The sequence below is a fragment of the Ursus arctos genome, unplaced genomic scaffold (assembly GCF_023065955.2).
Source record: "Ursus arctos isolate Adak ecotype North America unplaced genomic scaffold, UrsArc2.0 scaffold_12, whole genome shotgun sequence".
Taxonomy (NCBI): domain Eukaryota; kingdom Metazoa; phylum Chordata; class Mammalia; order Carnivora; family Ursidae; genus Ursus; species Ursus arctos.
In genome coordinates this window covers 73129531-73199910 of record NW_026622786.1, presented here as the reverse complement: position 1 = coordinate 73199910, position 70380 = coordinate 73129531, and the positions used below count along the sequence as shown (strand labels likewise).

Here is a 70380-nt window from a genome sequence, read left to right as displayed (position 1 = left end):
CATTTGGCTTAAAACACCAAATCCTTACAATCACTGGCTGTACTCCCCCCCACCACTCCTCCCTGACACCATCAGCTGGTCCTCTCCCTCTGGGTCCTGCTGCTTTTTGCTCTTATTCTAGCCTTCCTACTGCAGGACCTTTGCTCTGGCTTTCCCCTCTAGCTAAAGCTCGATTCTCCCAGGTACACACGCTTGTTTTACCCCCTCTTCCAAGCTCAGGTTATTGTTCGAATATTACCTTCTGTTCGTGTTTCCTATTGTGACTGTGACAAATGACCACAAATTTAGTGGCTTAAACCAACAACAGATATATTATCCTCCTATTCTGCAGATCAGAATTCCAAAATGGGTTGGCAGGGCGGTGTCCCTTCTGGAGGTTCTAGGGGGAGAATCTGTTTTCTTGCCTTTTCCAGTTTCCAGAGGCCACCCAGGTTTTCTGGCTCATGGCTGCATCACTCACCTCTCCTTCTCTGACTCTGAATCTCCTACTTCTTTTTCTTTCCCCCAATAAGGACCCTTCTGATTATGTCACTGCCACATGGATAACCCAGAAGCATCTCCTCCCTCAAGACCCTGAGCTTCATTGTACCAGCTAAGTCCCTTTTGCCCTGTAACCTAACACATTCACAGGTTCTGGGATTAGGGTGTGGGTATCTTTAGGGGGAAGGAGCATTCTTGTGTCTTCTGCACCTTCCTGGTAAGACCTTCCCCTAACATCCTTTTAAAATGTTGGCATAGTGGGCATCTTGTCTTGTCCCTGCCTGAGAGCAAATGCTTCCCGTGATCCACAGGTATGTGTGATGTTTGCCAGTTAGAAACCTGTATCAGTCAAGGCTCTACCAGAGAAACAGAACTGCTAGGAAATAGGTACGAACAGATCTCGGGGTAGGCAGGTCCGCGATCCATAGGGCAGGCTGTCAGGCAGAGCAGGCTGGAACTCTCAGACAGGAGCCGAAGCTGTGGCCCACAGGTGGAAGTCCTTCTTCTGCGAAGTCTCAGTCCTGCTCTTAAAGCCTTTCTTCTCAGTGAATCAGGGCACACCCAGATTATCTAGGATAATCTCCCTTAACTAAAGTCACCTGATTATGGACTTTAATCATACTGCAAAATACAGTCATAGCAACACCTGGATGAGTGTTTGCTTCGCTGGGGACTGTAGCCTCACCAAGTAGACACATAAAACTGACCACTGCAGGACCCTTTATGGAGGTATGGACGTGTATTTCAAATTCTTACCATCTTATTAGAGATGGTCATTTGGTTTTCTTTCTTTCATATATCACGATAGTGAATTTAAAAATAAAGATTAGTTTGTAATGTTAGAATCTAGGCTTGATTCTTGGGATAAAACCTATTTGCTCATGATTGGTTGGTCTTATATAGCTAGATTAAGTCTGCTACCATTTTATTTATGAGTTATGCATCTATGTGATTGTGATTGGGCCACTTTCTTGGATGTGCTGTCTTCATTCAGCTTTGGTAGGCTGGGGTTAGTGGCTTCAGTTGAAAATGACAGCAAATTCGAGCTTTGCTGATTGATTGATTGATTTTAAAGATTTTATTTATTTATTTGACAGAGATAGATAGAGACAGCCAGCGAGAGAGGGAACACAAGCAGGGGGAGTGGGAGAGGAAGAAGCAGGCTCACTGTGGAGGAGCCTGATATGGGGCTTGATCCCAGAACGTCGGGATCACGCCCTGAGCGGAAGGCAGACGCTTAACAACTGAGCCACCCAGGTGCCCCTTGAGCTTTGCTGATTTAAACAGTGGTTCGGAGAGCTGAAGGGTACCAGGGGAGGGCATACCCAGAGGCATGGCTGCGTCTGGGGCTCAAAGACTGTAATCAATGCTCATTTTCTCTCCATCTCCTGGTTCTGCTTTTCCCTTGTGTCTGCTTCCGTCTCAGGCACCACATGGCAGGCAAACGGCTGCCCCAGGATCTAGAACCCGGAAGTCACTGAAAGACCTCTTGCGTTTCAGTGTTCTTGACAGGCTCCCATGCCCATCCTCCAACCATGTGCAGTGGCTGGGAGACAGCAAAGCTGAACCAGGGATGGTGTCACCCTCCCTGGAAGTACACAGACACAGAGGAGGGTGGGGAGGGCTCCCTCTGAAAATCCTCAGGGTGTGGTTACTAGAAGGATGAATGAACACTGAGGAGCAAGCCCAGCAGATGCCTACTCGAGTGCAGCCCAACAGAATGGATCGGGAAGTCTTCCATCTTTGTTTTCTGCTTTATAAGTACGTAAATAGCACAAGTTCTTTGTTCTTGAAGGTTTGCTATAACTCTGTGGTAAATCCATTCTGGGCCTGATGTTGTTTTTAGAAGTATATCTTTGATGATCTAATTTCTTGTATGTATATTAATTAGCATTTTTTAACCTCTTCTTGAGCCATTAAGGGAATAAATAAATTAAAGAAGCAGCATTTGGTTTTATTTAACAAGTCTACATTTGTTTCTCATTTCATTAATTTCTGCTTTTATCTCTATTAATTCCTTATTTTTTATAGAGGTTCCCCCCCACCTAATTTTCTTTTTCCCAATTGCTTGCACTCAACTCTCTTTCCTGTTTTCTGATAAATGTGTTCAAGGGTTTACATTTTTCCATAAATACTGCATTGGCCTTAATGATTGATTTCATTATATGGTGTACTCAGTGTCGTTAATTTATAATCATTTCAATTTTGAGTTTGTCTTTAACCTGAGAGTTATATAGAATAGTGTTTTAAAGTTTCCAAGTTGCTGAGTTTTTGTTACATTGTTTTGCTACTCTTTTGTCTTTGATTCTAGGTTTTTTTTTTGACATTGTAGTCAGAAAATGTAGCCTATATGCTTTCCACTTCTTGGAATGAAGATTTTTCTTCTGGCTAATTTTAATGGATGGTCAGTTTTTGTTTGTACCCCAGATATTAAAAAAGAACATGTAAATGTGTATTCTCAGTTCTGTAAATTTTCTTATATAAATCTCAAATCAAACTTTTAAATTATATTATTCATATTGTCCTATAGCTTTACTTCTTCTTGTTTACCAGATCTATCAGCTTTTGAAGAGGCATGTAAAAGTCAAATATCATTACAAGTCTGACAATTTCTCTTCGTAGTTTTAACTCTTTCTTTCTATATTTTGATACTCAGTTGTTTAGTACAAAATGTATTTGATTGCCATATCTTCTTGGTAGGTTGTACCGTTTATAGGTGCTTTTATTTTGAATCCTATTAAACCCAATACTAATATTTTTATGCTTTCATTTTGTTTCGTTAGCATATATTCATTTTCCATCCTATTTTTAATCTTTTTTTATTATATTGTTTTAAATGCAACTCTTTAAAATAATTGCATTATGTGTGGATATGTGTGTGCACATCTACGTGTGTGTGTTGTTGAGATTTATTTCACCCATTCTGAAAATCTCTGTCGTTTATAATAAGAGAGTTTAACCCATTCACAGTTTTTGTGATTTTGGTATGTTTGGATGTCTTCCCACTTTCTGTTTGATTGATCGAGTTTTCTTTATTTCTATTTCTCTCTATCTTTTGGCAAGTTATATGTACTATTTCTTTTTTTCTAGTGCTCTAAATTTTTAATGAACTTACCTAAGCACTTTTTCTTTTAGGTATCTTAGACCTCTTCCTATCTTTCATATTTTGTTGAAACTTTCGTTCCAATTATTATTATTTTACTTTATTTCTATACTTTTAGAATAAATCATTTCTTTAAAATTGAAGTCTTATAGATTCATTTTCATTTATTATTTAGACCTCAGACATTTACTTGTTTCTTTTCTTTAAAATATTTAAAAGTCCATGACATTCTCCTTTTTGAATTCCTTTTTTTGTCTTTCTGTAATACATAATTATTTCTTCAGAAGGAGTAAATGAATAGTAAATTTTCTTTGTTCTTTATTATCAGAAAATATCTTGGATTTGTTTTCATGCTTGATAGTCTGGCTGGCATGGAATTTTAGGTTCAAAATAACCCAGAAATACTGAGAATTTTGTTTTCATTTTTTTTAATTTAGAAATGCCACCAGGATGTGTATCTTTTTGGTGTTTTCCACTTACTATTTGGTGGATCTTTTTATAGTTTGAAGACTCAGCTCTTTCTGTTGCTCTAGAAAATACTTTTAAATTGTATCTTTAATTATTTCACCACCTCTAGTCTCTGTTATCTCAGTCTAAAATTTTTATAAGTATTAGGTCATGTATTTTGTCATATTTTGTATCTCTTCATGTTTTCACTCCATTTTCTAAGGGATTTCTTTGATTTTATCTTCATGTTTTTAATTTTCAAGGATAATGTCTTGTTTGTTTCTTTTCCATAGAAATCTACTCTTATTTTACATATATATACGTATATATACATATATATACGCAAAATATATATATTTTTTAAGATTTTTTTTATTTGAGAGAGAAAGAAAACAAAAAACAGAGCATGAGTGGAGGGCGGTGAGGGGAAGAGGGACAGGGAGAGGGAGAAGCAGACTCTGTGCTAAGCAGGGAGCCCCATGCAGGGCTTGATCCCAGGACTCTGATATCATGACCTGAGCCAAAGGCAGACACTCAACCTACTGAGCCACTCAGGTACCCCTACTCTTATTTTATAAAAGCAGATTTCTTTTGGATCTCTCTGAGGATGCCATCTAGAATTCTTTTCAAGTTCCTCTCTGTTCCTACATTATCTCTAGTTCCTATAGGATGAATTATTTTGGTTTTTCGTCTCATTCTTTCTCATACTCTCAGTTTGCCTCAAAGGTGGTGCCTGATGATCACTTCGATTTATAAATTTAAAATTTGGTTGACTAATATATTCAGGAGACTGTTGTGAGTTGCTTTCATGGCTGTGTAGACGTGCTTTCAGGATGGACCTTCTCCTGGAACGCAGGCTGTCTACAGCTCCGTGTCAATGAGAGAGCAGGAGGGGCTGCTCACTGTGAGTAGGAGTGCTGTCAGAAAGAGTGAAAGGATCACACACAGTCAGGCTGGGGACTGTCATGATTGCTGAAGTGAGGAAGACTTCATTCTGTGTGTGAAGTACTGTAGTATATTTCTTTGCTGAGCAGGACTGCCGCGTTATCTTTTCTTTCTCTTCCCCTTGCCATGCCCATTGCAAACATTTAGCTCTGTTCTGCTTCACTGGCCTCAATACCTACATAGTCATTTCTCCTGTATCAGTTACCTAGTGCTTCCTAACAAAACACCCCACGACTTAACATCTTAAACAACAATTTGTGATTTCTTGTGATTATATGGGTTTCCTGAACTCATTCTTTTATTCCACATGGCATTGGCTAGACTCACTCATGCTGTGTTCAGCTGGTAGCTGGGCTGTGTTGGAAGGCCCAAGAAGTCTTCACTTTCATGTCTGGGTCCTTGGTGCTGGATGTCTGCTAAAATGCCTACTCTCTCCACCAGGTGGGCTTTTCTCCACAAGGATTTTTATCTCCCAGAGCCTCTTTCTCCAGAATAGGGTGGACTTTCTTACAGAATGGTGGTCCCATTCCAAGGGGGAGTGTTCTAAGCAAAGAAGCCCCAAGAATTGCAGCAGGCTTGCTAATGTCCCATTGGCCAAAGCAGGTTGCGTTGCCAAGTCCAAAGCCCATGTACAGGGGACTCCACAAGGATGTGAATACCAAGAGGGCTGGTTCATTGACACCAGTGTGTCCTTTTATCATACCTCTGAAGGTCGATCTTTCATTTTGTCTGGAAGGCAGTCCACCAGGCTTCCGTATCAGGAGCAAAAGCCACAACCAATCATTCTGTACATGTTGGGAGAGAAAGGAGCTGCTGGCTGTTTGTTTATTCAACAGTTCTTTACCCGATGTTTGCACCACGGCCTGCCCCCCATTCCCTATACTGGGAGTCTCCCCAAGGTTCTGTTGGAGAGAACAGCCTACGTCTCTTTAGCCAATTTCTTCTGTGCTGATTTAACCACTCTGGTTTTCTCCATAAATTGGATTCTATCTGCTTTTTGTCTTCTAGAAAGTCTTCAAATTTTTCTCTTCTACTGGAGCCATAATTTCTCATTTTTCTTGGGCAGATATGAGTGTGTTCTTTTTATGTATCTTTCTATTATTTCAGTGAAATTTGATGAAGGGAAGGGTTCGTATGTGCTTCAAACATCATTTTGAACCACACAGAAAAACCAAAGAGTTTAAAGTCTATTCATTTAGTAAAAAGAAAAAGTGAGTCATGGGATTCCTCTCCCTGGAGGTGCGCACTCACACGGCAGGAATGTGGAAGAGACGTGGTGGTTGGACCCGACGAGAGTTTTGCTGTTTGCCGTTTCTGAAATGGTGCTGGCGCTCTTCTTCCTTGGGAATCCAGGTTGATGAGTTCATGCTGACCATTTTTGTTCAAGCCCCAGCTGAGTCTAGGATGGAGACCTTTGAAACTGGCTGTTTGAATGATCTACTTCAGACTTCTCGTTTAGCAGTTTCAGAAACAAGGCACGGAGATGGGAACAAAGGCCACCCTGCAAATCAGCAGCACCACTGCGGTTCGACTCGGTGCCTCCCGAGGACACCTCATCCTGCCATCTTTCCACCACACGCTTCCCTGCATCTTGCCCCAATCTGCACCTCGGAGCATCCCTCCCTGAAGCCAGGGTCTTGCTGTCTGCCGTGGACCCAGGCGGTACCCCCACTGCAGGATACCCAGAGATGAAGGATTTGAGGCTATGGTTGCCCCCAGTGAGACAGATGTCTGTCTGGCCCTTCCTCCCAAAAGACAATTATTTGAGCTGGAGATGACAGCCGTGTTTGGATCATAGATTCTCCTTCTCCCTCCAGCGCCCTCTCTCCCCTACTCAGTTATCTATTTACCTATCTATTTACGTGAGCCTTTTTTTTTTTTCCCAGTGAATTACGTCTGCAAGGCAGTAAAATGTTATGTATTTGCAAGGCCCATAATCTTTAAAAGCCCAGTGATGCCAGCTCCAGACAGCAGCGAGCTCCCTCCAGTATGTTAATAGATAGTATTAGGGCAATAATGAAAACACTTGAGACAAGTAAGCTCCTATCAAAAGCTGAGTAATAGGGCTTCGCCCAGTGAATCACAATGCAGAAGAGATTAAGACGTCTGCCGTTGTGCAGTGTCTATTCAGACTAACAGCTGCTCCGTTTCTGATTAAAATGGGGTTGGGGAGACCTTTTCGTGCAAGTACCCTTTTTATCCTGCATTGTCCTCACCCTTTCCACCTCCACCTTCACACACAGGCACCTTCATTTCTACTTAGCCACAGCCGTTCACACACACACACACACACACAGAACAGAGTCACAAACACACATCGCATCACACGCAGAGCCACAGCCACACTGATGCATCCAAGCGTGCAAACACGACCACGTCCTTGCGCCCAGGTACACAGGCACACGTGGAACCACCTCTCGCACACTCACGGCCTCGGCCCGTCTCTTACACACACATTAAATTACGATCTGTCGCACATACAGGCTCATATAGGCATGAGATGGCGACCCGTCACACACACGTTCTGCAGTCACAACCAGACACTCAGAGACAACCTAACCAATATCGCAGGACCCACGCGTTCCTGGCAGGTCGCATCCACGTACGGCCCTAGCCAGCCCTGCACGTGCAGATTCCCACTTGCGATCCCGGTTAGTCACGGACGCACAGCCCTTCGTTGGCAGACGGTCAGGAGCACTCCTGCCCACACACAGCCACAGTCAGAGCCGTGCACGCATGGTCACGTGCTTACCCATGACCGCGCGCAGCCATGTAGGAAGCGATGCTTTTCCACGCACAGACGCTAGTCTGCAGCCCGGCAAGCCCCCAGCCGCAGGGTGCATGCGGGACGCTCTCGAGAGCAGCTGGGCACAGCCACGGGCCGCGCGGCGCACCCCTCCAGGGACTGACCCAAGAGGCAGGACGCTACCGCAAGCCCGAGGGATGGCCCCTGAGCTGGTTCAGAGGCCTCTCAGAGAGGGCAGGTATCGGGCTCTCCATTTTCCAGTCGCTGCCATGGTGTCTCACGAAGGGGGAAATGGAACTGTTTCTGGGGAGTCTCGGAGTATAGAACTTGACCTTGAGCGGAACTGCAGATTTAGACTTAGGAAAAAACTCAGAGCTGTGCAAGGATGAATGGTTACTTTAGGAAGGAGTGAGCACTCCGTCAGTGGAGGTGTGCACATGGAGGCCAGACAGCTACTTGGCAAGGGTGATGAGGAGGGACTGCTGCCTTGCACAGGGGTGAACTAGATGCCTGCAAGGTCCATCCCAATCCCGATTCTGTGCCCCACAGTTCTTTGGGTCGTCTTCCCCCACCCCCTGCCCCGTTAATGACTCCATTCCTCACGCCACTCTTCAGACAGGAGAGGCCAGGAGCCCTGACCTTCCACTTCTCCCGCTACATGATTTCTCTTCCAAGATCGTCTTTAAGCTGATGCTTTCCATTTCTTTCCCTAAACCTCTGAGACCCTAACTCTAGGCTCAGGGGCAGATGCTGGGGTAGTAGGCCAGCAGTTATCCAGAGACTCGACTTCCGTCTGATTCCAAGAGACCTGGCACGGCCTTTGGAGACTGACCTGGGTGTTTCCTGGATGGAAGGTGCTAGGTCACCAGACCTGGGCAGCTAGAAGGATCTCTACCAGGCAGCTGATCCGTCCCAGGGCTGGCTTTGGAAGCATCTGAAGGCTTCCACTGGGCTGCAGCTGGTGGCTGTAACCCACGGCTCTTCCAGTCTCCTCTCCCTGGGCCCCATCTCCACCCTGGGGGGCATCTCACGCTATCGTTTCCCCCAAGCGGACCATTCCCTCAGACCTTGTGTTTTTACCCATGCTAACTTTACCTCCATCTGGGATACCTTCCCCTTGTCCCCAGTGATACTCACATTTCTTCAAAACCCCCGCACCCAACCTGCCTGCACCATGCAGCCTCAGAAGCCCTGGGCTAGAATCAATCCTTCCCCCATTCTTCCTCCCACAGTCACTGTTTTCCCCTGCTAGACCGCGCACCATCTGTCTTCCGCTCAAGGGGCGGGGCTAGGCCGAGTGCGCCGGCTGCTCAAAGCGGTGGGGGCAGGACAGCCCCAGAGCTGAGTGGACAGGCCTAGCATCCAGGAAGGGAACCAGCTCCTCACAGAGTAGAGCCAAGGGCATAGTTGGGAAAACAACTCTCAGATTCAACTGTGGTGTGATTTGGGGCCTGGGGACTGAGACTGAAGGAGCTGGCTACACTGGGGTCTGTTGGTTACAGTTGCTTAAAGTAGAGGGGTTTGTTATGTGCCCAGAGAGACCTCGTACAGACCAGGACTGGCCTGGGAGCAGGTTCAGAACCAGCCAGAGGTGTCCGGGACTCTGGCTAGGAGCTCTATGGGAGTCTGCGGTCCACCTTTAGGAGCCTGTATGGGTGGCTGCCTTGAAGAGTCAGAGTTTAAACAGACCCCAAGGGTCATATCTATAAGGTGATACCCAAAACAAGAGAATGAAGAAGTGAGGTCAGAAACCAGAAACTCAAAACCCAAATGGCCCAGAGGAGCCCTTCAAAAGTAAGGTGATCTTCTTTTTCTGGGCCCTGATAGGATCTGGGTTCCAGGAGCTGGTTTGGGCACTTAAAGGAGCCACAAAAGGCTGGCACTTACTTGTGTCTGCCATGCACCTGGCCGTCCAGCCACTTGTGTGTCTCTCCTATCAGATGAGGAGTCTCTTCAGGAAAGGACACATTTTGTGCCTTTGGGTTCTCCCCTCTGGCTTTGCACAGTGCCTGGCACATAACACATTCTCAGTAGGCTTTTTTGGCACTTGAATTCTGCCTCTCTGAATCTGTGGTCTGCACTTGACCTTCAGGCCCACATAGCTGCCATCACCTAATTTACCTGCAGTGGGTCTCCTTCCAGGACCCAGGACCAATCCTGCCTGCCCTGGCCTTTGGACGCTTGACCCCAACTTGTGTTGGCTATGCTGAACTGGCATCATCTCATTTGCTGTTTGAGAGGCCAGGTGCTATTCCAGAACCCATCCGACATCACCGTTCTGTTGATAGAATTTCAGCTAATTCCCCGTTTACTCATCCAACAAACATTCCCTCCACATAGCCATCGGCCAGTGTGCGGTCTTCCTCGCTGGAGCCAGCATTGCTCTACACCAACAATTGCGTCCTCCTTCTCAGACGCTTCCTTCATCCATCTTCTAGCGCACCGCCCTGGCTTGGCTTTCTCCTCGCTTCCTGAGCTCCCCTGCTCCGTCTCCATTGTTGGTTTCCCCATCCCCCCAACTTCTTAATGTCGTGGAGCTAGGTTCCATCCTTACACCTCTGCCTTCCTCCCACCTCACTTCGTAAGGGGCCCCCTCAAGCTCAGGGCCTTAGAGACCATTTATCTGCTGACCACTCTCGAGCCTCAAGTGTGTTTCTTTAGCCCAAATCTCTGCCCTGAACCCCAGATAGGCGTATTCACCTGTTTGCTCAACATTTCCACCTGGACGTCCCTTAGGCCTCTCAAACTTTAGACGAACTTCTGATCACCACCTCCAACCTTCCCCCATAGTCTCCTCACACTTGATACATGGGAACGCCACACATGGTAGCTCTTCCAGCTGCTCAGCCCCAAGACCTGGGAGTCAGCCGTCAACTCCTGCTTCGACTCCGTACGAGCCACCCTCATCTCTTGCCCGGCTCACGGCAAGGGCCTCACACCGGACTTTCCGCTTCTGCCCTTGCCCCTCCCCGAGGCCCTGGCCCCTTGCTTCATTCTTATCCACCCCTCTCCCGACAGCCAACCACAGAGTGATGGCCTTGACCCCTCCACACAGCTCTCTCTCTCCCTTGTGTCACCCCGACCCTTTGTTCCCAAGAGCCTGGCTCCTGTTCCTCCTGTTCGAACTTCCAGATGGTGACGTCATCTGAGAAGCAACAGCACCGGCCCCCCGTGTTCCCGCTCCATCTTTTCTGTCAGCCCTCTATCAGGTCAGGCCCCGTATTCTCTGTGCCCATGCTTCGTGGTCCTGAGCAAAGAAGACCAGGCCTCAATCCAGTCCCTTGACCGATACCTCGGACGTAAGAGCATAGAGATAGGGGTGCTGAGAGGTTGGAACATCTTTGGTGGGAGGCCCTTATGTTCCCCATCTCCTTTAATCCTCACTGGAACCCTGGGAAGCAGAAACACTTTCCCCTTCCTCTGGGGGAGGGGCAGGGGAAGAGAGAACTCACCGGACCACGGCTGTACCGCTAATCAAGATTCGAACCTCTGAGTCTTCCGAGTCCAGTGCTCCTGCTTCTTCCACCCCTAGGGTCCTCAGAGATTGAGTCCCCTTCCTCCCTTCCCTCTCACCCCCCCGCCATATCCCATTCATAGAAGGGGGGCACTGAAATGCAGAGCTGGGGAGTACCTTCCTGGGGGCAGTGCCTGAGCCTGGAGGAGTCCCCAGCCCACCGGGAGGCAGGAGGGGCACACACCGCGAGGCCAGGCCCTCCTCCCCTGTGTCTGGGCCTGAAGTCCGGAGACCTAACTCGCACAAGCACGGCTGCCCCCTCCTCGGAGACGGAAGGCAGCTGTGGCAGTTGTGGCGGGCGGAGAGAAATTCCCTTTCTGTAGATTGGATCAGTCACTCTCAGAATTGATGGCAACGGCTTCATCACGAAGATCTAATGCTTTAATTATGTTGTGACATGACCTGACACGGGGGTGGCATTTGATGGATTCTCTGGTGTCATCAGCATGGCCCTGACATAGGAAAGTGGCAGAAGGCAAGGGGGTGGGGGAAGACGAAGGGCTCCCAGTGGGAGAGCAGTCCTCTCAGGTCCCTCCACCTTTCCCTGCTCCTCTCTTCCAGGCCAGCTCCAGCAGCAGTGGGAGAGGAGGGCAGCAGCTTCCTTGGGGGAGAGGGTGGATGTGTCTTTCGGGGATGGACTGGATCCCGGGAGGGGGCCCAGTGTGAGTGCCTGTGCGTGTGTGCGTGTGTGCGTGTGTGTGTGTGCAGACGTGAGCATGTGCCACCATGCACAGGGATGTGTCTGAACGGGTGAGAAGATTCGGATCCGTGTTGTGGAAGCAGCAGCTGAACTGCTGTCTGGCCTGTGAGGAAGGTCTAGAAGGTTAGGGTGGGGGTGGGGCACCGGGTTGGTCCGCAGGCCCCAGAGCTGTCAGGAGGCAGAAGGAGCAGAGGCACTGGCGAGGCCTTGGAGGGCAGAGCTGGGACCCACGGAGGCAATCTCCGGGGAGGCAGACATAGCTGAGCATGTGTGGGGCCGTGGTTCGGGGGCCCTGGGAGGCAGTGAGCCACCTGTCCCTGGCCAAGGCTGCCAGGGCTGAAGTGAAGGGCATTCCTTTCCCTGGTGGCTGCTTTAGAACGAATGGCCTTCCAGGGGTAGGATTCCCTGTATCTGTGGGTGAGCACCTGAGTGTGTTTCTCTCCTTGTTCCCTGCCCCCCACCCCGGCTGTGGGCTCAGCGCTCTGCAGTGCCCTCCATGGGGCAAGACTAAGAAGCGAGCTGCTCCCCTCAGCCCTGAGCTCTTGGTCAGGATGCTCGGTGCGGCCCCTCGTCTGACAGCCCTCCCCATCTCGCTCCTGCAGCTGGCCCTTCCTCCCCAAGCTGGGCCGTCCTGCTCCTAAGTGAGACGGGAGGCTGGCAGGGGCAGAGGGTGGGTGGGGGCCACCTGGGTCAGGGGCTAGGCCAGGCGCCCCCCACGGAGCCCCTTGCAGAGTCCTTATGGTACCTGTGACCTGGAGTGAGCGGTTATCCCCGCCGTACAGGGGAGGACAGAGAGGCTCAGAGACAGGAAGTTGGCCGCCCAAGGCTACCTGACTGGGAAGGAGGAAGGAATGATTGGATTGCCCTGCACCGCTCGCTCCTTCAGATGGCCCTGCTCTTTCCACTGCTCTGCTCTGCCCCGGCTGGGGGCCTGGAGTGGGGAGGAATGCTAGGGTGGGTATCTGGAGACTGGGGTCTGGTCCAGAATGCCTCAGTCACCAGCCCTGGTTTGGGGAAAGCAGAGATGGAGAAATATGGGCCTGGAGGGGCCTTTCGAACTCAGTTCAATACTATCCTTTCCATCCTACCCCACCCCATCTCCTCATGGTGCAGAAGGAGAAACCGAGGCCTAGGGAGAAGAAGAGCCCTGCTCAGGGTCACTCAGTGTGTTAACACAGGAGTCATGATTATGAATGTGGGCTCCTGGGTCAAGGCTTAACCGTGTCCGCAGCGCTGCCAGGCCCGGTCACGAAAGGCTTCCGGGGGAGCCTTGAGCTTCTTCCGGACCGAAGAGGGAAGAATGAAGGAGGGGTAAACAGAAGGGGGAATGAACCATGAGAGACTGTGGACTCTGGGAAACAAACTGAGGGCTTCAGAGGGGAGGGGGGTGGGGGAATGGGATGGGCCGGTGATGGGTAGTAAGGAGGGCACATACTGTGATGGTGCACTGGGTGTTATACGCAAACAATGAATCACGGAACTTTACATCAAAAACTAAGGATGTACTGTATGGTGACTAACATAACATAACAAAAAATTATTATTAAGAAAAAAAAAGAAGAATTTGAAACTTAAAAAAATAAAAAATAAAATAAAGAAAGGCTGGCCAGAGAGGAGATTCCCAAAGCCTGGAAGGATTTTCTCAGCCTGGAGAAAGCTCTGGAAGTTTATGCCCAGCCCTAAACCCTCTGATCCCAGCATCTGTGAAGGCTGCAGAAGGCCTGACTGGCTCAGTCTGAGGTTGGTCGGTCTGTGTCTCAGAGATGTCAAGGTGGGGAAAGAGCAGGAGCTATGGCTTGGTTGTTCTCTAAAAGCCTGGATGCCCTGGCTGCTCTGCAATGATGCCCGAGGAAGACGTGAGAACAGCAGGACCTCACGCATGCGAGCGGAGCAGCAGCGTGCGTGTCGGGCTCGGGCAGAGGCAGGTGCTCACGGGGGCTGCCCAGAGCCGACTGGCCGGGGGGACTGGGAAGGACAAGTGTGCAACCACGGGGCTGCACAGGCGAGGGCTGGGAACAAGAGCTGGCTCAGAGAGGAGGCATGTGCTCTCCCAGAGGATGTCTGTGTCCGGATGCAACCGGTATTCAAGGGTGGCTGCGCTCCCACTGTATGCCCTGGTGGGCGCAGCTAGGTGACCACTCCCCGGGGCTTAGTTGTGGCCGAGTACTGTTGGGTGTCCTGGTGAGAAGGTGTTACCAGATGCAGCCGTATCTGGCCGGACTGGTATGGACACCTGTTCCTGTCTGAGCGTCCCATGGGGACAGCTGTGCGCTAGCCTGAGTGTGTACTTGGCTGCAGCTGTGTGTTTAGTGAATGTAGCCGCAGGCATAGCCACGGCCCCTAACGTAGCTCTGGGCCCCCTTGTAGCCACATTTGTGTGGAATTGTGTGGCCCTATTTGAGACTGTGTCTGAGGGAAACTTGGCCCTACGGCCTGGGGCTCTGAGCTGCTGGGGCTCTGTACCCAGGCGCCCCGCCATCACAAGGGGCACTGGGTGTCTTCCTAAGCCACCAGCATCAGCTGGTTTCCAGTGCGTGGCCTGGGTAGGCTGGAAACTGGCACCAAGACCCTTGGGCAGGCCCAGATGCTTCTTCTTCCAGGTCCCTGGGCACTCCTGGGGCTTCTCTCAGATGGAGGGAAGGGCAGAGATGTCACTAAAACCTTCCCTACTAGGTCTCGTGGGAGGGGGTCAGAGAGCTATCGCCGCCAACGGCCTCATTTGGCAAACGGAGAAAGTGCAGTGCAGACAGGAAGTAGCCCGGGCACGCCAGATCAAACCGCAGGCCTACATTCCAACCCGGAGATAAAGCCCATGATACCAAACGTGCAAACTACGTTTTACCGTTTCCAGCACAGCCTTAGAGTGCCCGTTTGACAGATGGGTATTAACAGTAGGTATTGGAACCGCGCTGGCCTGGAATTCTGGTTCTGACTCCATCACTTACCTGATAGGTGACCTTGGATCATTCACACCCTTCTCTGAATGTTTTTTTCTCACCTGTAAACTGAGAGAATTGATGTGTTCGCTTTTTAAGTGCCCTGTTCCAGCACGGACTTTCTCCGTCCTAGAGGTTGGAGGTCAGTGCAGACTGGGGGATTGTGTGTGCCTGTTGGGTGATCATTATTCAGGGTTTAATTATGGCTGAGTATTAAGCAGAGCCAGGAGGGGACTGTTGTGAACTTGGGGTCACACGGTGAATTGGTGGCAGTATTAGGATGAGTAGGAGGCTAGTCCTCCTGACCCCTCACTCTACCCCAGAGCTGCTCCCACCCGCTCTCTGGGCCTGTGGGCGTCAGGGACTTCTTGATATAACCCCACGGGCCTCCCTGACGCTGTCTTGCCGCTTCCTGAAGTCACATGACGCCCATGTCCCTGCCAGGCAGGTGTTGTGCTAGAGCCTGTTGTTTCCACTCCCTTATTCAGTCCTGGCAGTAGACCATTTTACAGATGAGAAAACTGAGGCTCGAGGGAGTTCAGAGATAATCATTGCTCCTATTTTTGAGCCTTCCTTGACTGAAAGCAAGACCTGGTGCTGGCCACCCACTGAAACGAAGGGAGGGGGACAGTCCAGCCTCCAAAATATCCCCGCCGAATAGTGCCGAGACCTGCATGGGCTCTGCCAGCCTGATTTAGACAGCAATTTGCATACAATTTACCCAGAAAGCTGCACTGTGAAAAATATAATTACTTTTTTAATATTCTCGCTCTGATGTGAATGCTTACCGCCCGGTAATGAATTACTTGCTTAATGAAGATAAACCTGAATTGGAGATGCACTTCGGAGAGCTGCTGGGGCGGCCGACTTGAAGCCATCATCTGCAGCTGTTAGTCTCTGAAATTGATGCCCTTGTTGGTAGGATCATAAATCGAGAAGAAAATCTATGAGCTCCAGCGCCACCAGTAACTTACTCCGTGGCACTGGTGGAGTCACTTAGCCTCTCTGTGTCCCGGTTTCCTCATCTGTAACAACAGTATGGGGGTAGGAGAGAGTCGTAGAAATGTTGGCATGGAATGGACCTCCACTCAAGAATGACCGGGCATCTACAGTGCGTCAGGTGAGAGCCAGAGGGAGGAAGTGATTTTTTTCAAAGACGCACATAGACGGAGGGGCTTGTGAACCAAAGCTGTGTGGTGTAGCCACGTCTTTGCTCCCAGGTGCTGTACTTGGACCCTTGCTCCTAAATAGACTCTGAGCTACTTCCTGGCTGCTGGTGGTGGAAGAGAGCCCCAGGCTGGAGAAAAAAACCTGCAGTCAAGTGTGGCTGCTGGAAACTACCTATTCTTACGCTTGATGCTGGCCATTTCCAGGGACCAATCAGAGCCGAGGCCAGGAATCTTCAAGCCCTCTTTCCCAGCATTTTCTCAACATATATGCGCAGGCAGGTCAGGACTGGGGGCTCCAGGAGAACAAGTCACCGGTTTAGTGAGTATGTGTTTACCACCTATCATAGGTGTTAAATAGGCTCTAGGGACACTATGAATAAGACCAACAGGGTCACCGCCACAAAGACCTGGAATTCTAGAAAAGTGTGGCAACCACCTAGAAATAATGAGTCAACTAATAATAAAGATAATGTCAGATAGTGATAAATGCTATAGAATTTTTTGTGGATAATATGACCTAGAAGGATTGAGGAGATTATTTTGGCTTGTTAGTCAAAAAGACCTTGTAAGGAGATGGTACTTGGGCTAGAATCTAAATGACATTAAGAAATCATCCTTGTGGGGCACCGGGCTGGCTTAGTCCATGGACCGTGCAACTCCTGATCTCAGGGTTGTGAGTGCAAGCCCCATGTTTTGGGTGCAGAGATTACTTAAAATAATAAATAATAAATAAATAAATAAATAAATAAATAAATAAATAAATAAAGTTTAAAAGAAAGAAATCATCCTTATAAATATCAGGAATGTGGTTCCAGGTAAGAGCTGAAAAGTAGGCAGGAGCCAGATCACAAGAAGCCTTATAGATTATAGAGGGGACTTGGGACTTTGTTCTTAGTGCAAGGAACAGCCATTGGATGTTTTCATAAGGGAAGTGATATGATTTATTGACATTTTAATAGATCATTCTGTAAGAAAAAATAGAAAATCTGGATAGCTCTATATCTATTAAAGAAATTGAATTTATAATATAAAAATTTCCCACCCAGATGGTTTCACTGGTAAATTCTATCAAATATTTAAGGAATAAATAATACCAATTGTACACAAACTCTTTCAGAAACTAGAAGAAAAAGGAACATACCCCAATTCTTCTACTGGTTATTAATTTTTATACAGCTATCCCTAAACGCAGTAGCTTCAAGCAATGACGTGTTATTATTATTATATCTCACAGTTTAGACGCCGCATTGGGGTTGGCTTGTTCGTGCTCTATGATATCTGGGGTCTCAGCTGGGCTGTAACAATTGGAAGCCGGCTAAGCAGTCTTTCTCTCCCTTTCCACATGGCCTCTAGGTTGGTGCAGGTTGCCTCATAGCAAGGTGGCCTAGTTTCCTGCATGGCAGCTTGGGGCTCTAAGTGTGAGCATTCCAAGAAGCATGAGAAGAAGCTGCAAAACTTCTTATGACCCAGCTTTGGAAGGACACATCTGTGGACCAAGCAGTCATGAAGGCAGCACAAATTCAGAAAGAAGAGAATGAGACTCCACCTCTCAAGTAGCAAAGAATTTGTGGCAGTCTTTACTGTGATGCCAAAACCTGACAAAGACATTATAAGAGAAGGAAATTATAGTTGCATATCACTCATAAACAAAGATGTAAAAGTCCTTAATGAAATATTATCAAATCAAGTCCAGCAACATATAAAAAAGAAAAAACTATCACTAAATGTGGTTTATCCTAGAAATGCAAAGTTTAACATTTAGAAAAACAATCAATTTAATTAATCACTTTAACAGAATAAAGAAGAAAAAGCATAACATCATCTCAACAGATGCAGTAAAGGTACATATGACAAAATCCAACACCCATTTGTGATTTAAACAAAACAAAACAGAACAAAAACCTCTCAGCAAACTAGGAACAGAAAGGATAAAGGACATCTGTGATGAACCTACAGTTAATACCTTACTTACTAGTGAAAAAAATGAATGCTCTTCTCTACTTCAGGAACAAGGCAAAGATGCTTGCTTTCATCTCTTCTATTCAACATTGTGCTGGAAATCCTAGCCAGTGTAATAAGGCAAGAAAAGGAAATAAAACGTGTAAGGACTGGAAAGGAAGAGGTAAAACTACTTTTATTTGTAGATCCTACAGGATCCTTAAAACAATTACCAAAGTAATGAGAGAATTTGACATATTTGCAGGATACAAAGTCGATACACAAAAATTAATTATATTTCTGTATATTAACAGTAAGCAATTAGAAAATGGAAATTTTAAAAGCTTATTTATAGTAACATAAAAAGCACAAAATACTTAGAAATATATTTAGGAAAAAAAAGCAAAAATCTCTATACTGAATACTATAAATCAGTGTTGAAGAAGACCTAAGTAAATGCACTGATAGACTATGTTTATGGATTGGAAAACTCAATATCATTAAGATGTTTGTTGTGCCTAAATTGATCTTTAGAGTCAAAGCAATCTCAGTTAAGCAATCTCAGCAAAGCCCAGTAAAGTTTTTTGTTGCTGCTACTATAACAAGATCATTCTAGAATTTATGGGAATATTCAAAGGAATTAAATAGCCAAGATAATTTTGGAAAAGAACCAAGTTTAAGGACTCACCTAGCTGATCTAAAGAAATACTTTAAATGTAGTCTTTTAAAGGAACAAAAAAGGCCAGATGGTGTGGTCTCTCTGCACCTACTTTTGGTTATTGAGATGAGAAAAGATGGGAACTCAGACTCTGGTCTGAGGACCAGTAAAGAAGATGGAGAGAAATGAAAGGTTTCAGCCATATTTTGGAGATCAAGGCAGTGAGATTTGTAGATGATTGTAGGTGAGGGGCGACAGACAGGGAAGAACCAAATGTGATTTTGACTTGAGCAACTGGGTACTACTGGTGTGGCTTAATGAGATGGGAAAATTAGTGGAGAAATGGATTAGGAGAAGGGTTGAGTCTCTGTTCCATATGTATTAAGTCTAAGAGACCCAGGAGGTCTATACGGGGAGATGTCAAACAGGCTGTTAAATATTAGATATGGATCCTGGGAAGAGATCAAGGACTTGAAATATTTTGGAGTCAGTGTGGAAATGATACATAAAGCCGTGGGCCTGGATGAGATCACCTAGCCAGGGGAAGTAGATGGAAGGAAGAGGAGGGAGGACCAAAGATGATTGCCTGGAGCACTCTCACCTTTAGAGGGAAGAAAGGCAGCAGGGCTTAACACAGGTGCCTGGAAAGAAAGGTAGGAGGACAATCAGGAGATGAGGTACAGGGAAAATCATGGGGATTGGAAAGGGGAGACGTGAGACACGGGAGGGGAGTGACTCACAAGGCCTGGTGTCTTCCATGTGCCAGACACTGTCGTAGGGTATTTCCGTGTGCTGTCTCAGGACAACTTTGTGAAGTAGGTATCCGTGTTCATGCGACTCAGATGGAAGCGACTTGTCCCAGGCCTGTAACCGGGAAGGGGAGAGCCCAGTTTTCAGCCAGACCCAGCTTGGCAGTTCTTTCCACCAACCCCAGGCTGCTGTCTTCGGCCAATGTCTCCAGCAGGAGGTGCAGGACGGGGGAGGCACTTGACGCTTTCTCGTCTGTAGAAACCCCTTTTGGGGTTACGAGGATAAGATGAGATCATCTGTGTTGAGCACCTGGTTGCACGTGACTGAGTAGGCCCTTGATGCCCAAGGTGGACTGTGGAGTCCCATGGGCAGTGAGACCACCGCTGGGGGAGGCTGGGAGGGGCTGGGGCAGGCTTCCTGGAGGAGACACGGTGTGAGCTGAGGACTCAGGGATTCCAAACACTGTGAGGAAGTTTCCAGTGTCTCATGGGCGAAATGAGAAAAGGGAAATGCAGTGGGGTTTACGGCAGCTAGGTGCATTCAATGTAAAGGGTTGTTCTTTATGCTGAGTTCTGTTCTTCCTACTTTGTCGGTGTGAAGGCCTTCTTCATACGCAGCGGTAGTGGATAGAGGCTGGAGGTACGTTTCAGATAGTCTTCCTAACGAGATGGAAACTTGGCAACCTTCCGTCGTTCTCCAAACTTTCAAAGTTTTTAACTGGTTGATGAAATTCTAAAATCTGAGAACTTCCGACAGCTGGAGCGCAGGGGGCGTTCTTGGCAGAGGGAGCGGCACGGGCAAGCGCCAAGGTGCAGGGAAAAGCCCAGCGTGCTCTGGAACTGCAAACAAGTAGCAAGAGCAGCAGGAACACGCGGGGAGCGGGGTTTCCAGGGTGTCTGAGCAAGAAACCAGGAGGCCAAGTCCTGGGGTCGGGGTGGTCACCCTGCTGAAATGCCCACCCTCAGCTTTTCAGGTGCCCAAACTGACAGGGGAAGTCACTCTGGTCTGAGAACGCTCCCCGGGGCACCCTAGGACCCCGCAGGGGGGTACGTGTGGGCGTGGGTGCACCTGCACAGACGCAGGACTCCTTGGTGAAGAAAGGAGGCCAGAGGAAGGCCTGAAGGACCCTGGCCTGGTGGGTCTTCAGGAGACACACAGGATGGAAGGGGAAGCCAGGGAGCGCACTGGGGAGAAAAGGAAGGAGAACCCCAGGACTATCCGAGTGGGGGTAGCGGAGTCTGCATGTCTGGGCACAAGTGGGTGTGGGAGTGTGTGTGTCCCTGAGATCCCGTGTGTCTGTGTGCGTGTACTTTTGCACCCTACATCGCGTGTGCCTATTTCTTACACATGACACTTGAAGGTGGAGCTGGGGGAGGGCAAACTCTTGATCCCGTGCCCTCTCGTTCTCCTGGGCCCTTGTCTGCCTTGAGGCCACTCAGGCTAGAGTGCTGGGGCGGGGAGAGGCCTTGCGGATCAGGGAGGGCCCTTCCAAAGCCCCACTCCCAGCCTGGTTCGGTCCTGTGAAGGCTCCGTTGGGCCTCCCCATGACCTCCTCCGTCCCCGCCTCAGTATCTCCATCAGACGCTGGTCTTGGGCTCCAGACGGCTCCCTGTGCCTGAGCAGATGGAGGTCACCGTGGCTGCCCTCCTCGTTGCCCGCCTACTCTCCCCTGCCTCAGGCCCCCTCATCTGGGCTTCCCCAGAGTCAGGCCTCTGTGGTAGGGCCGGGTCATGGGGAGTGGGCTTCCCGTGGGGTGCCTTGCCCTTGCCCCTTGGCCTCTGGGCCCAAGTCCAGGAGCCTGCCAGGGGGAGTTCAGCACAGAGAAAAGGTGGGGTAGGGTGGGAGGGTGTGGCTGGGTGTGATGACGGCACCTGGTGCCGCGTGTCCGTATCTGTGAAAGGTGAAGGATGGCAGGTGTAGCAGCAAGCCATGGCACGTCCAGTTCAGGGAGCCGCTGGTAGCGCTCACGTGTGAAGTGTGTACAAGACAGACCGTGTGTGAAAGTGCATGGGGGAGGGGGTGCGAGTACAGGCTCCCATTTATCAAGCGCCCACTGTTAGCCAGGCAGGACGCTAAGTGCTTCGCTCAGATTATCTCATTTAATAAGTGTGACAGCGTGTGAGAGGGTGAGAGAGGGCGGGGGGGGGGGCAGGTGGCCGGCAGCACTCCCACCCCGCACCCCAGCAGGGTCCCCCTGGGCACGTCTAGAGCAGGCCTGGGGCTGGGGAACCACGTCTCAGCCCCTCACCATATGGAGACAGGCAGCAGGAGGGAAGGGGCGATTCCCTGGGGTCCAGCCCGGCTCCCCGCCCCGCCCTCGGCCCCCAGGGATGGGCTGACTCCCTCGGGGGACAGAGGGCTGCCTCGTTCTCGTTCTTGTTCTCGTCTTTTCTCCAGCTGTGCTTAGCACAGGGCCCAACACTCAGCAGGGGCTTAACCAGCCTCTGTTCTTTAGCAGAGGGTGACGCAGCCCCTAGAAACATCTGTACCTTGGTTCAGCCTGGTCCTTACTCTGTAAATGTCACATGGGGGGAGGAGAACCCCCATGGGTCAGAAGCCAGGCCCCAGAAATGAAGGAAGCCATGGCTGAAGCTGTCTGAGCTGGGCGAAAGGGCCAATGGGGCTGCTAGACGTGAATACATGGGGCTCCTATGCCCCACCTGTGGCCTCAGGGTCCACTTGCGAAGCCCACTGCTTTATCTCACTCCAGGTTGGTGCTGGGTGTCAGGTAAGCGAAGGGGCTTGGAAGTGAGGACTGCGGTCTCTTGTCACTCAGGTGGTAACACTGCAGGGGACTGATGACAAGAATGCCATGGATTTCTAGAGGAAAAGTGACAAGGAGGGAGGGAGGGAGGGGGCGGGAGGAAAACCATGGAGGTAAATGGCATCACTCCTGTCCCCTGCATCAACCACCCCACGGGAGCAGAACAGTTGCTCAGAGACGCGTTATAGAAGTATCAGAGGGTCCTGAGCAACAGCAGGAGGGAGGGCTTCCAGGAGGAAGCGGTGGGCCCTGGAGCACAGAAGGTTTGCCACACGGAGGGGCATGGAGGGAAGAGCTCCAGGAAGGCCCAGCACGTATGTTTGGAGGTCAAACGCATGTCCCAAAGAGCAGCCACCTCCCACCCCCTCCCCGTGATTGTAACGATTGTAATCTTCGGAAAAATACTGACATTAGTTACCATTTATTGAGTATTTTCAGGCAAATACAATATTATTCCTGCATGAGGAAATCAAGGTTCAAAGAGGCAAAGGTACTTGTCCGAAGCCCCATGTAGAAGCAGAGCTGGGGTTTGAACCCAGGGTTTTGGCTTCAAGCCTCACGTGCTGACCGACTCCCGTCCTGCTGCCCGGGCCACAAGCCCACCCCCGCGGGGTCCCTGAAGGGTGGCACCACCACATGCCAGGCACCCAGGCTGTCACCGGCCCCTCCAGCACCACTTCCGGCAGCCACCAGATTCCGAGTGTACTTTCTCCCCAGGCCCGAATCAGACAGACCTGGGTTCCAATCCTGCTCCATCGCTTGTCAGCTGTGTGATCTTGGGGACGTCACTGAACCTGTCTGTGCCTCAGTTTTCTTGACTGAGAGAACAGTAATGGCACTGAGAGGATTGTGGTGAGATTTTAACCAGTGAATGCCCGTAAAGAACAGAGCACAGTGTGTGACAGAAGAGATACTCAGGAAACATGAGCTGTTTTTATTTCCACTAAACTACGCACGGGGATGATGACTGTCCTGCACGAGAACTTGTCACTCCTGCCTCCTACCTTGCGGACGAGCCAGGCAGATGGGCCAGAAATTCCAGAGCATGTCATGCTACCTGCAGTGGTCAGTGGGTCCGCGCACGCGGGGGGGTTTAAACTGTGGAAATTTATTTTCTCGCAGTTTCGGGGGCTGGAAGTCCAAGAGCAATGAAAAGTGTTGGCAGATTTGGTTTCTCTGAGGCCTCTCTCCTTGGCCTGCAGATCCATGGTCTTTCCTCTGTGTGTGCGCCCATCCCTGTCTCTTCGTGTGTCCAGATTCCTTCTTCTGACAAAGGAACCAGTTGGATCGGCTGAGGACCCACCCATATGACATCATTCAACCTTAATTACCTCTTTAAAGGCCCTATCCCCAAATGCAGCCCCTTTCTGAGGGATTGGGGTTTCGTGCTCTAACACACAAATTTTATGGGGACACAATTCACCAAATAATACTACCTTCCTTCTCTGGGTGTTGGCTCCCGTTGCCTTTGTCTCTGCGTGGGAACACTGCTCACATCCTCTCCCCCTGCCCCTGCAGGCCTCCTACTCAGCATCTAAAACAGCCAGAGCATCACCACCCCTAAGAAGCCTTCCTGGCTAGGCCTCCCGCAGCACAGCGTGCCTACCCATACCGTGTCATGCGCCGCGCTCTAAGAATCGCCTTTTCTTTTGCGCGAGTAGACGCCTGCTGTTGGGATCTGTGGGGCATCCCTTGTTCCTCTGACAGTAACATCTCCCTCACAGGGAAGAAAGGACACTCCAACTCTCCGTCCCCTTTCTTATGGCCTCTTTAACCTTTCACCTCCTCACAAGACCCATCTCCAAATGCTGTCACACTGGGGTTAGGGCTTCAAGATGTGAACTGGGGGAGGGGAGACACAAGCATTCAGTCATAACAGTGGATGAGAATGTGGAGGAATTGGGACTCTCCTATCTTATGGGTGGGGATGCAAAATGGGGCATCAATTCATGGTTCTGGCTTCTTGCGCCCCGGGATGAACATATGACTCCAATTAGAGTCCTTCCTTGAGCTTTTCACCTATGAATGCTGGGTGAGAAGATACTTCCGTTTCCTCGGGGATCCAGAATGATGTAAGCCTGGAGCTTGACGTGGTCGTGCTCCCTCTACTCCCACCATGAAGGGACTTCATTCTGCAGGGGGCAGAGTAGGCATTCCCTCGGGGCCAGATTCTTTACTGAAATCTTAAACTTTTCATATTTCAATTTCTAGTGTTTTGGGTAGGTAACACAGTTAAATCGTTCAAAAATCAAAATAATATAGAAAGGTATACAATAAGAAGGCTCAGTTTTATACCTGCTCCTGCCAAGCCCATTACCCACCTCCCACCACATGGATAATCACTTTATCTATCTATCTATCTATCTATCTATCTATCTATCTATCTAATCATCAATCATCTCTTTATTTTAGAGAGGGGGGAGGGATAGAGGGAGAGAGAGAGAGAGAATCTTAAGCAGGCTCCATGCCCAGTGTGGAACCCGACAAGGGGCTCGATCTCACAACCCTGAAATGATGACCTGAGCTGAAATCAAGAGTCAGCTGCTTAACTGACTGAGCCACCTAGACGTCCCTGGATAATCCCTTTAAGACATTTCCTGTGGATCCTTCCAATGGTTCTTTATGGCAATATAAGCAAATAAAATAATATATGTATATTATTATTTCTCCCTCTTTCTTTTTTTTTTTAAAGATTTTATTTATTTATTTGATGGAGAGAGAGACAGCCAGTGAGAGAGGGAACACAAGCAGGGGGAGTGGGAGAGGAAGAAGCAGGCTCATAGCAGAAGAGCCTGATGTGGGGCTCGATCCCATAATGCCGGGATCACGCCCTGAGCCGAAGGCAGACGCTTAACCGCTGTGCCACCCAGGCGCCCCTATTTCTCCCTCTTTCTTAAAAAAAAAAAAAGAATACTATATTTACACACACACTCTATTATATAGTATTATATATAGTTCTATGCCTTGTCTGTTTTCCTTTAATGATATATTCTGGTATGCTTTCCATAAAGTGTTCTATGATCTTTCTTTTTTACAGCTGCATAATATTCCAACATGGGAATGAACTACACAGTTCTTACACAGTTCCTAGTTATTTCTAATCTTTTGCAACAAATAGGGTTTGTATGTATCGTTTTACATGAGTATAAGAGTATATGCAGGCTTAATAATAAAATGATAACCCAATTGAAAAAACTGGGCAAAGTATTCGAATAAACATTCCTGTGAAGAAGATTTATAAATGGCTGATAAACACATGAAAAAATATCATCATTAGGCATTAGGGAAATGCAAATCCAAACCGCAGTGAGAAACCACTCCACACCCACCAAGATGGCTATAATCAAAACAGATAGATAATAATGAGTGTCAGTGTCTTAGTCTGCTCAGATTGCCATAACAAAAATATCACAGACTGGTTGGTTTAAACAACGAAATTTATTTCTCATAGTTCTGAAGGTTAAAAAGTCAAAGATCAAGATGTTGGCCATTTTGGTTTCTTTTTTTTTTTTTTTTTAAGATTTTATTTATTTATTTGAGAGAGAGAGAGCATGAGCAGGGGGAGTGGCAGAGGCAGAGGGAGAAGCAGACTCCCCACTGTGCAGGAAGCCTACTAGGGGACTGGATCCCAGGACCCCGGGATCATGACCTGAACCAAAGGCAGATGCTTAACCAACTGAGCCACCCAGGTCAACTGGTTACTTGTGAGACTTCTGGCTTGTAGATGGCTGCCATGTCACTGTGTATTCAACGGACTCTTCTTCATGCACCTTCAGAGAGAGGAGAGAGACCTCTGCTGTCTCTTCTTATGAAGGCAGTGATCAGATTAGAGCCCCACCCTTATGACCCCATTTAACCTTTCACCTCCTCACAGGCCCCATCTCCAAATATAGTCACCCTGGGGGTGAGGGTTTTAGCTATGAATTTGGGAGGCACAAGAACATTCAGTCCATAATAGTTGGTGAGAATGCGGAGAAATTGGAACTCTAATTCCTTGTCAGCAAGAATGCAAAATGGTGCAACCACTTTGGAAAACGGTTTGGAAGTTATTCGAAATGTTAAACTTGGAGTTATCATTTGACTCAGAAATTCTATTCCTAGGTACCTACCCAGGAGAAATGAAAACATATGACCACACAAAAAATTGTACATGCATGTTCATAGGAGCATTATCCATAATAGCCAAAAATAGGAAAAATCCACGTCCATCAACTGATGAATGGATGAACATGTGGTATGTCCATATAATGGAATATTATTAAACAATAAAAGCAATGAAGTATTGATCCATGCTACAATATAGACGAAACTGAAAGCATTGTGCTAAGTGAAGGAAGCCAGTCACAAAGGATCACATATTGTATGAAGTCCATTATATGAAATTTCCAGAATAGGCAAATCTATGGAGAGAGAAATTAGATTCGCTGTTGTCTAGGGCTGAGGGAATTGGTAGGAAAGGAGAGAGACTGCTCATAGGTATGGAATTTCTTTTGGGGGAGATGGAAATCTTTTAAAATAGATTGTACCACTCTGTGAATAAACTGGAGTCATTGTATTTTACAGGTTAAATTTTACAGGTGAATTGTGTGGTATCAGAATTATATATCAAAAGAACTGTTGGCGTGATAGGGTCCTACGACTGCAACTGTTGGGCAAAAGGGTAAATGCATTTAAAATTTGATAAATATTGACAAATTTGGCTGTGGGGTTCTTAACATTTTTCACTCCCGCTGGTGATATGTGAAAGTGCAAGGTAGGCACTATTATCTCTATTTTATACAGAAAACTGAGGCATGGGTAGTCCAATATCACACAATAAATAATACCCACTGTGTAACTGAAATCAGGACTGTCATGCTCCAAAGCTCATGCTTTGCTGCATCCTATTCATTTGGAGTTTTTCCAATAGTCATTTGATCTTCTAAAAACAGTAACAAGAACTTTTGATTGCACTGATTTTCTCTATTATTTTTTTGTTTTCTATGTCATTGATTTATGCTTTGATCTTTGCTTTTTCTTCTTTTCTGCTGACTTGGGCTTAATTTACTCTTCTTTTTCTAGTTCTTAAGGTAGAAACTGATGACACTGATTTGAGACCTTTCTTCTTTTCTAATTTATGTGGTTAGTCCTATAAACTTTTTCCTAAGTACATTTTTAGTGTCATTCCACAAATTCTAATAAATTGTATTTTCATTTTCATTCAGTTCAAAAAGCTTTCTAATGTTCTTTATGATTTCTTCTTTAACCAGATATTTAGAAGTATCTTAATAGTTTCCAAATATTTAGGGGATTTTCTAGATATCTTTTTATTATTGATTTCTAATTTAGTTCCATCATAGTCAGAGAACATACTTTGTCTAATACTAAATTTATTAAAACTTGTTTTATGGTCTTGGTAAATGTTTTATGTGCATATTAATAATGTGTACTCCACTGTTGTTGGGTGAAGTGTTTTATAAATGTCAAGGTTAGGCCAAGTTGGTTGATAGTATTTAAGTCCACTATATTCTTTTTGATTTTCTGCTTGCTTATTCTATCAACTATTAAGAAAGGGAGGTTGAAATATCGCCAACTATAATTGTGGATTTTCTCATTTATCCTTGCAATTCTATCAGTTTTGAGGAGTATTTAAATTTATATTTAAAGTGAGTTTCTTGTAGGCAAACAACATGTAGTTGGATCTTGCTTTGGATAAACAATCTGACAATCTTGGCCTTCTAAGTGTGGTTTTTAGACCATTTACAGTTAATGTGATTATTAATATGAATGGGTTTAAATCTACCTTCTTTCTGTTTTTATTTTGTTCTATGTGTTTGTTGTTCCCTTTTCCCTATTTTTTCTGTTTTTTAAAATTTCATTTTATCTCCTTTATTGTTTATATATATATATATAAGCCATCACACCATGCCAATATATAAATATTATATATATATATAGTTTATATATATATATATATATATATATATTTATTTATTTAATGGTTACTTTGGGGTTTATAGTATACATCTTTAATTTATCCCCATCTATCTTCAAGTAATATTATATCACTTTATGTATAAAATAAAAGTCTTACAATAGTATATGCTTTCATTCCCCCCCCCGCCAGCCTTTATGCTATTGTTGTCACACAGTTTACTTCTCTATATGTTATGAACCCAGAATACTTGTTATCTTTTTATTTGCTTTAACCAATAAATTCTCTTTGAAATATATTTTTAAATAATAAAAAATGTATTTGTTATTTTCCCACAAAGTTATCATTTCCAGAGGTCTTAATTCTTTTGTGTAGATCCAGATTTCTATCTGGTATAATTTTTCCTTCTGCCTCAAAGACTTCCCGTAGCATTTCTTATAGTGCAGGTTTTTTTTTTTTTAAGATTTTATTTATTTGACAGAGAGAGAGAGAGAGAGAGGAGAAGCAGGGGGAGAGGCAGAGGGAGAGAGACAAGCAGGCTCCCTGTTGAGCCAGGAACCCAACATGTGGCTTGATATCAGGAACCCGGGAGGATGACCTGAGCCAAAGGCAGATGCTTAACCGATTGAGCCACCCCGGTGCCCCTCTTATAGTGGAGTTTTGATAGTGATTAATTATTTCAGCTTATTTCTTTTATATTGGAAGAAGTCTTTATTTCACCTTTGTTTGGAAATATATTTTCAGTGGGTATAGAATTCTAGATTGATGGGGGTTTTTTGTTTTATTTTTTATATTCTGTACTTTAAAGGTGTTGTACCACTGCCTTCTGACTTGAATTGTTTCTGACGAGAAGCCTGCTGTAATTCTTACTCTATTTCTTTGTATGTCCTGTGTCTCTTTTTCTTTTGCTGTTTTTCTGATTTTCTCTTTATCACTGGTTTTAAGCAATTTTATTATTATCAAGTTATAATAATAAACTTGCCTTGGTGAAGTTTAATTTGTGTTTCTGGTGCTTGATGTTCTTTGAGATTTTTGAAACGCTGGTTTAGTTTTTGTCAAATTTGGAAATTTTTGACTATTATTTCTTCAAATATTCTCCTCCCCTCCTCTTTTGGGGACTCCAATTACGTATATATTAGGCCTCTTAGAGTTGTCCCACAGCTCATTGATGATCCGTCCATGTTTAAACATTTTTTTTCTCTCTCTCTATTTCATTTGGGATCTTTTTATTGCTATGTCTTCAAATTTACTAATCCTTTCTTCTGTGTCTTCAAAACCATTGTTAATCCCGTTCAGTGTATTTTTCTTTTTCTTTTTTTTTTTTAAAGATTTTATTTATTTATTTGACAGAGAGAGACAGCCAGCGAGAGAGGGAACACAAGCAGGGGGAGTGGGAGAGGGAGAAACAGCCTCATAGCGGAGGAGCCTGATGTGGGGCTCGATCCCAGAACGCTGGGATCACGCCCTGAGCCGAAGGCAGATGCTTAACGACTGTGCCACCCAGGCGCCCCTCATTCAGTGTATTTTTCATCTCAGACACTATATTTTTCATCTCTAGAAGTTAAATTTGCCCCCCCCCCGCATTCTCCACTTAACATGATCAATCTTTACTTTAGCTTCTTGAGCATATAGAGTATAGTTGCATTGTTTTAATAGCCTTATATCCTATTCTATCTTCTGTAGTATTTTGGGGTCTGTTTCTATTGATTAACTTTTCTCATTATTAAGAGTTGTGTTTTCCTGCTCTTTTTCATACATGTTAGTTTTTGGTTGGATTCCAGACATTGTGAATTTTACCGTGTGTGCTGGCCACTTTAATATTCCTATAACTATTCTTTTTTTTTTTAAGATTTTATTTATTTATTTGACAGAGAGAGAGAGAGACAGGCAGCGAGAGAGGGAACACAAGCAGGGTGTGGGAGAGGAAGAAGCAGGGATCCAGAATGCCGGGATCAGGCCCTGAGCTGAAGGCAGACGCCCAACCGCTGAGCCACCCAGGCGCCCCTCCTGTAACTATTCTTGAGCTTTGTTCTAGGATGCAGTTAAGTTACTTGAAAAAGAGTTTGATTCTGTTGAGACTTGCTTTTCAACTTTATTAGGTGGGACCATTACCTTTTCTCACCACTACTGAAGCAATACCCGTCTAAGGAATCAATTTGATGTCCCATGACTTATGAGATTTTTTACTCTGATTGGCAGGGAGACAAACCATTCTAGGTCTTGTGCGTACTTTGCAAATTGGTTCATCTGCTCCTTTGGGATGTTCTTCCCTTAAACTCAGATGGTTCCCTCACATACAAGTGCTGTTCAATATTCAGTTGAAGGCTTGAGGGGAACTCTCCGTAGAGCTTTGAAGCTGTCTCTCTGTAAGGCTCTCTTCTCTGCAGTTCTCTGCCCTGTGAACTCTAGCTGCTTTGGCCTCCCCAGACTCCCTGCTCCGTCTTCTTTATGCAGAGAGGCAGCTGGGACCCTGCTCCCTGTGCTGCAGCCTGGAAACTCTCCCCAGGCAGAAGTCAGCCATCATAGGGCTCACCTCATTAGTTTCTCCTCTCTCAGGGGTTGCTATTTTGTGTTGCCTGATGTTCAATGTCTGAAAACTATTGTTTCATGTATTTTATGTGGGTTTTCAGTTGCTCAGAACAGAAGGCAAATTGACTCCCTATATTTTCCTCTTCCCAGAAGCCCTATAACTGCATTTTTGTATTTAATTATTACTGTAATCTTATATATTAGGAATGGTTATCCCCATTTTACAGATGAGGAAAATTGAAGCTTAAAGAATGAGTTACAGTGGTGTTGGGAGGCAGAATAATGTAACAGATAAAAAGATGGATTGTGTAGCCAGATCTCTGGGTTTGACTCTCAGATTCCCCATTTATTAGTTGTGTGACCTTGGACAAATTCTTTAATGTCTCTGTGCCTCAGTTTCCTCACGTCTACAAGTGGAATGATAATAATAAAAACTACCTGATGGGGTTGTTATGAGAATTAAATGAGTTACTATGTAAGTTTTAGTTATTATTATTATGAAGGTAGGATAGTTGACAAACCTAGAGCTCAGTGGCAGGCAAACTCATTTTGAATTCCAGCTCCATCACTAACTTCTTGTGAAGCCTTCACCATGTGTATCAGTCAGGGTTCAGTTAGAGACGCAGAATGACTAGGAGACCCCGGCCAGACCTGGGCAGGAAAGGGAATTCTGGGAAATGTCGTTCAGCTGAGCCAAGGGGACAACATCACAAAGCCATCACACCATGCCAATTATCTGCTCTGAGAATCTAGCTCCTCCTCTGTGAGATGGGATAATAATGTCCTTCATCGGATGAAATGAGGTGATGCCCGTGAAGTGCTGGGCGCGCTGTGTAGCACAGGGTTCAAGGAATGGTTCTTACTGCCCAGGGTCCCACTGCTAATAATGGCCAGAGGCATGCTCTGTCCCCCAAATCTGTTGCTCTCCCCCCTTCACCATGCTGCCTCCCCGAGCCAGGTCTGGAAGTGTGAAAATGAGTAAGACAGTTCCTACCCCCTGCTAGAGGGGTAGGCCAGGGCACCACTGAGCATAACAGAGGAGGGGAGAAGGAATGCAGTCACTCTTCACGGGGGCTTCTCCAAAACTGGCTGTGAGCTGGGTGCTCGACAGGGGCCACAGAGGAAGGGATCCCGGATCTAGTGCATGCCAGGCACTGTACATGGCCCTCCCATGGAGTCCTCGCCACTGAAAAAGCAGATGGATAGCCTTATTATCCCTGTAATACAGACAAGGGAACTGAGACTCCAAGAGATTAAGTCACTCACCCTGGGTCACAGAGTGACCCGAGGACAGAGCCCCCGCGTCCCAAGAGATGGCTAGAACAGTGGCGGAAGCGGCACTGTGGGGTCGTCCCGGGGGGTGGCGGCCCTCCCGAGCTGGCAGCCAGGGCTGGCGCTGAGCCCCCCAGGCCGGCCGGCCTCCGCGCCCGTGTCTGCCCGTGGGCGGCGGGCACGCTGGTGGCTGCAGTGCCGGTGGTGGTGGTGGCAGCGGCGGGCGGCAGCAGGGAGACAGTCACACCTCGCTGTTTTGTAAACTGTTTCTCACAGCTTGTTTGTTCCGGGTTAGGGCTGGAGCGGCACCGTATGGAAGTGTGACTCATTGTTTAATGTGGCAGCTCATTAGCAGAGCTTGTTGCCGCCTCTGATTTCTCTGCTCCCACTAATTGGAGAGCCCAGTGGGGCCCTGGCTTCCCGTGAAGAGCAAGCCAGTCCCCAGGGCTCCAGCTGGCCCTTGCCCCTCTGGCTCCCCGAGGAGGCCACCCCACGCCGGTGGGCGCTGGGCTCAGCCAGGCCGGGTTCAAATCCCAGCTCGTCCTGGCCGTGTCGCCTTGGACAAGGCTCCTTGTCCACTCCTCCTCTCTGAGCCTCAGTTTCCCCACCCAGCCAATGGAGGAAACAGTAGCCACCTCATCAGAGTGGGTGGGAGGAAGAGTCATAACATGTCTCCAGTCCCCTGGCGCATAATAGATACACAGGAGGGGGGTCTTGTAGAGTTATTATTATTAGGCCAGAACCTGAGGGAACCCCTCCGTCCTGACCTCCTCGGGGCAGCCACCCAGTCCAAAGGAGCTCCCGAGACTCTGGGTGTGAGGACCTGTTCCATTGCAGGTAATCTAACAACACTTCTTCCTTCCCTGTGACCCCTCCTAAGATAGATCTGCGGGGCTCCGTCCATGTCAGGACCGACCTCCAGAGTGGAGCCGGCTGCCCTGGAGGAAAGGGTCATGTTTCTGAGGGTTAGGGCATCTGGCTGTTGGGAGGTCTGGGACCCAGTGTGGGTTCTGTAGGTGACTGTGGCTATGTCCCTGCTCTTCTCCAGACCCCAGATTCCTCATCTGACAATACGAGGAACTTTCTGGGGTGCTCTTTATATGTTCTCTTAGGTATTTCTTAGGAAGGCCCCACATGTAGGTTTTCTTATCTCTGTTTCCCAACTGGGGAAATGGAGGCTCAGAGATCTGACCTCTTCCTCACGTTAGGGGCTTGTGGATTCACCCAGCTGGGGGGCTGGTGTCCCCCGCACTGCTGGCCACCGTGGATCCCAGTGGGGCTGTGCCAGGCAGGCAGCCCTCCATCCCGTCCCCTTCCTTATTGTGATGCCTTCCCAAAGTAAGAGACGAAGGGCAGGTGACGGCAGCACGTGCAGGTGGGTACCGTGCACGCAGGCGGAGGTCTGCTGGAGGAAAAGGCCTCCATCTGCTCAGGTGTCTGCTCTGTCTTGCCATAGTTGTCCCATCACAGCGGGGGCCTGAGGTCAGGTCCTGGCCCCTCCCTGTGTGTGTTTCTGCTCCACCAAGATGTATCAGGGTAAAACCCAGACATTTCTCACTCAAGCCTCTCTCCCTCCATCTGCTTCTTCCCCAAATCCTTGAGTCCAGCTGACTTCTCCTTCCTGACCACAGACCTGTCTTCCAATTCCAGAGCCATCTTCTGTCACCTGTGTAACTTGAACCAAATCACTTTACTTGACAGAATCTTCACATCCATGCCTGAGAGAGGGGAGACTCTCCCCTTCCTCACAAGGTGGATGAGAGTAACGACTGAGTCAATATATGTGAACCAGCGTTTCTGGGTACTTCATGTAAATGTCAGTTGTGACCTGATATTGACTGGTCATTGTAAGAACGACTTAGCTTTACTCTTCTAAACTGGACCTTGCCTGGTCTCCTCTATAATGCTCCACACGGCTTTGTTCCCTTTCCCAGCCAGCCAGCCTTCTTAGCCTGGCGGGCAGGCTCCCCACTGTCCTCTGAGAAGAGCGACCATCTGCAGATGACCTCTCTCTGGTGAGAGCACGGGATGATGGGGCTGGAGGGGTCTTGGCAGTCATGCCTGGGGCACCTCATTACCAAGACCAGCCATCTTCGAAAACAAGACAGATGTGAATTTTTTTTTAAGTAGGCTCCATGCTGGGCGTGGAGCCTAATGTGGGGCTTGAACTCACAACCATGAATTCAAGACCTGAGCCAGGGTACAAGAGCCGGACATTTAACCAACTGAGCCACCCCGACGCCCCAAGATAGCCGTGACTTGTATTGTGAAACTTTCTAAAGTATACTGCACCCTTCCCTGCGTCCTCCAAAAGAGGGTAATTGATGTAAATTTAACTTTTTCTTGATTCAGGACCATCATCCTGGAAGGACGTTTTTATGTCGAACTAGGACTACAAGCACTCACTCTTCCTGAGTATTCTCTGTGCACGGATGCCTTGCCGATGGCATCATCCAGTTCTTACGTGACCCCAGTGTAGACTGTGGCTATCGTCCCTGCTCATGAGCGAGGAAGCTGAGGCCCAGAGCCGTGTAGAGACTGGGCAGGGCCTCCCCGCAGACGGGCTTGGTCGCACCGGCTGGGAAAGGCGGTACCGTAGCACAGGCTTTGAAGCCTCTCCTTGACCTGGCTGTGCCACCTGCACTGTTTCCCAGTTCCTGCTCCTTTCACACTCTCTCCTCTTGGCTTTCACGAGCCCCCTTTCTTTCTTCGCTCTCTGCCTGTTTTTCCCAGATCCCTTTGCAGCCTGACCTTGCTCTGCTCCCCTTAATCTGCCAGCCTCCTTCAGCACCCCTCTGGCACTCTGCTTTCTCCCCATCTTGCTCCACGGCACCCCCAGGATCTTAGCTGTGTGTGGCTGAACCCTGGCTTCCCCGTCTCTGTGCCACGGACTGTCAGATTCACACGTCCTGCGCGGCCCTCTTCCCAGAGCTCCGGGTGCTGTACGGATGCACGTCCTCCCTGGCTGTCCCGCCGGCACCTCCAGCTCAGTGCCCCGAACCGAGTCTGTCTTCCTCCTCTGAAGATCCCACCCCCTCTTGTGGTCTCTGGCTCAGTAACGCCCTCCCAGCTCTCCCGACTCTACGATGATACAGGCTGCTATTCCTCACGGGCTTCTAGAGTCTGCACTCGTGCTAGGCGCTCCATGGCTCTCGCCGGATCCTTAATCAACGCGGGAGGTTGCCGGTATTTTCTCATCATCCCCATTTCCCAGATGCAGATGAGGTCTGGGCAAGGTAGCAGAAGTTCCCCGCCCACAGTAGGCGCTTGACAAGTGCTGGTTCATTCTTTTGTTGGCTTTTGCTTTCTCAACAGTCAAAATTCATAAAGGAAACCAGCCAAGCTCACGCCAAGCCAAGGCGCCCGGCGGTCGTTCCCACCCAGACACCCGCAGGTGTCCAGCTCCCGCTCGCTCCGGGACTCCAGCTTGGCCAGCGGGATGCCCCGGCTTCTTCCTCGGCCGGAGGTGTCCCATCTGCAGCCCGAACTCCAGACCTTGCCTCAAGAGGCAGTTGCTGTGCAGACGTGTGCAGCCCCCTGCCTGCCCCTCCCTCACCCCAGGAACAGCCACAGGACAGGGGGCGGCAGCGTTTCCAGGTGTGTCTGCAGGCGGTGATCTGTGAGGGGTCTCCTCCACTGGCCTAGGTTTCTGCCTCTCCAGAGCTGCCCCACCGTGACGGGCTGTGAGGCCGGGTCCTGCCCCTCCCCATGTCCGTCGTCCTTGTTAGAGTTACAATAATGATTCTTATTGTCATTGTCACCCGCACAACAGCCCGTGACGCAGGTGACGTCAGTGCCTCTCTGTAGCTGAGACAGCTGGGGCTCAGGCAGGTGAAATGACTTGCCCAAGTCCACACAGCTCGAGCCAGGCTCTGTGCATGGGTTCTTTCGATGGGTAGTTTCAAGGTGATCATCTAAGGAGAGGAAGATTAAGTTCTCCTTAAAATGACTTCTGACATGTAGGCAGCCCCCCAGGAAAAGCCTGAAGCCTCGGTCACAGCGAATATTTACTCCAAGTCCTGCGTGAGGCACATTCACATATATTGTCTCAGTTGTGGCTCCCCCAACCTTGGGAGGAAGGGGGGTTCTCCCCGATTCCAGATACGGAAAGAAGAATTCTGTCAAAAGCAGTACTTTGCTCAAAGTCACCGGGGTGACAGCGATGTTCTGGGATTGAAAGGCAAGCCTCTGAGACCCCAAGCTCAGGGCCCCATTCCCCATGAGACTATGGTCAGGGACGGGTGCTAGGGAAGAAGCAGGTGAAGGGAGACAGCCTGGGGTGACCAGGCACAACAATCCATTTTTCTGGACAGGGAAACTGAGGCTAGAGAAGCACAGTCCTTTGTTTCGAGTTACACAGCTGGGAAGCGAGGATGCCGGCATTCTGCGCGCGCCTGTCTGACGCAGCACCACTCCCCCCACTCCACAGTGTGGCTGCCAAAGCCACCCCCTCCTCCTCCGCACAGCCTCTTCTCCTAGCCATAGCCTAAGGTCCATTAGGAACTCGAGATCCTTTTCTCTCAGGTAGAAGGACTTAAGCCCTTCTGCTTTCCCACCCCAAATTGTGCCAGGCACTGTACCAGGCACTTTACATGCATTACTTTATTTAATCCTCATAACAAGCCTGAGACGTAGGAGCTATGATTATCCCCATTTTAATGATGAAAACTTGGAGGCCCAAAGAGGTCACACGATTAGCAGTGAGGAACCTGGAAACTGGAATTTGCATCAGGGACTGACTCCAGACCAGAGTTTCTGATTGCTACCCTCTCCTGCTATTTCTTGCCTGGATTGGGTGGGACTTCCCTCTCTGACGTCTATCAGGCCATGAGCCCTGAGGGCCAGAGTCCAAATCTCCAGCTATTCTTGTCCGCATCCATAACTCCCTCCTCTTCGTAAAGACATCACCACCCCACCTAACACCATGGGTCAAGTCCCACTCTCCCTTGGGGATGTCTTTGGCCACTTCTCTACTTTGTCACCAATCCTCACAATTGCCCTCAGGATAGGTAGTGTGGTCTCTGTTTCCCAGAGGGTTCGAGTCTCCAGGGTGCCACAGGGTGGGCATCAAGGTCCAAATCCAGGTCTGTCTGTTTCTAAGACCCATGTCCTTTCTACTCACCGCACCCCTCCCACCTGGGAGGTCTTGGGGGAACCTGGAAAATGTCCCACTTAGAATTGTGATGCCTGAATTCTGGCAGGTTCTCCCTCTACCTGGGCACCTCATACCATCCAAGGGACTCAGTTCCCATTTAGGCAATGGGCTGGATGATTTCTGAGTCTCCTTCTTGATCTGAGACCATGGGGTCCTGTCCTTGTGACCCTGTCTCAAGTTCCACAGGGAGAACAGGGCCCAGCTCTGGCAGGGGACCAGCCTCCTGACCTTGAGGCTGATACTCAGGCAGCTGGGGCCACCCATGTCTCCAGGGGGTCACCAGTCACAGCCCTCCTCAGGCAGCTGGGGCCACCCATGTCTCCAGGGGGTCACCAGTCACAGCCCTCCTCAGTGGAGGCCAAGTCACTGAACTGTGGTTTCTCTGGGTTCCTGGAACCTACCCCAAGGCCCTCCTCATCAGACCCCGTGTCCTCCCGCCCCTGCACTCGTCAAACCTGTCCTAGGCAATGGAGGCAAAGGAATCGGGCTGCTGGACCCACCGCACCAAGTCCCTGGGCTTTTCAGCTGGACTCTTTTTGGGGTACTGATTCATTAAAGTATTTACCCAAGGACAGGTATTCTAGCAACTCTCTTCTTTCTTCTTTCATTATTCTTAATCTGTTGAAAAAAATATACAACAATACACAACTATATAAAGGAAGAGGGAAGGCTCTCTCTAACCCCCAACATCACTCTTGATTGGAACTAACTATTCTTAAGAATTTGGGGCAATCCTTCATGTGTGTATGTGGAACTTTTTATATATGTATTTATATACATACATATTTAATATACATGTGTCGTGTTGACAGAAATGGATCATATGACACAGCGTCTGGCACGAGTAGGCACCTACTATTTTCTGTCACTTTATCTTTCACTTAATGTTACACTATGGCCATCTTCCTGTGTTAGCACATGGAGATTTATTTAATTTTTTATTATTTATTTATTTGTAAAGGTTTGGGGTTTTTTTTGTTTTGTTTTGTTCTTTTTTTTTTTTTAAAGTAATCTCTACACCCAGTGTGGGCTTCGAACCCATGACTCCAAGATCAAGAGTCAAACGCTCTTCCTACTGAGCCAGCCAGGCGCTGGAGGTCCATTTATTTTTAAAAGAATGCATGCAGGGCCCCTGGGGGGCTCAGTTGGTTAGGCGTCTGCCATTGGCTCAGGTCATGATCCCAGGGTCCTGGGATCGAGTTCCGCATCGGGCTCCCTGCTTGGCGGGGAGCCTGCTTCTCCCTCTCCCTCTGCCCCTCCCCCTGCTTGTGCGCTCTCACTCTGTCAAACAAATCAAATCTTAAAAATAAATAAATAAGTAAAGAGCTGCATGATTGTCCTCTGCGTGGTCGTGCCCTAACATAATGTCCTCCAGATGGCCTCCAGTGTTTTCCTGCTATGACTAGGACTGCGGCTGGCATTTCTGGAGTGCCTAGCACGTGCCTGTCACAGCAGGAGGCCCAATATATACACATTTTGATGGTAAGTCATTCTTGAATACCTCGCCTGGCGTCTACCAGGTGCTCAGGAAACTACTGGAAGACCCAGTTCAAATAGCTCACCTTCTCTGTCCCCCACTCAACTCCCACCCCCATCACGTCCTGCGCTGGACCCAAGAAATGAGCAAGACTGAGACCCTGTGCCAGAGGACCTCACACACTAGCAACCAGAGGTGGGAGCAGGTCATCGCAGCCAAATGAGGAGACAAACAGAGGAGGAAGGACCCGTGTTCCTGCAGGTTTGGGGCGGGGGCGCTCTCGCTTTCAGGGGAGGGGACCGCTGAGCCTCGGAAGGATACCAGGAGTGTGGCAGGTGTGCAGGGCCGTGCCACGGTCTGTCTACCTTCCGTGGGACTGGCCTCCTGCACCTGTGCTTCTCGTCCTCATCACCGCTCCTGCCTCGTCTTCTTCTGAAAAAGGGATTGGGGTAGATGATGATTTTTATAAAATTACATACATAAAAGCAATAGGACCACTGAAAAAGAGTAAGAAATGGGTGGGAGAATGACCCTCGTCGTGCACGGAGGGAAGTTGGTGCGAAGGAGCACAAAGCTGCCCTCTCCGCTCCCAGCAGCCAGACAGGGTCGCAGCTGCTGCACTGTGGGGACACAGGCCCATCCTGGCCCTCCGGTGGAGTCACGTCCCCTCCTCTCCACACTTGGCCTCTGGTTTATTCCCTGTGTTACGGCTCCCTTGTGTACTGGGCTGGTGTTGTGAAGGGTTCGCCAGTTCTGACCCGTTCACATAACTGTGGCACATAGTAGGTGCTCTAGAGCTCCTACCACGCGCCACTTCACTCCGAGACGCAGACAGAGAAGAAACTGAGGCTTGGAGGTGTTAGGGGAGAGGTGGGCAGGCTGTGTCTGGGCCCCCCTCCTGACCCCAGCCCAGTCTCTTTACTCGTTTGGCCAGGAAGGAGCTGCGGATGGGACGCCTCCGGACGAGGAAGCAGCTGGGGCATCCCGCTGGCCAAGCTGGAGTCCCGGAGCGAGCAGGGGCTGGACACCCGCGGGTGTCTGGGTGGGAACGACCGCCGGGCGCCTTGGCTTGGCGTGAGCTCGGCTGGTTTCCTTTATCAATTTCGACTGTTGAGAAACCAAAGCCAACAAAAGAATGAACCAGCACTTGTCAAGCGCCTACTGTGGGCGGGGAACTTCTGCTACCTTGCCCAGACCTCATCTGCATCTGGGAAATGGGGATGATGAGAAAATACCGGCAACCTCCCGCGTTGATTAAGGATCCGGCGAGAGCCATGGAGCGCCTAGCACAGAGCTAGCCCCCGATAAGTCTTCTCGTTATTATGTTTGTCATTAAGATCACCCTCCTCACAACGGCCCGTGAAGTAGGGACTGCCAGTGCTGCCTCACAGCTAAGAAACTGAGGCTCTGGGAAAGGAAGTGCCCAAGGTCGCAGAGTTGGAGCAGGAAGCCTTTTGGGCTCAATTTCTGTGCTGTCTGCACACTGAGACATGAGCCCAGGAGGTCAAATGAAAGCCCAGGGCAAGCACGCAGAGGGCAGCCAGGCTTGGGTGAGTGCTTGACGGTGTCAGGTCCCCGTTGGGTGAAGGGGCCTCCGGAGGACAGCTGCAGAGAGAGCTGGGGCACAGGCTGGCCTGGGCCCGGCGGCCAGAGCCACTCCCACCGTGGGCCATGCAGAGTCCCCAGAGGAGCTGCAGAGAAGTGGCTGCAAAGCAGGCTGGGCCCAGGTCCCCGGGCACTTGGAAGGGCCAGGTCACCTAAAAAGTGGCCATCTCTTGGCACCTGTGCTGAGAGCTTAGGAGGGGTGGGATGGTGTCATTTGAGTGACTGCATTTTTGGCTTGTCCTCACTTGGTCTGACCTGACTCTTAAACTGCAGGGGTTGCAAAGTAGCATTGAAGGGTGTGGTCTGAGCAGGTTTCACGAAACTGTCAGCTGTACTTGGCTGGGGCACTCTGTGTCCTCCCCTCCCCACCCCACCCCTGCCCTTATTTGGCCTCACCCACCTGTGTAGGCCGCAGCCAGGTGTGACAAAGCAGTTGCAGAGGTGAAGGCACCGGCTTTGGGGTCGGAAGACTCCGGCTTCGATCCTGGCTCAGTGACCTGGGGAAGGCATTTTACTTCTCTGAGCCTCTGCCCCCCTCTAAAGCAATGCCGACCTCTCAGGGTCAAGTGAAGATCAAGGGAGGACCACGGAATCATTTAGCATAATGGCTGCACTTAGGATACACTTGATAATATTATCATCGTATTTATTATTGTCTTCTCACGACAGCCCTGTGGGGTTTCCGCAGCAGATTCTGCCTCAGTTTCCTCAGCATCTTCAAAACGGGACTCGTCCTGAGGCTCCGAGGTGCATTTGCAAATGGAACGAGGGGAGCCGTGGACAGCTGGTGCATGGGAGGCCCCCTGACCCCTGCGAGGCTCCTCACCCCTCCACACCTGGCTCAGAGGTCTGGATGCTCCGACTGTCTTCATTGGCTGGGAGCCCACTGCCTCTCCTACCCGAGGCCCTCACGCTGTGGAGGTCCTGAGACCAAGAGTCAGGCCAGGGAGGTGGTGGCATGTGCCATGCCTCCAGCCGACACAGGCCGGGCCAAGCTGTGGGCCGCAGAGCAAGTGCGCCCTGAGAAATTCCTTGGAGGTTGTGCAGCTCCTTCTCCCCCACGTTCTCTCCTTTCATTCTCCTGCCTGCTCTGGGGTAGGTGCTGTGATCTCCATTTTGCCTATGAGGAAACTGAGGTTGGTGGCTAGTCCCGGGCCACACAGCGAGTCCTTGATGGGGCTGGGACTTGCGGCCTCCTTCCCCAGTACTGGGGCCATGACTGCCAAAGGGAGAAGCAGCAAACCCAGGGTGCAATGGGTGGGTGGGCATCTGGGGGCTCCTCACAGACTCGGGTTCACTGGCTTAGGATTGTCTGCTGCCTCCAGGGCCTGGTGGACTGAGGGGGGTGGCGCTGGAGAGGGGGGCAGCTGGAAGAGGCAGGCTTCTCTTAGAAACCTCACTCCTTTTTCCAGGACTCCTTCCCCTAACAGTCATGGCTCTGGAATTCCAAATGACTTTAGTATTTTGCAAGGAGGTCTCAGGGCTCTGTGAACGTCAGCCTCAGGTTGAACCTTCGCGATCATCTGCTCCAAGCCTCCCATCCATTTGACTAATCAGAAGAAGCAGCCCCGGAGTAATGGAGAAGTGACTTAGCTGAGAGCAGGGCCAACGGCAGAACCCTGCAGCCCAGCGTTCTGAGAGCGTCACTGGATCAGGGAGATGACAGGCCGGGGTCAGGACATTCAGAGGAGAGGTCACATGGGCCGGCCAGGGCAGGACAGGACCGGGCAGGGCCGGGCGGGCAGGGCATGCGGCCATAGTGAGATGCTAGGTATTCTTCGGCCACACTCCGCTGTCAAGTCCTCACTTTGTCATTTCCTTTCCACATCCCTGGGAGGTCAGGGTTGTTGTCCTCACTTTACAGGCTGAGAAACAAGGCACAGAGAAGTCCCAAGTCCAACAGCTTCTTTATGCAGGAGGCAGAACTCACACCCGATGCGGCCTGTCTCCAAATCCTACAGGTTTTCTAGTCCCACCTCTGTACTAGGTGGCATCATGTCCCCCAAAAAGTCATGCTCTTTCTAGAACCTCAAAATGTGACCTTATTTAGACACAAAGGCGTTGCAGATGTAGTTGGTTAAGATGAGGTCAGAGCGGAGTAGGGTGGGCCCTAAATGCAGTGTGGCTGGATTTAGAAGAAGAGGAGAGCCACAGAGAGAATGCCGTTGGAGACCTGGAGAAGACGCAGGGGAGGACAGCGTGGGGAAGGAGGCAGATACTGGAGTGATGTGTCTACAAGACCAGGAACCCAGGCTTGCTGGTGATGACCAGAGACTGGAAGAGGGAGGAAGGGTTTCCCTCTGGAGAGCACAGCCCTGCCAGCACCTTGATTGCAGACCGCCAGCCTCCAGAACCCTAAGACAATATTCCTGTTGTTTTAAGCCACTTTGGTGCTTTTTACAGCAGTCCTAGCAAACGAATACGCCTCCTTCCTGTTGTGCGGAGAGAGCGGTAACGTACAGGCCTCACGGATCCCAGGTGTGACTGTGTTGCAATTTAGAATATCAGGGCAAACTCACGGTAGAGAAGGACGGAGGGGACATGCATCTGTCTGACATTTGCTCCGGGCCGCACCTTACACGTGTGATCCTGGTCACCCTCTGTGGGTGACGACAGCCCCCGTGAGACATCAGAGAAGGGAAAGGATTTGCCCCTCAGAGCCTAGCTGCCTCCGGGTGCTATGCAAGGAGCAACCCTAGACTCCAGTTTGAGTCCTAGGGAGGGAGGCCACTCACTTCCCTTCTCTGAACCTTTTTCCTCGTCTAGAGAATGGGAAACGTGGTCACTGTCTCTCAGGAGGGTGGGAGAATGAAATGGGCTCAATCTGTCATTCAACAAACATGTGTTGACGGTCTCCATGCCAGCTCCTACTCCAGGTCCTAGGGACACAGCAGTGAACAAGATGGGCAAAGGTCTTGCTCCCAAGGGGCCAGATTCTTCTGGATAATTAATACCTGTCGGGTGTTCGGCAGGGGCTAACAGTAAGTGCTCCATACAACTTGCAGGGATAAAGACAGGATTGAGCGGGATGGTGTGCAGAATGGGGTTAGCCTGGAAGAGCAGCGCCCTTCAGCACTCATCGGCTGCCCTGTCGCTGTGGTAACGCCCTCTGGCCCAGGAGAACACCAGGTCCTTGGGCACCCGGCAGTCACTGGTCTATGCTGCTTGCCCAGAGCCAGCAGGACTCTCTGCCCCAGGCAGGGACTGTGGAGGCAGCTCAAGGAGGCTTGGGTCCCATCAGGAGGGCCCTCCCCTGCTGCACTGTCCCCCTCCGCCACACAGCCTCAGCTCAGCCCCACCCACTCCCTGACACTGTTCCTGGGCCAGGCCTGAGCCTGCTCTGGAGGCTCTCCCAGCTGTCCTGATGTCCCCTCTGGCTTCTGCAGACGCTCCCCATTTCCAACCCTGGAGGCCTCGTCTGGGCACCAGCCCCTCCCCTCCAGAGGCGTCCCCAGACATCACTCCCGTGCTATTCTTTTTTCCTGACAACTGTGGCATCGAATGTCAACCAGGCTCTGCTCGGCACCAGAAGGTGGGGGCAGGGGGCTGGTTCTTGATAATAACTGTGTGGTTCAGGGGAGGGTCCTCCTCAGCCCCCTGCGAGGGGCTGGGAAGGGCAGGCCCTGGTCTGGCTCTGCTCCCAGATCACTGCGCCGCCTTGAGCAAACCTCTTCCCCCTCAGACCTTGGTTCGTCGGAGCCGTGAAGGCTAGGCAGCCTTCTCCGTCTTCACCTGGTGGTTTGAGAATTGGGGGACACAGGCAATACCCTCTGGGGGCTCAGAGAAGGCTCGGCTAGCGGCAGTGGACCCCCCGAGAACTAACTTCCTTCCAGGTGAGCTCTGGAAGAGGTTCTGGGGGGCGCAGAGTAGCGACGCCCATCCACCCTCAGAGAAGCCCGTCCTCCTGTCCTCACTTGCCCCAAGGGAGCCGGGACAGCTGGCACCGAGCACTGGGGAAGCGGGCTCTGGCGGGCCCTGACAGCTCAGCACTGACAGCGAGGAGGTGGCAGTGGCCACAGTGGCAGGGGCTATTCTGAGAGTTGGGAAGGGCTGGGGAGCTGAGACTGGAGGAGGGGAGCGGCCCAGGAGAAGACAGTCCTGTGAGGGCGAGGGAGTGTCCCTGTGGCCGTGTCCATGTTCATAGTAGGGAGGCTTGTGTAATGCGCACTGGTCACGGGGAGGGGAAGGAGCACGGAGGTAATGAGGCCCGCACGGGGGCCGCTTGGGTGGCTGTGTCCAAGTCTTGGGATCCCAGTACGAGCTGAACGGGTAACGCACGCAGCTGGAAGTGTAGGAGCGGGCGAGTGCGCATGCGTTGGGATGCGTGTCCGAGTGCACGGGAAGGTGGGAGCAGAAGCAAACGGCGCGCTGTGTGGAAGGGGAAGAACGCCAGGGCCAGCACGTGGGGGCTTGTTCGGAGCAGGAGCGAAAGTGGGAGCGGTGAGAAGGGTATATGGGAGAGCAAGCGTGGGGGAGGGGAGCGTGAGAGACCTGGGGCCAAGGGAACCCTCAGGAGGGCCTGGGGACACAAGTGAAGGGACATACGCAGGTGTGTGTGTGAGTGAGCTGTGTGCGGCGGCGGACGCGAGTGTGTGCGTGCGTGCTGAAAGCTGGGGGACAAGCAGGAAGGGGAGATGTGGTCAGAGAAGCAGCTCGCATTTACTGAGCACTTACGCCAAGCCGGGTGCTGACACTTAACGGCCTGTTGAGTTCTTTACGTGTCCTACGAAGTCAGTGCTGTGATGAGACTCATTTACAGATAGGAAATAGTGGCTTTGGGCAGTTGAGTACCTTGCCCCTACTCTTAATCACTGTGTTATGCTGCCTCGTAATGATGCATGAGCCGGGGCCAAGCTGTGAGTAAAGAATGAGTGTCTGTATCTGTGCTAAGTGTGAGTTTGAGTGTGTGTGCGTGGGAGGCTGAGTGTGCCAGACATGGGTCCCAGAGGAGAGGTCCCGGCAGCAGCTGGGGACACCGGGGGGGGGGGGGGCAGGGGCCCGAGCAGAGCCTGAGTCAGTCTCCACCGCCTGTCTGCCAATCTGACGTCCCAGCCCCGCAGCGGCAGCCTGTGCCAGGGCCCCCAGCGAAGGGATCCTCCCAGCTCTGGTATGGCCCCCAGCAGGCCCCTGGCTCACGCAGCGGGCTGGGCCAAGGGTGGAGACTGGCAAGAGGCCTGCGTGGCCTCCAGGGTACCTGGGGGGCTGCCCACAGTGTGGGCTCCCCAGGCAGGCAGGGCATATGAGAAATGTGGGAGGGGTCCAGCAGTGGTTTCAGGCCCCTCGTGACTCTAAACAGAACCACCTGGAGGTGTGTGTGTAGAGCGGGGGCGGCCAGTGGTTCCCATGCCCACCCCTGCCTTTGGGATGTGACTCAGGCAGATGCCATCCCAGGCATTTGCAAGCTGGGCCTACTTCCACCCTGGGGTGGGGGGGCGAAGAGGGGCCCCTCCAGCCCTGCCCCCACCGTCACCCTTGGCCCTACTCCTCAGGACCTAAGCTGGAAGGAAGGCATTTTTGAGAGCCAGCTATGTCTCGCGGCGGGGACTAGCCCCCAGCTGCACAGAGAAAGAGGAAAGCTGCAGTCTTCAGCCTGGTCTCCGGGCTCTTTAGCTGTAGTACCACCCAGGCTGGAGAGCTTGGGATTCTGGTCTGGCCAGTTACCTCCCCGCTCTAGGCTTCTGTATCCTGACTGGCCAAAGAGAAATACTGTACTAAAGGGAAATAAGGTGCTGCTAGCAGAGCAGCAAGTGGTGGGGGCAAGCAAGTACAGAGACAGGGCTGGGAGCTGGGAGAGAAGGCGTCAGGATACTGACATTGAGCTGAGCTTTGAGGAATGGGAGAATCTCCGATGAGGGCCCTGAGGAAGGGAGAGGGTGTTCCAGGCAGAGGGGCAAAGGCCGGCAGGTGGAGTGGTGTCTGGAAACCCAGCCCAGGACTCTGTGGGGTGAGGTCATGGATTGCCCAGGTTCTCAGCCAGCCTCTCCTTTCTGAGGCCATATGATGATCCGATCAACATCTGACTCCTCCACTAGCCTGTGCAGTGGGGACCTCATCTGTCTCGGTCGCCTGCCACTCTTGTTGGAGTGGCCCGAACAGGGAGTGCCTCACGCATTAAAGGCGCTCAGTAAGTATCTGTTAAATAAATGAGAAGCTTCTCCCCAAACAGGATGAACTTTGGGGCAAGTGCTTATTCAACAGCCCCTGCGAGAGCCTCTCAGAGGCTATAAAACAGTGGTGTGCAAAGTGTGGTTCTAGGTGCATCTCCTGGGAATTTGTCAGAAATGCAAAGTCTCCAGCCCCAACCCAGACTTACTGGGCTGGGGCTCAGCAATGTTTTAACCAGCTCTCCAGGTTGATTCTGTTACACGTTCAACTTTGAGAACCGACGCTCTAAAACTATGTCCACAGGTCCCCTAAGAGCCCATGAAGAACCCATTTGCAGATGGAGAAGCTACAACTGTGGTCAAGGGTGACCCCAAACTCAGATATTCTTGATCCCTGCCCTTTCCCCAGCCCAGTCCAGGGCACAAAGGAGAGCTCCGTCATCCGCCCTATCAGGTTTCAAAGATTGGAAACCAGGGGTCTAGAATCAGGGGGCGGGGCACTCCCCCCTGGGAGTAGAAGGCGGAGCCAAGTGCTCTGGGCCCCGCCCCTTCCCCGTTGCCCCGGGAAACTCCGGGTTGTAACAATAACCCGCTGACGCGCTTCTGGGAGGGATCCTGCCGAGTCCGTGGGCGGGACAGCTCGGCTGCGAACCAATGAGAGAGCTCGGGCCCCGCCCCCGCTCCCCCTCCCCCAGCGCCGAGCAGGGGGCGGGGTCGCTCCCGCCTCTCCTCCCCTGCTCCGTAGGCGGCGCTGTTGCGTGCGGGGGCTGCGGCGGGGTCGCCCGGAGCCGGGAGCCCCGCGCCCCAACCCCCAGCCCGCGGGCGGGGCACCCGGGCAGGCGGAGGATTCCTTGGCCGCGGGCGGGCACGCCCCGCCCTCTCCCGCGCCGGGCCCGCCCCCTCCCCGTCCCCCGCCCATCCCGAGGTGCAGCCGGCGCTGAGCGCGGCAGGCGCGGGAGCTGGCGCTGGAGCCGGAGCGGCGGCGGCGGCGGCGGCGGCATTCACGGGGCGGCGGCGGCGGCGGCGGCGCGGGCTCCGGCACGGGCTCGGGCTCCGGCATGGTGCAATCCGGCCTCGTCCCGGGAAAGCGGGGCCCGCGCGCGGGGCCGGCGCCGGGGGAGCGGCGGCAGCGACGGTGGCGGTGGTGGCTGCAGAAGCAAGCGGGCGGCAGGTGCTAGAAGCGGAGCGGGGCGAGGTGTGTGCCCGCTGGGCTCCGGGGCCGCCGCTCCCTCGCTGCCCCCATCTTTCCCTCCCTTCGGGATTCCCAGCGCGTCCAGCCCCCTGTCTCCGCGTCCCGGCCCATGGCGCCCCGCGGTTGAGCCGGCGCCGCCAGGGACCCCTCCCGCGGGCCTCCCCGGGGCGCGCAGATCCCGGAGCCGCCCGCCCACCCTCCGCGGAGTCTCCCTCCCCTCCTCGCCCGAGCCGGGCGGGACCATGGCTGCGAAGCTGCGAGCGCATCAGGTGGACGTGGACCCGGACTTCGCGCCGCAGAGCCGGCCGCGCTCGTGTACCTGGCCCCTGCCGCAGCCCGACTTGGCCGGCGACGAGGACGGAGCGCTGGGTTCAGGGGTGGCTGAGGGCGCCGAGGACTGCGGGCCGGAGCGCCGGGCGACGGCCCCGGCGATGGCCCCAGCGCCGCCGCTGGGCGCGGAGGTCGGACCGCTGCGGAAAGCGAAGAGCTCCCGGCGGAACGCGTGGGGGAACCTGTCCTACGCCGACCTCATCACCAAAGCCATCGAGAGCGCCCCGGACAAGCGACTCACGCTCTCGCAGATCTACGACTGGATGGTCCGTTACGTGCCCTACTTCAAGGATAAAGGCGACAGCAACAGCTCGGCTGGCTGGAAGGTGGGAGCGTCCGGCTGGGGAGGGGGGCTGGGGTCGCCGCCTAGGGCTTCCAGGGGCTGCTAGGTGGGTCCGGGTTCCCGGCGAGCCGTCGGGAGGGAGGCCCTGGGGCACCCCTAGGGGTCACGGAGTGTGTGCCCAGGGAGTGGGGCCGGCCGGCAGACAGGCGGGGGCGTGCTGGGAGCAGCTGTGTGCGTGCTCTGGGTGCAGGGTGGGAGGTCTGGTGAGGTGACAGGGGACTGCCACTTTGAGGCACCCCCCGAGGGATACCCCCACCTCGTCCACGGTGGCATAGCAGAGGAACCCACTCCCAGGCCTCGGATATGGGGGGGGCTCTTAACCCCCTCGAGTTTGCTTTGTGTGTTACTCTTGTTTTGCCCTCTCCACTGGGGCACCCTCCTTAAAGAGCCGGAATAATGGCCTGGAGCCAGTGCCTGCTTTCTCCCCAATCTTTCCCTCTACCGTCCCTGGAGCTGGCCCCAGGGTAAGGAGTGCGACCCTGAGCCCACAGTTCTTCCCGTGGTGCCAAGAGTTCACCCTAGGGCACCAGCCAGCCTGGGGTGGGGAACTGGTCAGGTGACCTGGAATCTGAGTTCTCCATGGGGCAGCTGCTGTCCCCCCCTTGCCTGGATCAGCATGGTGGGCTGGTGATGACCTCTGCTGGTGTGAGGGCAGGGTATTGAGGGCTGGGGATATGTCCCTTTCCACCCCAGGCTCTCTGGCTTCCACTTCCCTGGCTTTCTGAGCCCAGATGCATTTGGGGGTGAGGGGAGGGGCAGGGGCACCCTAGGGAGGCCTCAGTGCCATCCAGTGGAAAGGGGGGGAGCCATCTTGGGAGAGGAGGAGGGCTTGACTGGATTGTGGCCTCCAGACCCTCCTCTGGCCATCTTGTTGGGGAATGGGGATAGTCGATGCCTTTGCAGGAGGAGGAGGTTTGGCGGGGGAGGGTGCTGTGCCCAGGGCCTGTGAGCTGTTAGGTTTCCTATGGGAGAGGGGTCTCTGCAAGGGAGGCATGCCTAGATGGAGGGAGGGAGCCATACCTGGTAGTGGTGCAGACAGGGTCAGAGGAAGGAGGTGTGCCAGAGGAGGGGAGGCTGGTGCACTCCAGCAGCTCTAGTTGCCCAGTGGCTGCATTGTAGGGGCCGCAGTGCTCTGACCTGGCGGCCCATGGCTCTCAGGCTTCATGCTGGCATCTTCTCTGTCTCTCTCTGGTCACTATGGGATGGAGGCACAGGTTGGAGGAGCACCCGTGAGTCTCCAGTCTCCTTGGGCTCAGCCCCCACGAGAACACTTACTTCTAAGTGGGTACTGTCCTTGGGATTTGCTCCCACCTCCCTCCCTGTCCCCATGCACTGTCCCACCTTTTGCTTCTCCCTGCAGATTATTTCTTGTCCTCAAGAGCACAGAGTTTAGATGCTCCTTCCAGGAAGCCTTCCCTGACCCTTTGTAGCTAGCTAAGGACTCCCTCTTCCCTGGCCCTCTCCCTGCCTGTCCTAGGGCTCAGTCTTTTGTATCCTGTTTCATTTCCCCTCCCCACCCACCAGTTAGAAGACAGTGGCGGTGGCAGAGCAATCTCTGTGCCCACAGCACCCAGCATAGAGCCTGGCACTAAGGCGCCGCCGGTTCATGTCTGGTGAGAGTGTGAGGGAACGGGTGGCTGGTGCAGAGGATGCTGAGGCTGGGGAGGGTACTGTGAGCCAGAGTAAGCCAGGAGGGCTTCCTGCAGGAAGTGGAGCTCCACTTGAGCTTGAGGGAGCAGGAATGGAGGGGGAAGATGGCAAGAGGAGACATGAGACTGGAAGCCGAGGGAGAACTGCAGTTCATGAGGGTCTCAGAGCCAAGCCAGGGCATCCAGGGGCTGCTAGGGGCTAGGCATCAGCCACCTTCAGACATCTGTGCCAGGTGTCTCCTTAACGCTCTCAGCAGTCCCTGAGGTAGGTTTCACTGTCACCGTTTACAGAGCTGGGCACTGAGGCGCAGAGTGGAGGAGTGAACTGCCCAAGGTCACACAGTCGGTAGATGGGAAATCTGAACTCCAATCCAGGTGTGTCTCCCTCCAAGGCCCCACAGAGCCTCTGGAATAGTGTCGTGCTGGCACTGGGTGTGGGAGGGGGACACAGCCTTTGAACAGGGGCAGGTCTAAATCCTAGAATGTGACTGGCAACATGCTTGGAGATTATTTAGTCCCCTGACTTCATTTCTCGGACAATGAGCCTGAGGCCCTGGAAGGGGATGGAACTCCTCACTCAGGTTGCGGGACAATGGCCCAGGACTCCTGCCTGCCCATTGGAAGTGGTTTCCACTGCACCACGCTGCTGGGAACACACTGGTTCTCCCTGCACCTGGCTCAAGAAGGATGGTGCCCTGGCAGGCTGGGCCTGGGCTGGGGCAGGGGCATGGGAGACGGAGCCTGAGGCTTGGGCTCCTGACCCAGGTCCTGGCTGAGGCCGCCCAGGCACTGGAGGAGGGCGGTTCAGAGGGGCCTCTGGCCTTTCCCATCTTATTCAGTCCGTGGCTGTCCTCATTCTACCCCACCCCCCAGCCTTTTTTCTCCTCTCATTCCTGCCCCTGCCCCCATTCCCACTCAGTCCCTCTGGGACCTGGTGAGGGACCATCCCCAACTCCCAGCCAGCCTGTGCTTTAGCGGAGGCTGTGGTACGCCTCAGGTGCTGGGGCTGGGGCCCATTGTTCCTTCCTCCCTCCCCTCCCCCACAGAAGGGTTGCACCTGAATCCCTGGGGTATACGGAACCCTGTGTTAGATGGAGAGTGGGGGACCACCGGGGAAGCCATGGGGCCTGCCTTCAGGCTGCATCAGGGCTCCACACCCAGGCTGTGTATTTTACAGGCAGGAAGGGCCGGAGGTGGGGGCAGGGGTGCAGGGAAGGTGGGTTTAGACCCCCTGGGAGCCCAGGCAAACCCTCACAGAGAAGGTGGCACTTGACCTGGGCTGTCTTCACTGGGGGGCAGAATTTGGGAGAAAGTCTCTCAAGGGATGTTGACTGCAGATGCAAAGGCAGGGAGGGGGAACTGTAGGAGACCAGAGGGTTGAGCGGGCCAGGCTGGAACCCTTGGCTCCTAGGAATGGCAGGGAGGTAGCAGGGGAAAGGCAAAGCAGACCGGATCAGGAAGGGCCCCTGTGCTTGGCTTTTGCCCTGTGGTCCCACCTGTGATGTGGGGAGGTAGTCAGAGGTGCTTCGGATAGGAACAGGAGGGGGCCAGATCAGCAGCAGGTGCATGACCCCCAACAGGCTGAAGCCTGCAGAGAGGCCGGCCTTGGTGCTGGAAACGCCACGAAAGAGGCTGCTAGTGTTTCTCCCAGGACAGAGGGTCTCCAGGCCCTGAATGAGGGCTTGGACAGGAGGTTCTCCTTCCTCTTTAGTGTCCTTAAAGTGTGGTGTCAGACATCCAGGTAGAGCCTCCCACTTCCTCCCAGATGCTCCAGTCCCACCTTCCCTAGCAACAGGACTCCTCCAGGAAGCCTTCCAGACTGCCCTGGGTCCTGGTGCTCCTTCCACTTAGCGCCCCTGGAGTTGTTCTGCCTGCTTTTGTGTTTCCTGGCTGCCAGCTCCCTTGGGAGCTCCCAGGCCAGGCCTGGGCACCTCCCATTCCTGTCCCCAGGCTTGATGGGGGAGGAGCACAGTGGATGGGGACTTCCCTTCTCCCTCAGGGCCTGGAGCAGCCCTGCGGTTGGGGGATGGGATCGGGAGGGGTAGTGCTACCCCCATCTGGCCCGGGCTGGCCAGTAGGTCTTAGTGGGGTGGAAGGAAGGACTGATCCAGAGGCCAAGAGGAGGGTCCTGTTACAGCCAGGCTGAGCAGTGGCTGCGAGTGCAGAGGGCTCCCCCTTCTCTCCTCCCTCCAGCTTGCTCCAGTAGGGCTCCCTCCTCCTTCTTTGTCCTCCGGGGATCCCCAGCCCCAAGGGCTGGTGGGGGTGCGGGAGGAGGCGGTGTGAGCCCCGGTTGGGGGGTGTCCTCACCCCCCGCGGTGCACGAGCGGGGGGCTGGCAGCTGCCCGCCTCCTGGGCACGAGCCCGTGCCAGCCGCTCCTGGCACAGTTGCTGGCACGCCCGGCAGACTCCCACGGCCACCTGCTCACACCCACCCACGAGCGCTGGCGCGCTGCGGGCCCTTCCGGCTTCCCGGGCCTCCCGGCGCCCCTCCCCCGCCGCCCTGCTCCGGAGCCCCCACCCCAGTCCCCTGCTCCCCGCCGGCCCCCTCGTTCCCGTTCCCGCCAGCCAGCCCCAGGCCCGGCCCCCTCCCTGCGCAACTTGGGGAGCTCCGGAGTCTGGGTCGCGGGGAGGCCCCTGGGGTGGCTGCGGGGAGAACGAGCAATGGGGAGGCAGGCAGACAGACAGACGGACAGACAGGGTGAGGGCCCCGCCTGCCACCTGGCGCCGCTCCAGCGGGACGATGGCGGGCAGCGCCGTGCCAGGCGGTAATTGCAGACAGACTAATTTAAAGAGATGAGACGGTTATTTTTAACTCGTGTTAAGGTAATGAACGGCGCGGGGGGTTTGCGGGTTCGAAAGTTCAGCGCCCCCCAACCCCCACTTTCTGTGGGTTGGGGCCCCCCTCGCTGCACACCCTGAGGACTCCAGCTTCAGGACTGACTGGAGTTGGGGGCCTCTGCCAGGGACAGGGAGGGCTGAGAGGGCCTGGAAAGGGGCGCCCCCTAGCCTAGCGCAGATCCCTTCCCATCCAGGCCACCATGTTTCCAGAGGCGGATTAGCATCCCGTTTCCCGGGTGGACAAGTGACTTGCCCTGGGGTCACATCCTTAGGAAGTGTCCGGCCGGGGAATTGAACCCCTTTCTGACCCCAAAACTCAAACTTTTTCTGTGCCACTGGGGCTGGAGGAGAGGGCTTGTGTTTGGGTTTGAAAGGGTGCAGCCTTGTTCCTTGCAGTCCAGGGTCTTGTCTTCCAGTGGCAGCTGGTGGTGGCCACCACACAGGGTCTCGGGGGCTGCCGAAGCCCCTCTGTCTGGGTCTGGTGAGGGGGTGTGGGGGTGGTGGTCATGAACTGGGTGTGGCTATAAGCTTCTGGGATATGGGTGTACTGGCTATAGCTGGGGGAGCCCCCTCCTCCCCTCACTGTCTCCCTTACCTTGCGGGAGGCTCACCAGCAGCCCCTCCCTATCTGCAGGCTCACAACTTGGGGGTGGGTACCTGGGAAACAGGTCGCACATTGGGGCCCACTTCTTCCACCTCCAGATCAGACTTCGGGTCTCTAAGGGAGGTGGGGAGTCATGGAACCCAACGCCTACTTCCCCAGCTCAGTCCCCTCTCACACACCCCTAGTGGCTGAGCGCTCTGGCCTCTGGGACCGCCCATGCTACTGCTAGACGGGTCTTAAAAGTTGTTAGCACTTCCTTCCTTCTCCCTGGCGGTGGTCCAAGCCCCTGGAGCATGGCTCCGCCCCTGGTGTATTAGTTCAGCTGTTTGGGTCAGCTGGAGTTGCGGAGTCCAGAGCGGTTGAGGGCCGGACAGAGCACCCACAGAGCACCGGTCAGAGAACCTGATCCAGAGTGTGTGAGCTGGAGCAAAGCACTTTCTCATTCTCATCCTTGAGGTTCTCACCGGTGTCCAAAGGGCCTTTACTTGGTCCCTGGTTCTTTCAGGGCTGTGACTGGCAAACACTCTGGTTCTAGGAGCCATGAGGGATTAGTTAGGACCCTGGGCACGGCGTACTGATAGGACTTCTCAGGGGTGCAAGCCTGTGATTACAAGTGCGGATGGACTTGAACTTGGGACTTCTGCTTGGGGATGCCTACCCTGACCCTGGCAATACCCAGGTGGCAGAAGGACTTTGGACACAGTGAAGGGAGTGCTCATGGCAGCCTCGGCCCTCAGAGCAGACAGATGGGGGGTGCAGGGTGTTGGGTGGGCACTAACTAAGGCTCTGGGGCCTGGGTAGGGTGCTCAGGGGGACAGCTGGATCTGGAGCGCCCCCCCTTCCTCCTGGCACCCTGGTTACCATGGAAACCAACTCCTGTTTGGGAGGGTTTGGCTGTTTGCTGCCTCTCCCCACCCCCCAACCCATATGTGGAGGTGGGAGGGGGGCCAGGTGGCGTGTGGGGGAGGGGCCTCCCACACCCTCCCCCTGGGGCCTCCTTCTTTGCAGAGAAACCTTTCTGGTCTCTAAGGGGGAGTGCCTCTTGTGGGAAGGGGAACCAGAATTAAGAGAATTAATGTCTGGGTGCTAGGCTGTTGGGCACTTCACAAACGTTCTCTTTTTACATCCTCCCTGGACCCTGCCAGATATGTGTTAATAGCCCCATTTTGCAGTTGAGGAAATGGAGGCCAAGAAAGGTGAAGTCACTTGGCCAGGGCACCATAGCTGGGACGAGGCTAAGCCTGGATTTAGACACAGACCTATCTGTCCCATGTTTCTCCCAGCGCTATGCAGTCTCAGCCCCAAGCACCCCAGCCCTCCTGCCCCAAGGCTCCCTCATGCTCCAGAGCCCTCTGGGCCTCCTCGGTTCCCCTAGGAGCCAGCCAAGCTCGCACTGCTCTGTATGGACTCCTGGGCCCTCAGCTGGCCTTGGCCAGGCCCTGCCCTCCCTCCTGCTTTCCCTGCTGCCTGTGATCTCAGGACCCCCTCGCTTTGCCACTTTTACACCTCATATCCCCTGCCGTTGTCAGATGCTCGTCAAGGCAGCCGCTGACTCTTAGACGGATCCCTTGGGCCACTTTTGAGAGACTAGGCTGGGTGCTTGGGTGGATTGAATACAAGCCCACCTCCCAAGTGATTCTGGAACCCACCGCATCTCTCTAAGACTTCCTGCCTTAAATCCTTCATTGCTGGCAAACCTGGTTGATGATCAGAGTTACCTAGAGGCTTTCAGATAATGCAGGTTCCCAGTTTCTATCTCAGACCCTCAGAGGGTCTGATTTTAACAGCGCCGTCTACTGATGGACCAGGTTCTGAGCCAATGCCTTCGATGGTAGCATCCGGGACTCGGGTGTGTCCCTCCCTTCTGCTCCCAGTGTAGACCAGCTTCTCTAAGCAGTCTGCTTAGAGTGGAGCCCCCCTCCCCTCCTCCTGGCTCTTTTTAGGTCCTCCAGAGAATTAAAGGCCACGCAGTCAGCTCCAACACCAGATTCTCCAGCCCCAGCACCTTCACCCTCCTTTCTTAGGAGTCGCGCTGTACAGAACACTGCTGGAGAGGATGGAGCCAGCAGCGGGGGGCCGATGCCCTCTGCCACTGAGGGCCTTTGGCTGCAGGAGGAGGCGTGGTGGCGTAAAGACTCAGCAAGCCTCTGGAACTGGCCCAGGAAGGACCTGAAAGTCGCAGCCCCTCTTCTCTGATAGCTCCCTATGTGTCCAGGGTAGTGCTGTTCCTACAGGGTCCCATTCAGGGGCCTCACTTAGCATGACACTCAAGGCCTTGGCCCCCTGGTCCCAGGCAGTCTCTCCAGCCACATCACTCGGCTCTGCTGACCCTCGAATCGGCTACACTGAACTATGCTGGCCCAGGATTCAGCCGCCAGGTGCCATTACACACGTGCTTTCTTCTAAGTCTCGCAGCACCCTGTGAAGCTGCTGCTGTGACTTTCCCCGTTTCAGGAGGAAACTAAGGCTGGAGAAAGAAAGTGTGTTTTACTGCATCCTGCTGTAAGTGACGTAAATAAAACTCCAGGGGCTAACTCCTCGCTCGCCCCATGTTCAGGCCAGGCCAATCCAAGCTCATACACAGACACACACACACACACCCTCATCCCCTGCCACGCCTTGCCCCCTCCCCATCTCCATCATTGTCTCTCTGCTCTGTCTTAGTTTGGCCCTTCCAGCCTGGGGGGGATGGCTCCAAGGGGCACCTGGCTCCCTCTCTCAGACAGAGCTCCCCGAGAACAAGGCCAGACCAGAGGGCAAAGTCGGACTGGCATGCTGTGCTGTTCACTCCCCACTTCCTCACCTCATCTGCAGGCCCAAGGGTGATGACAGCTTCCTCCATTCACTTTAACCCAGGCTTACACCTGTTAGCCACCCACTACCTCTGCTGAGAGGAACCAAACTGGCTCCCTGACCTTGAATGACCCACAGGTCAAGCTGGGGAGATAAGATGAGGACTCCTGAATTTGATTGGGGGATAAATATTGCTCAGGGTCACGAGGGAAGGCCCAGTAATGAGCTATGGGTATTTGGAGGTGGGGGAGGGGAACCAGACAAAGGAGGTCAAACCCTCAGGACTCTTTAGGAGCCCTTGGGGTCTGGTTCTATTGGTCAGAGCACAGCAGGACCCCAGCACAGGCTGGGAAAGCAAGCAGGGGACTAAAGGAAACAGTCTTGAATATCAGCCAGGGACCTGGCCCTCCAAGCTGGGGACTGATCGAGGCGGAAAGATCATTCAGGGGTGGTGTGGACAGGGGGCCTGGCACTGGGGTCCAGGGGAGAAGATGAGTAGGGGTAGAGGCCCACAGAGTCTAAGAGCAGGCCTGAGGTGCCATGCCGCACCCTCTGATACCTGGGGGATCTTGGAGGTGAGGCTGTGGTGTGGTTAGGAGCCTCGGAGGCAGCAGGAAGGAGCAGAACTTGGCTCTGCGTGGCCTTGGGCAACTGAGCCCGTTTTCTCCTCTACAAAATGGGGTGATAATAGGACTTATGTCCAAGCTTTGTGGTGAGAATTACAAGAGAGATACTTATAAAGTCCCCAAGAAATCCTAGCAAGCATCCTCCCTGTCGTACATTGCTCTGGGAAAGGAAAGGAATCCCTTCCCCGCTGCTGTGTAGGGTGGGGATCCTGGGCCCTGAGCCTTGAGAGACACTGCCTTGTGTGAGTGCGTGTGTGCGTGTGTGTGTGTGTGTGTGTGTGTGTGTGTTGGGGGAGAGTGGTCCTTCCTCTCATGCCTCCCTTTCTGTCCCTGAGGTGTCAGCTCTTGAGGATGTCCAAGTTTCCACCTGCCCCTAGCTTGACCCGCTGTTTTTTCTCCTACAGAGCCTTCCTCGCGGCCTTGGGAGGCTAGCAGACAGGTTTTAGGCTCAATATTTTCACAGATGAAAGCAATGGTTTGCTCAAGGTCACCCTTGAACCCAGGGTTGCCTGCCCCTGGACACGGGCTTCTCTTTGCCCACTGGGAGGCTGTGTGACCTTGGAGATGGCCCTTCCCTCTCTGGCTCTGAGACCCATCTAGAGATCTGAATTCCCCTCCCCCAATACTCTGGGAAGCTGTGTTGCCTCCTCCACCCCGCCTGTCCCCTCCCCCTGTCCTCTGCTGGCCTTGCCTTCTCTGTAACCCGAGCTGGGGCTGTGGGGGAAGGGGGCTTGCCCTCTGCCAGAGGCACCTGCCAGCTGAGCAGATGTGAGGGGCTGGAGGCCCCCCTCCCCCCAGGGGATCTCCGGCTCTTCAGGCGGCTAGGCTGGGGCTGGGGCTGGGGCATGCATGCGGTGTTAAGCACACCCAGCCCTGGCCTCTGGCCTCTACACCCAGAGCTTACCCTGAGCACGTGTTCATTTTTCAGGGGACGTTCATGCTCCAACATGTCCTGCAAGGACCTCTCAGAATCCAGAAGACAGATGGCAGATGAGGGCTGGTGCCCCGGTCTGGGTGGGCTGCTTTGGGTTCCTAGAGCCCCTTGGCATAAGGACAGAGGGCCAAGGGCAGCCCCTGGGGGTGAGGCCAGTGTCTGTGCGGGTGGCCATGCCCCTGGGAGAGCAGATGGTTCTCTTGGCGCTGTGCCCACTCTTCCTCTTTTCCCCCCAGGAGCCAGCCTACAGGGCTGGGACACAGCTGCTGGGCCCTCCCCAGAGCTGGGCCCAGGGCAGGGCTGGGTGAGGTCACCGCAGCTGCTCCCAGGGCCTAGGGCAGGGGTGTAGGGAGGTGCTGCATGCAGAGGGAAGGACGGGGCTCAGATTGAGGAGAGATAGGGAGAGGCCTGGATGGCTTTGCATTTAGGGATCCCCTTTAATCTTGGATGAGGGAGGAAAGAGTCTTTGGAGGACTTGATGAGCCAGTGTGGACAGCCCCACCCCCGCTCCTACCCCAGGCCCACCCTAGAGCTTCTGTCTGGCCTGGGCTCCTCCTAAGAGGCATCTCAGGATGAGAGGCAGAGCAAGGGCCCTGGGTGTGAATTCCTTCCCGAAGCACCACATACACCATGTGACCTTGGGCAGCTCCATCTGTCTCTCAGAGCCTCAGTTTGTCATCTGTAAAATAGGCACACTAAACCAACTCAGAGGATCGTTAAAAAGACAGTAAGAGTTTAAGTGTTGCCGCACGGTGCCTAGCACATAATGAATGCTCAGTAAATGGTAGTTTCTTTCCTTCCTTACTTGACTGGATCCTCCCCGAGGAGCCTGGAAGCGCTGAGGAAAAGCAGGGCGGTGGCAGAGGCAGCAGGAACTGGAGGGGAGAGCAGGAGTGAGGAGGCAAGGTCTGGAACTCTGGCCTGAGGTTTTGCTGAGCAGAAGTGGCAGAGAATTGCCAGGCCTGAGTGGCTCACGGCTGCTGAGGGCTCCGTCGCGGGCGTTGACTTCCTGTGAGCCAGGGGTTGCCCCATAAAGTTCAAGTGCGGAGGCCAACTCCTGCCGGATTATACTCTGGTTTTAGTCCTGCAGCAGTACTGAGGTGGGAACAACTGCCTTTGGGATTTGCAGAGGGGACTAGAAAGACGTCCCAGAGCTCGCCTTGCTGGAGCAGCAGGAACTGGTCATCAGTCGGGGAGGGAGGAGCCCCGGGAGCAGAGTGTGCAAAGGCCTGGCCGAGTAAGACATCCGGGGCGGCTGGAGCCCCGGCGGGCGGAAGGGAATGGGGGCGATGAGGCTGTGGAGCCTCAGAGGGTTCTTGTATGTCGGTCTGGAGTTGGACCCAAGCCCACAGGAGATGAGGAGCCTTGGGGTCTGGAGTAGAGGAGAGCTTTGACTTCTGCTGCCGGTTTGCTTGTACCCAGGCTAGGTGTGGGGGCCCCGCTATCTCGAGGGTGGGGGTGGGGGGGTGCCAGGGCCTGTCTTTTGACCTCATGCCTTGCTTTGGACGTTTGGTTCCTCCTGGTCCCTGGCTGCCCACTTCTGTTCCACTGCTGACCCCAAGCCCAATCCCCTGTTGACATCTGTGACCCCGGTGCCCCCACCTGCCCTTCTACTCCTCCTCCACTACAGACCTTGGTACCAAGGATTTGCACAAGGCCTCAGGCCTCTCCAGGTCACCCCCTTCTGCCAGGAAGCCTGCCTGGACTGAGCACCCCAGCTTTAGCCCAGGTGGCCGAGCAAGTGACCCTTGGAGAGACTGTGGCTCTGAGACAGGCGTGTGTTCCCGGCCAGCCTGGGGCTCCAGAGTCGGGTAGGGGGTAAAGGTGGGACAGGGGCTGCTCCTGGGGCTCTGAGTTAGGGAGAGGATGAGATTCTTGACGTGCAGGATCCCATCCAGGTCCCAACCCTCCCCAGGAATATCGTTACCCTCTTTTACAGGGGAGGCCCAAGGTCACATGAAGGCAGTTGGGATTCCAACCCTGCTCTCAACCTTTCTTCATGCAAGAAGGGAGGGAAGGAAGGAGGGAGAAGGCCAATGGGAGCCATGGAGGGGATCAGAGAACTCACACAGCCCCAGAGGTGGTCTGTGCCCAGGGATCATCATCACCATTGGGTAGGTGAGGTCAGCTTCCTGAGGGAGGGGCTGGGCTGAACCTCGGTTAGAGATAGAACCTGAGAGGTGTCCGTACCTGGCTTTGGGCTTGGATGGATGGGCACGGGTCCTAGGACTGAACTGGGAGGGCCCTGGAATTCCCCAGATGTCAGGAAGGCCAGGAGGTAGCATAGGACTTGTGGTGGGTAGGGGACACAAGACTTGGGTTTCCTGTCTGATGAAAGCCAGCAAGCTTGGGCTTGAGAACCAAGGCAGGGATGGCCATTGAGGTGGGCGGGATGGTGTCCCCTGCCACACTACGGGAGGCGGTGGGAAGAGGCCTGGCTTTGGAACTCAACAGCTCTGAGACCCAGACCTGGCTCCATGACTGCCCAGCTTTGTGGCCTTAGGCATCATTTAACCCTCCCAAGCCCACTTTCCCCTCTTTGGAAAATAGCAGCACCTATTTGCAGGATGGCTATCAGGATTGAAAGAAGAAATGCATCTAAAGAACCTAGCCTGGGTCTGGCGTGTGATAGGTGGTGCCCTTCTCCTGCCTTGGTATTTGAAGCACGTGCCAGTGGTGTGCTGGGGCTGGCTTGCCTTGGCTCAGAAAGCCGGTCCTGCACACTTCTTCCCAGTTCTGTACTCAGTGACATCATGCTGGCAGCTTAAAATTGGCTGCGATGGGAGTATCCATGCCGCAGAAATCAGCAAAAGCTACAAATCAAACCAGATGGGATCTTTTCCCTACTGGGGAGCTGGAGGAAATCAATCCCGTGGGCCCTTTTGAACCCTAGAGGGGACAGAATGGAAAGTGGGGTAATGGTGGGGCACTGGCTGGGCTGAGCAATCTAGAACTCCGAGTCTGAGTCCATGGGCCCTTTTGGGTGGGCGGAGACGGGACAGAGTCCTAGTGCCAGGCAGCCCTCTGTAGGCAGGGGACCGGAATGGGGAGACCACTCTTATCTCCACGTTCTCCCCCCACCCCAGGGGCTCTGGTGGGGCTTTGGCTCCGAGGAAGGCGAGCTATCAGAGAATGGAGCTGTGCGAGGAGGAGAAATGAGGTTGTAGTAGAAGATAAACGAGGTTGTACTGTCAGGGAATGAGGTGGTACTTGGAGGCAAGGTGAGGCTGCATTATGAGATAGATGAGGTTGTCCTGTCAGGGGATGAGGAGTACTTGTAGGAGAGATGACGTCCTGCAGGACCCGTCGGGTGCACTGGCAGAGAGCACAGCCCACCACAGGCAGACGGAGAGACTCAGACTTGGAGGATAAATGAGGGTGTCCTGCTGGATAGATGAGGGGGCCCATCAGGTGAATGGAGTGCTGTTAGCAAATGAGGTTGTACTTGCTGGATAAATGGGACTGGGGTGCTGGATAAATGGGGTTGTGCTGTCAGATGAATGCATTACTGCTTGTGGGCAAAGGGTGTCCTGGGAATAAATGAGGGCGTCCTGCTGGATAGAAAGCCGCCGTCACCAAATGGATCCGACCCTGTCTGTGCGGGAGGGACCGGCAGCAGGGCTGAGGTGGTTCTCTCCCCCCGGGGCTCCCAGCGTGTATTCCTGCCCAGGGGGGACAGGCTCTCAGAGACTTTGGCCCCAGTAGGCCCTGGATGACTCAAGTCTGTCTGGGCAGTGGGAGAGAGCGGGGAGGGAGTCTGGGGTGGACAGGTGCAGGGTCACCCCCCCCCCCCAGACCTTCCTCATTTCTCACGGAAGCCCTGACCCTCCTCTGAGCCTCCCTCTGTGTATCAGGCTGTTCCTGACTTCTTCCGCCCCATGCTTGTCTCTCATTCTGCCCATGTTCCCTTCTCAGCCCAGTTTGGGGAAGCCCCTCTCATGTGCCAACTACTCTGCCCCATTTCCTTTACTTCTTCTCCCTGCAACCCAGTATTACCCCCTTACTCTCTCTCTCATTCATTCGTTCAGTGAGCATTTGTTAAATGCCTGGTGTGCATCAAACACATGAGGTATGGTCACGAATGACAAAAATCCCTCATGAAACTTAGATCCTAATGTGAGGGAGACCCAACAATAAATAATAAATACAGAATATAAATAAATTATATATTTATATAGAACTTACATATTAATTTATTAATGTGTGTATACAAACTGTCTATTAATTAGGAAAGTGATCATTGCTTTAGAAAAATTGAGAGCAGGTAAGGGGCCAAGAAATGGCAGGGAGGAGGAAAAGGGTTAGAGTGGTCAGGGTGGGCCTCGTTGCAAAAGAGTCTATCTGCACGCAGACTCGAAAGAGATGAGAGATTGATGGGGGTGTCTGGGCGAACAGTTTCCCCTGAGACACAGGCCCCAGGACGGGACCGCGCCTAGCAGGTTCAAGGAACAGGAGGGAGGACTCACGCGGGACAGTGTTAGGGGAGGAGTCTGAGAGGTCACGGAGGGGCCTGTGGGTTAAGGCAAGGCCTTCGTTCTTTACTGTGAGATGGGGGGCGTCACAGGGTTCTGGGCAGGACTGGACGTGATCCAGGCTGTTTAAAGGGCCACTCTGACCGCTGGTGGTAGAGGGCTGTAGGGAGGCAAGGGTGGGCGCAGGTAGCTGTTTGAGGAAAAGAGGTTCAAAGCATCCTGCCCCCAGACTTGCACTGCTCATGGGATGTTGGAGCCAAAACTGGAATCCAGATCCAGCAGCAGAGCCCATGCGCTTTCCCTGCACCAGCCTCCTCTCCGCAGGGCCCAGCCTCCCTAGCCTGGGTTCCGAGGGACAATGGGGTGGGATGGATGTAAGCCACTGGGCTTTTCCTCTGCCCCAACATGGCTTCCCTTCCAAATTAGGGCGGTCCGACCCCCCCCCCCCCCCGTTCACCCGCCCCAGGCCCGCGTGGAGGGGTGGGAGGCGTGAGGCCCCAGAAGCCAGGCTCAGCTCTGGGCACAGGGGAGCCTGGGCATGCCGGGGCTGGGGCTGTGGTGGCGGGTTGCTAGGCGACTCTGAGAGGGAGCCCTGGTTACTGCTGCCTGGCAGAGGCGTTCCCCTCCTCTGCCTCCCTCACCTCCTCCGTGGCCTCTGGCCTCCCAGGAGGCCTCGTGGGTGAGCTGTGATCCGCGCTTGCCACCGCGTCTTGGCTGGGAGCTGTGACTGGGACCAGGTGGCTGGGCCCCGAGGAGCCGGACTGGGCTTCGGGACCCAGACTTCCCTCACCTGGTGCCCAGCCCGGCTCCACAGGCAGAGACCGAGGTCCTTAGCCAGCTCCGGGCTCCCTCCCTGGGTGACCCCGGGCCAGGTGGGGCAGCCCTCGAGGCCTCAACAGCCCCATCCATCCGGCCTGCAACAGCCCTCCACCGGGGTCTGGTGCTCTGTGCCAGTGCCAGAGCTGCCGCGCCAGCCCAGCTCCAGGCACCCCGCCCCCGCTCCCTGACGGCTTGAGTGTGTGACACTCCGTTTTGCATTAGATTCCATTTGCGAACAGAGTTCCACTACTTAAAAAAAAAAAAAAAGCTTGAAAACCTGGGGACTGGATGAGTTCAAGAACTTGCAGTGTCAAATTGAAAAGGTCACAGAGCACACTTAGCACATCTCATCAGTATCCAGGTGGGGAAGCAGGCCCGGACACACAGACAGGCTTGCCCAGGTGAGGCTTGGTGGGGTGAGAAGAGCACCAGGCCAGGGGTCAGGAGGCCTGTGCTCGAACCCCTGCTCTGGTACCAGGTCCTGGGTGATCTTGGGCAAGTCCTTTCTTCTCTCTGGGTTGGACCAGCAGTGGTTTCAGGCTGGGGCTCCAGCTCCCAGGGGCACCCGGCCAGGCAGGCAGCAGAGGGGGCAAGAGTGCAAACCTTCACAGGCCCAGAGCAGGCACTCTGGGTACAAATAATTGAAAACATTATTTTTATATTCAGAAAACCTACATGCATTATGAAGTACAACGTAAAATCCCCCTGCACGCTAAAAACGAAGCACAAGACTTAACAGGAAATTTCGACCTTGCGACATGCCCCCAGTCTTCCCACACTGCCAGCTTCTAGGGATAGTTTACATGGAAAGTTGGAGAAGCACTAGAGTACTGGCTTCCTAAGATTCTTTGGAAATTCCCTGACTCGTTTCTCTCTGCCGTGGTGGAATGTGATGTCCTTTCGACTCGGGGTGAGAGTGACCTGAAATCGATACCTGGCTCTTTCGTCTGAACTGTGTGACCGGCAGCGTACTTAACCTCTCTGAGCCTTGCCCTCCTCATCCGGACACGGGGATCGCAATCTCCGAGCTGTATGGAGTTTGATAGAGTGCGCGAGATAAAGCAGTTACAACACCTAGGGCTGAACAAGCAGGTACTGAGTGGGTGCTGGCACTTGGCGATGCCCCCCCCCCCCCCGGGCACTCAGAACCAGGCTGGCACGCGGTGACACGGATGGAGAGGGGTTGCCTGACAGACCTCCAGCGGGAGGAGCTGGGAGGCGGAGCCTCTGTGAAGCCAGACAGGCCCATGGAGAGAACTGAGGCCCCTGAGGCCTCTGAACACAGGTGTGCGGGAGGGGCTAGGGAGCCAGGTGCAAGGGCAGGGGTGGGAAGGGGGTACCTACTGGAGGGAGCACTACCCCCTGGGGGTCTAGCTCCCCTCTTCACAGGATCCCAGGAGAAGCCAGGCAGGGCAACGCTGGGAGGGGCCTTGGAGCTGTCACTTCCCAAGACCAGAAAGTACCAGTGATGGGGCGGGGTGTCTGAAGAGTCAGGTCAGTACCTGGAGCTGTGGGAGTGTGAATGGGGCAGCAGGAAGGACCTCCTCCTCCTGGAGCCTGGTGGGAAGAAGGCGGGAGGGAGGGCCCTCACTGGTCAGTGGTTATGGGGCTGGGCGGACAGACAGGTTAAGAGTAGGTCCACGAGCTGGGTTAGATCTGGCGTGGTATCTGGCATTGCTGCCTGTGGGACCCTGGGCAAATTACATCATGCCTCTGGGCCTCTGTTCCCTGGTACAGTGAGATGGGGTAATGCCAGCTTCCCAGCCTCGTTGGTGCCTAGCACAGTTACACTCAGGACGCGATGCTACGCAGGGAGAGACAGAGCCCAGCTGCTCGGGGATCTCAAAGTGTGGTCTTCTGGCCAGAGTGAGGCCTTTAACCAGGGCTTGTGAGCACCCGGTGCGCTCTCACCAAACACGTCCCCACACACATTTCCTCAGGTCGTCATCGAACAGCTTTCTGAGGTGGCTACTGAAAGGTGCCCATTTTGGTCAGAGTTGTTCACTGAGGCACTCAGGCTCATGGAGATTGAGTCAAGGGCCATGGTCACAGCGCTGGGGGGCTGAAGAGAGCCAGGCATCCTGCCCAGCCCTTCTGAGAGCCAAGCCCATGCTGTTTCCTCAGCAGTGCCTGAGTCCGGAGGTCAAGGCCACCAGGTGGCGGGGCCCCAGAGGTGGGGAGGGCAGGCCTTCAGGTGCCTGTGGGGAACCAGGTCATCGGAGCCGTGCCCCCCCGCCCCGCCTTTCTGGCCCAGCAGAGATTCAGAAGAGAGTGTGTACAGGGGTGGCAGACGTACAGCCCCGGGGATGAACCAAGTGACAGCAGAAGCGGCTGTGTAGCCCTGGGCCAGCCACTTGACCTCTCTGAGCCTTGGTCCTCTTGTTGTAAATGGGGATTATGCCACCTAATTTGTGTGGACTTTGTGAAGTTTCTACCAGAAAGGGGCTTTGGGGGCAGAGCTCCCCTGCTTCAGGTGCTCAGGAAGGGAGGGCAGGCTGGAGAGCTGAGTTGGGCTGGCCTGAAGGTGGGCGCTGAGCAGAGGTGGGGTCTGAGGTCCCCATGGCTGATGGATGTGCTTTGAGGGGCTAGCTGGGAATCTAGGCTTCTGTAGTTCACAGGAGCTCACAAGAGTTGGGGGAAATTTCAGAAGAGTTTCTGGCCTCTACCCACCTTAGGGACCCCCAGCCTTTTCTGCTTTCCTTGGCCAGGCCCTCCCAGCAAAGGGTTAACAGTCTTCTCTACCTGCAGTTGCATTTTAAAGACACGAAATTAAAGCAGGTAATTTATTCTCCCCACACACGAAAGAGCAATTAGTTCTAAACAGGGCTTAATCAGTCACCGCGAGATTGATTTCTGGAGCCCTGGGTTTTCGGGCTCCTGGCGCCATGCCAGGCTGGGGAGGGAGGGGGCAGACAAATGAGCTGCGGCGGGCGGCATGAGCCCTTACATAATCTGCTGGGGGGCCCTGGCAGCCTGGCTAGCCCCAGGCGGGGCTTGGCTTAGCTGGGGAGAGGGGGCCCTGCGGCAGTTCCTTAAGAGTAGCCCTCAGGGTTCTGCCATGCCTCCTGGGGAGAGGCCACGCCCAAAGTTCTAGCCCCACCCTCTGTGTGTTGTGGGGAGAGGGGGGTGCCCTGGAGAGGCAAGAGTGGTACCATTCTGGGGTAGAAGGTGGGTATTTCTGTCCAACCTGGTACTTAACACCTGTTCTCCCCCTCTCTACCTCATTCGCCCTTCATCATTTCTGTTTCCTCCCATTGCCCCTTCTGGCCCTTCTCCTTCCTCTTCTCTCACTATTTTCTCTATTTTCTCTCCCTCTTTCCATCACTTCCTCCTCTTTTCTCATGGCCTCCTCGCTTCCCGCTCCCCCACCCATGTCCTTGTCTCTGGCCACAGAACTCCATCCGGCACAACCTGTCGCTGCACACCCGTTTCATCCGCGTGCAGAACGAGGGCACGGGCAAGAGCTCCTGGTGGATGCTGAACCCCGAGGGCGGAAAGACAGGCAAGACCCCTCGGCGGCGGGCCGTGTCCATGGACAACGGGGCCAAGTTCCTGCGCATCAAGGGCAAGGCGAGCAAGAAGAAGCAGCTGCAGGCACCTGAGCGAAGCCCCGATGACAGCCCCCCGGGCGCGCCAGCCCCGGGGCCTGTGCCCACCGCGGCCAAGTGGGCCACCAGCCCGGCCTCGCACGCCAGCGACGACTACGAGGCGTGGGCCGACTTCCGCGGCGGCGGGAGACCCCTGCTCGGGGAGGCGGCCGAATTGGAGGACGACGAGGCCCTGGAGGCCCTGGCACCCTCGTCGCCGCTCATGTACCCGAGCCCGGCGAGCGCGCTGTCGCCCGCACTAGGCGCGCGCTGCCCCGGGGAGCTGCCCCGCCTGGCGGAGCTGGGGGCCCCGCTGGGGCTGCACGGCGGCGGCGCGGGGCTGCCCGAGGCCCTGCTGGACGGCGCGCAGGACGCGTACGGGCCGCGGGCCCGGGCCGGGACGCCGGCCTACTTTGGCGGCTGCAAGAGCGGCGCCTACGGCGGGGGCGGGGGCTTCGGGCCGCCGGCGCTGGGCGCGCTGCGCCGCCTGCCCATGCAGACCATCCAGGAGAACAAGCAGGCCAGCTTCGCGCCGGCCGCCGCGCCCTTCCGCCCGGGGGCGCTGCCCGCGCTGCTGCCGCCGCCGCCCGCGCCCAGGCCCGGCCCGGTGCTGGGCGCGCCCGGGGAGCTGGCGCTGGCGGGCGCGGCCGCCGCCTACCCCGGCAAGGGCGCGGCCCCGTACGCGCCGCCGGTGCCCTCGCGCAGTGCCTTAGCCCACCCCATCAGCCTTATGACGCTGCCCGGCGAGGCGGGCGCCGCGGGCCTGGCGCCGCCGAGCCACGCGGCCGCCTTCGGGGCCCCGCCCGGTGGCCTCCTGCTGGACGCGCTGCCGGGGCCGTACGCGGCGGCCGCCGCCGGGCCGCTGGGGGCCGCGCCCGACCGCTTCCCGGCCGACCTGGACCTCGACATGTTCAGCGGGAGCCTCGAGTGCGACGTCGAGTCCATCATCCTCAACGACTTCATGGACAGCGACGAAATGGACTTCAACTTCGACTCGGCCCTGCCTCCGCCGCCGCCGGGCTTGGCCGGGGCCCCGCCCCCCAACCAGAGCTGGGTGCCGGGCTGAGGGCCGCCTCCCGCGCCCCGGGTGCCCCGCCCCGCCCCCAAGGGGCTTCCGTCTTCCCGTCCTGATCCCCTGAGCCCCATCCCAGATTCAGCTCCACGGGAGGATCCGAGAGGCAGCCCCAGGCCTGCTCAGAAGCTGACCGCGGAGGGAAGTGGTGGGGAGGGGCTGGGGCACCTGCAGGTCTGGCCCAAACTCCTGAGACCCGCTCCTCCTCCCCTCCCTTCCCCACCCCAGGGGGCAGGAGGCCTAGGCGGAGCGGAATTTCGGGCTGGGTGGGAGTGGGGACGAGCCAGGGGGGCTGCGCTGGCCGGGGATACCAACCAGGAGGTGTGGCATGGGGCTGGGGGCGTCTCCGAATCTTCAAGTTTCATTTGCAGGGGCCCTCGCCACGACGGATCACCCACCCCGAACTCCGGATCTGATTCCCAATTGACACCTTCCCACTGGTCTTAGCCTCACCCACCCCACCGGATCTGATTCCCGATTGACACCTTCCCACTGGTCTTAGCCTCACCCACCCCAAGCCAGGAACCCCCTCCTGGAAGCACTCACACCTACCTGTTGGCTGTTCACCCTGAGCTGTTTTCCTTCAGCCCTAAACCACCCTTAGAGCCCCCATTCCATGGTTCAGCCACTTCCTCCTATCCTTGCAGGCCCTAGCTTTTCCTTTCCTCTCCTCTCAGGTTGGAGTCAATCCCCCTTTCCACCCCCGCCCCCCAGTACTGGTCTCAGCCTCTCCAGCAGGCCTCAGCTCCGGATACACCCCCAAAACCGACACCCCTTTCTCCGTTCCAGTCCTGCCTCCTCTCCCGTATTTATAAGTGTCCTGTCGGGGCGGGCTGTGGGCGCGGCGTCCCCGGCGCATATCGTAGGCAGTGTACCGTGGCCGTGCCGTCAGCGTGTGCGTGTGCGTGTGTGCCGTGTCGAGGCCGTGTAGAGTGCATTGTACAGCATATTTTCATGAATAAAATTGTTTTAAATATTTCCCGCGCCTTGGGCTAGCAGGGTTGGTGATGACGGAGCAGGATCATCGGTGGGGGTCCCTGTGCCTGAGCCCTTATTGCGGCTTTGTGTCTGAGTATATGTCAGCATTCCCTGATGCCTGTCCTCTCAACACACTTTGGTTAAGCGCCTACTGAGTTCTGGAGGCTGGCGGTGTGCCTGTGTGGAGCTCTGCACCTGTTTGTGTGAATATATGCATGCAGAAAGTTTCTGGTTTGGGGGAAATTCTGTCCTGAATACATAAGCCTCAGAAGTTGGGAGAGAAGGGACAGATACTCACTGAGAACCTGATGGTGTCAGGTCCTGCATTAGGTATGATTTTTGTTCCCATTGTACAGATGAGAAAACAGGGTCAGAAAGGGAACATGGCTTGGGAAGACAGAGTGGGATAATGGAAGGGAGGCCTTTGAAGGCACACAGACTTCTCTCAATTCTTTCTCTGCCTTTTGCTAGCTCTGTGCCCATGGGCAAGTTTTCAACGTCTTACTTTCCTGGTCTAGACCACAGAATAGTAGCACCCATTGCACGGATTTCTGCTGAGGAGTAAATGAGGAAAGGTGTGTAATGTGCTCAGCCCTGCACTCATTCATTCATTCACTCATGGAAGATTTAGTGAGCACCTTTAAGTTCCAAGGTCTTGTACCAAGCATTGGGGCTGCCGGAGAGAGCATCAGAGGCATAATCTCCGCCCTCAAGGAACTCAGAGGCTCAAGGGGGACACAGGTGAGTAAACAGGCGATTACCAATCAGAGCTGTAATGAACGGAGGAGACAGGCCGCTGTGGGAATGAATGGCATGCTGTACCCGTCCCAGGCTCTAGGAGTCAGGGAAGGTACCTGGAGGGAGTGTTGTCTCAGCTGAGCCTTGAAGGGTGAATTGGCACTGGGAAGGGGAGGGATTCAGACAGAGAGGGAATGGCATGTCGAGAAGCCTGGAGTCGAGACCATGTGGATTCCAGAACCAAAAGCAGTTTAGTGTGGCCAAAGCAAAGAGATGGAGAGATTACTGGTGATGGGGAGGCAAATGGGCCGGAGGGGGAGAGGGTCAGTGGCCGGGCCAGAGGTGTGGGTGGTGACTCAAACCAGGAGGGGTTGGGGAGGGCAGTGGGGCAGGAGGGGAGAGGATGAATTCCCATATATTTTGGATATAGAATCACTGGGACTGGTTTTGGATTGGACACCGGGGGGTGAGGGACAGGGAAGAATCACGTGATGCCTGGTTTCTAGTCGGGCACCTAGACGGGCAGGGCCATTCCCTAAGGAGAGCATGGAGGCAGGAGGAGCCCTGGGGAAGATGGTCCACTCAGCCTCAGACAGGCTCCATCTGAGTGAGGCTCCACAGAACCCTTGGGATTTGAGAGGGATGTTTAGCAGTGTATCTACTGTGTGAATGGCAGTGCCTGGCACTGGGCAGCATGGTGGCCTGGAGATGTCCAGCTGAATCATGGAGTCAGAAACCCTGGAGAGGGAAGTTAAACAATCAGGAGCACAGAGGTTGTCACGGAGGTGTTAGGAGTGGCTCGGGGGATGGTGCTGAGTGGGAAGAGCAGGGCGACCCAGGTCTGCTCCAGGGAACACCTAAGAACACGTTGGCACAGGAAGAGGAACCCATTGGCTGAGAAGGAGCAGCCGAAGGGAGAGGAGGAGGAAAACCAGAACACTGAGCTCTAGAGTCTGTGAAAAGAGCGTGGTCCTGGAAATAACGCCTAGTGCTTTTACCCTTTGGAGCCTCACCTTCTTGGTCTGGAAGCTGGGGCAGTAGCACCCATCTCAGATCTGTTTTGAGGAGTGAACAAGATTGGAATTGTTCCCTGAGGCCACGCTTCTGGCAAGGGGCAGAGCCGAGGTTCTTGCCCAGACTGTGCCTACCTCCAATGCCCAGGCTTTCCCGTGGCCCCCGCTGCCTCTGGGGAGGTGGCT

At 53.5% G+C, this 70380-nt stretch overlaps 1 protein-coding gene across 1 annotated transcript; it reads left to right on the top strand.

Annotated features, from left to right (window-relative positions):
• The first annotated feature begins 47231 nt into the window (after positions 1–47231).
• On the top strand, positions 47232–68417 carry FOXO6 (forkhead box O6). Its single transcript, XM_048220682.2, has 2 exons — positions 47232–48054; positions 66200–68417. Exons 1-2 carry the CDS (start codon positions 47641–47643, stop codon positions 67457–67459), a joined length of 1674 nt encoding a protein of 557 aa, XP_048076639.1. The 5' UTR covers positions 47232–47640; the 3' UTR covers positions 67460–68417.
• Positions 68418–70380: the final 1963 nt, after the last annotated feature.

What these genes read in the sequence shown, in the direction of transcription:
- FOXO6 (XM_048220682.2), top strand. Translation starts at nt 47,641, where the DNA reads ATGGCTGCGAAGCTGCGAGCGCATCAGGTGGACGTGGACCCGGACTTC. An exon ending in ACAGCTCGGCTGGCTGGAAG is followed by an intron (nt 48,055 to 66,199) that starts GTGGGAGCGTCC and finishes CTCTGGCCACAG; the next exon opens with AACTCCATCCGGCACAACCT.